Source organism: Sparus aurata, chromosome 12 (genome assembly GCF_900880675.1).
Source record: "Sparus aurata chromosome 12, fSpaAur1.1, whole genome shotgun sequence".
Classification (NCBI taxonomy): domain Eukaryota; kingdom Metazoa; phylum Chordata; class Actinopteri; order Spariformes; family Sparidae; genus Sparus; species Sparus aurata.
The window spans coordinates 2,213,840-2,276,569 of NC_044198.1; the positions used below are offsets into that span (position 1 = coordinate 2,213,840).

The 62,730-nt window shown below is 41.9% G+C and overlaps 2 protein-coding genes and 1 long non-coding RNA gene across 7 annotated transcripts in view; 1 reads left to right on the forward strand and 2 right to left on the reverse strand.

Moving 5' to 3' along the window:
- tdgf1 (teratocarcinoma-derived growth factor 1) overlaps positions 1 to 5,431 on the forward strand; it is a 10,399-nt gene extending 4,968 nt beyond the window's left edge. For 3 of the 4 annotated variants that reach the window (XM_030435023.1, XM_030435022.1, XM_030435021.1), the window contains 5 exons: positions 984 to 1,039; positions 1,623 to 1,844; positions 3,156 to 3,270; positions 3,447 to 3,556; positions 4,568 to 5,431. In XM_030435023.1, coding sequence (XP_030290883.1) covers positions 984 to 1,039; positions 1,623 to 1,844; positions 3,156 to 3,270; positions 3,447 to 3,556; positions 4,568 to 4,671 — 607 coding nt within the window. In that variant the 3' untranslated portion in view covers positions 4,672 to 5,431. Of the gene's footprint in view, positions 1 to 579; positions 902 to 983; positions 1,040 to 1,622; positions 1,845 to 3,155; positions 3,271 to 3,446; positions 3,557 to 4,567 lie in introns of those variants that run through there. The other variant, XM_030435024.1, reaches the window with a different exon arrangement.
- Positions 5,432 to 38,068: 32,637 nt separating this feature from the next.
- Positions 38,069 to 60,483, reverse strand: LOC115592852 (carnitine O-acetyltransferase-like). 2 transcript variants are annotated; one of them, XM_030436043.1, is made up of 14 exons: positions 60,303 to 60,483; positions 57,225 to 57,521; positions 57,018 to 57,136; positions 54,454 to 54,507; positions 52,711 to 52,876; positions 51,514 to 51,685; positions 50,666 to 50,844; positions 49,926 to 50,026; positions 49,678 to 49,797; positions 49,443 to 49,565; positions 40,967 to 41,102; positions 40,578 to 40,640; positions 39,938 to 40,075; positions 38,069 to 39,745 (listed from the first exon to the last, which is right to left on the reverse strand). In XM_030436043.1, exons 1-14 carry the CDS (start codon positions 60,327 to 60,329, stop codon positions 39,530 to 39,532), a joined length of 1,911 nt encoding a protein of 636 aa, XP_030291903.1. In that variant the 5' UTR covers positions 60,330 to 60,483; the 3' UTR covers positions 38,069 to 39,529. The 2 variants fall into 2 exon arrangements, with proteins under 2 accessions (XP_030291903.1, XP_030291904.1); XM_030436044.1 differs by lacking the exons at positions 38,069 to 39,745; positions 39,938 to 40,075 and adding an exon at positions 40,083 to 40,501.
- LOC115592853 (uncharacterized) lies at positions 43,657 to 47,760 on the reverse strand. The gene is made up of 2 exons (XR_003986228.1): positions 45,064 to 47,760; positions 43,657 to 44,113 (listed from the first exon to the last, which is right to left on the reverse strand). It is a non-coding gene; the product is annotated as an uncharacterized LOC115592853 (long non-coding RNA).
- Positions 60,484 to 62,730: the final 2,247 nt, after the last annotated feature.

Here is a 62,730-nt window from a genome sequence, read left to right on the forward strand (position 1 = left end):
AGCAGATTCAGTTTCAGTTAGTTTAGCCAGCAGCACCACTTGATAACAAAGCAGTGAGCAGTACTTTGCGCATAAAAAAACATTGAAGCAACTTGTCCACAGAAGCTGTCATTACTGTATGTAGGACAAATTTCATGAGATACAAAAAAGACAGACATGCTATACTGAACTGTATATTTTTCAGCTTTCACAGTTGGTGATGTGTAGGGCAGCCACCTTGGAATTAGCTTTTTTCAAATCTGGTTTACATCCAATAGTTGTGAAGAAAGCCTGTCACTGCCTTTGCTGACTTGTAATAGCAGCTTAACTTAACCAGCAATTTAGCACACTTTGCAGCGGTGACCCTTCACAGCTGTATGAATGCAAAATGTGCAACACGTTATTGTTTCAGTACATTCTCCATCATCTTGATCCTATGCAGAGAAAGATGGAGAGTGAGAGACAGACAGAAAGAAACAGAGGGAGAGAGAAAGACAGAGAGAGGGAGACATAGGGAGCCACCAGGAGTGGGCGTGGCCTGTGGAGCCCCTCCCCCTGTAGGAAGGTCACCTGTAGAGCAGAGAGGAGGTTCACGGTGAACACAGTGCAGTCTGCAGAGACGCCGCAGCGGGAGCAGAGCTTCATGTGTCTTAAACCTGACCGTCTCTGGGGGTTTTAATCGGTGAGGAAGCAGCCAAGTGACATCATCAAGGACAGCTTTACCTTCTTCTGACCAACAGCAACCAATCTGCTTTCCTATCACTTTGGACATATTTAACAGTTTGTTTGTATTCATACAGTGCACAGTTCTCCTCGGCTCTTCTTTTAAATTAGTTTGACTATATTTCTCCCCGTTCGTTGTGACTGAAAAATATTTTTCGTTCATCACTTGCGGTAAAATGAGTTGGACGCAGCTGCTCAGGTGAGACCAGGTGGATGTGTGATGTAAAGAAATGAGAGTACACACGGACAGCTTGTTGATGGGTTTGTGCTGTGTGTTTCAGGATCGTGTTGTTCGCAGTGATCTGGCTCCACTGTGCTGCTGCTATGCCCGCTGCAGGTCTGTTTCCAATAGTGTGGCTGATGACTGACTGTGATCATTATCGACAATACAGTTCCTGTTAAACTGTGAAGTGTACTGCCTCTGGCACATATCATTGTCTCAAATGTTTGATAACCAAATTTGACGGATCTCTACAAAATCTTGTGTGCATGTGTATATCGGCTGATAAATTGATATCATTTGATTTTTGATTGTGTACCAGCAATGCAGTAATATAGCTGAAATTGTGGCGCTGAAATGGCTAATTAGAGTAATATTGAGCATTTTTGTGATTCAACTGGAGGCTGCAAAGTGAAAATGACACTGATAGAAGAGTTGTGTGGTTGCAGTGGCAATTGACTCTGGCTGTAAACAGAAATGTAATTTTGACAGGAATTCTGCAGACTTTATGCTCATTGTGGATAATAACACAGTTCAAGCTGATGACTACTCAGTGATTTGCATGCTGTTCAGATTTGTAGTAAATGGGCAAAAACATACAGAAGTACTGATACATTTATTTAAGCTCAGAAAACAGATAGGATGGGCTGCTACAAAAAGGAGGTCATGAGGGCTGATCTATGTCATCTTTATTTTTCAGGCTGTGAGGGAGATGAGTGCAGCAGAGGCCAGACCTCCTCTTCATCCTCATCCGTTTTGTCAACCTCTGTATCTTCTTCTGCTTCTTCTTTCTTGGTGGAGAAATCCCCACAGCCCTCGCAGGACTTCCTGGGCCAGTTTTCCCAAGTGAGCTCATCAAATAGTGGTGACCGTAAACACCGAGATGCCAGCGCTGTCCTGCCCTTCATTGGCCTCACAGGCAGTAAGTTCACACATAAATACTGTGTGTACATACGGAGGAATTGAGCCCTGAAAACCAGCGAAGAAAAGAATTTATCACTTTGCCCCAAACAAGAAGAAACTAACTTAATGCTCATTTTCCCCTCTCAAACTGAGCCCTGGAACATGGACCAATCTGTAAAGAATATTTCCAAAATGTATCAAGTAATCTCAGTTTTTGGCCAAGAAAATGTAAAGTAAATCAAATATATAAATCAGTAAATGCAATACTTAAAAAAAATAAAAATAAAAAATATTCATCTTGTTGAGTTTTTGAATAAATGAGGAACTTTACAAACAAACATATAAATAGATAAATAAATGACATAACAAAAAAATGTGCACGGGTATACTCATTATTTAGTAGTTTAATACTATCCTGACCATGACCAACAAAAACTATTGCCAAACAGTGCGTTAAATCACATTCTAATTATGTTTATGAATATTTATGTCTTTTCAAATTAAACTTGTTTCTCATATCTAAAAAAAAGGAATATGTGAAGTTGTGACAGGCGGAGGAAGAGACTTTGGAGGTTTGAGGCCAGTGCCATTTAGTTTTAGTGTTTTCTTGTTGTTTTTAGATGTTTGTTCAGACCCTCAGTGTTTGTCTGCTGATGTGAAGCAGAGGACAACAGGAATGCAGTGTCAGTTGGAGACTCTGGTTTATCTCACAGATACAGATAGAGACCTAGAGAGGCTAAGCTTGAGGTTTGAGAGCCCTACAGTGGCCTTCAACTGGTCCCACGGGATCCCAAAATCTGCTCTGTAAAGGCACAGACACAGGAGACTCTGATCACCATATAGATTATGATAACATTACATTTACACTGTTTTCAAGACAGGATTACATAATGGTTTACAGGCGTGGGCAGCTGTGGCTCAGTTGTAGAGCCAGTGTCTTGTTATTCAAAGTTGATTCCCCTGGTCTGCATGTTGAAGTGTCCTTGGGACAATTCAACATACTGAACCTCAAACTGCTCCCGATGTGCAGGTCGGCACCCTGCATGGCAGCCATCGCCATCAGTGTGTAAATGTATTAATTACTGTAAATCGCTTTGGACAAAAGTATCTGCTTACTGCTCTAAGATGTAGATATCTAAATAAAGTCAAACTCATCTAAACCTGGAAGAAATAGGAAAGGAGAGGAAAATAAGCAGGGAAATTCTTTTCACTATGAACTGTTTTAAAAGATGTTTCATGTTGGGTTATTTTGCCTGAGTACGGTTGTGTGGTATATATGAAGGAAACGCGTTGTGTTGGTGGTAACTCTGATGTGTCTTCTTCCTTGGAGGTGCCGAGCAGAGTCGTAGCTGCTGTAAGAACGGAGGGACCTGCATCCTTGGCAGCTTCTGCGCCTGCCCGCCGTTCTTCACAGGGAGGAGTTGCGAATACGACCAACGTGTCAGGTACACAACAAGACTGTACTGCTCACTGCTCTGCATTTACACATCACGCCTTAGAAGCACCTTGTCCATTATCTAACCAATACCTCCAACTTAATTATTAAATGAGTCTCTCCCGCACACTGGCAGTTATTGTTTCCCTATTTGAGTCCGTCATGTTTTTTTTGTTGTGTCTATAGGAACTGTGGGTCCATTCCTCATGGTGAGTGGGTTCAGAAAGGATGCTCCTACTGTCGCTGTGGTTACGGCGTCCTGCACTGCTTCCCCCACGTCTTCCATAAGGACTGCGGTAAGAAACACACATAAAACATATACGTGTATGTGTTCTGCTGTTGGCTGAAAAAGTTGACCATTTTCCAACCAACCACGATTTTATGGTTGATAAAGTTTTTACTTTGTGTCTATGAAAACTGTACAGCAAGACTTGTTTAGGGTCAGCATGGGTTTTTGTTGTCAGCATGTGGTGAAGGGCAGATTCTGTTTACAACTCCTCATCAGGTGTGTTCATGGATGTGTACAGCCTCAGTGTCTATTTTCATTCATTTGTGTCTGCAAGTTGTCCATGACGTCCTTTCACCGGCTGGGAAGTTTTTCACTGGAGTAAACAGTAAAGATGTAGACCAGACATCTGCGGTGGGCAGTCAGACGCCAAAAGCTGTCGATCACATTACGGCTTTTATTCCAGAATCCAATACACACTCACAATGTTTAACTCCTACACAAACGTGCCACAATAACAACACAGGCCACCTCAGCATTAAGCTGTCTAAATACAAGTAGATCTTTTCTATTTGTGTCAGCCCATAGTCCACATTAATCTGGCATTTCTATCAGCCTATAATAGAATATAACAGAACTTAACTGTTACATAAACACTTCTGGCCATAGTTTTCATAGAAAAAAATGAACACTGTTAGTCATTCAATAAATTGATGATAATGCATTACTTACTTAATTGATTTAGTTTATTTTTTGGTTGAAGAACCTTCGATCTCAATACCTACCACTGCCTGGAGTGCTCTTGCCAGCATAAATTATTGTATTTCAAGAACTTGCGGAAGTGCAATAACAATGATAGATACCCTGTGATGGGAAAGTGAAGTTTCACTGCAGCTGAAGGAGGTACAAGAATAGATGCAAAACTTGAATACAACACACATTATAATTATCTACCACACAAAATTAGCAATAAAAAACAAATGTATAATGTTCTGAATTGTTACACATTATTATACACGTTATCTGCACTGAATGAGGAGTCTCATTCTTCATTAGTTTTCTGTCTTTCTATTCTTCCCAGATGACTCAGAGGAGGTGCGTTGGTATCGTTCGTCAGCTGCTAGGAAAGTTCAAACCAGCTGTTTCCTGTTTGTGACACCGTTTCTTCTGCTTCTCCTCCTCTGATGGTTTTGGAAAAAATGGATGCTGGACACAAACACCAGGATTTATGTGAAACACTGAGATAAGGACTATGCAAGATATCTCAGACTGCTTCTTCAGGACTAAAGTTCAGTTTCCCAGTCAGAGCTTGATGAGCTTGTATATTGATTGTTTTCCATCTGAACACTGAGGAGCTTTTTGGATGTTAAACTGGACTATGTGTTGTATGGGGACATAGAGGTAATCTGCACTCAACTGAGCTGTTCATTGCTGCATTTAAGATAAAGATGTTTTGGCTTGAGCCATACCACTTTACCAACTTTAACATTTTAAGCAACTAATCAGCTTCTTCAAACAAGGAAAACAATTCCGCTAGTGCATCTGCATCACATTCCTGTGTTCCCAATGCAGTTCATCTTGTTTCATGACATTTAATCAGCAACTGAATTCATCTCATCAAAAATCTGTGTGTCTCTGCTTCTTAGAATGTATCCTTCCCGTGGAAGGTGGCCTTTGTCTCTATGATGTTTTGAAAATGTACTTAAGATTTTTATAAAAAGTATGTTGTTGTCATTTGAGGAGCTGTAGCCCAATGTCATTTTTTTGTCCTTGTAAAAGGAGATGGTTTCTTTTCAACTTTGTCTTCTTTCTGTTTGCACAAACTTTGAGCTGATGTGACATTTTGTCCTTTTGAATACAAATATGTATTGATTATGTGTCGATTAAGTTTTTCACTTGTTTTCTCTTTGTTTCTTACTTCATTAAAACAAGTCTGACACTGGAAGTTACATAAAAGTAAACTTTTAAGTAAGAAAAAAATGCTTACATCATCAAATACGTAGTATTTTCTCTCTTTTAACTTAATGGTGTTTTCAGTGGGCGTTCTCCTTGTCTCTTATCTCCAGAGTTTATTGATAAGGTTTGAGGTTAGTATTGATTATCAGCCGTTTTCTTATCTTAACCAAACACACAAGCTGTTCTGCAGTCTGTCGACCCGCCAGCTTCTACAGCTCATAGCTGGGTCGTTCTGTGCCAGCTCACCTAGGGCCTCCCAGTTCATGTCAGGGATTTTCTTGAGAAAATCATGTTGAAGCTTTGTGGTGTGACTCCTTTGAGATAATTCCAGCATTTAATTGATTTTTTTGTATGTGAATTGTAACCTCACCAATCACAAATTTTCCACTGGTTTGAGTTGAGTTCTGTTTGAATAGTTACTGCTGAATGGTTACAGTAATCAAATTATTAACAGGTAATCATTTTTACCCAAACAAAGAATCTGTCATTTTTGAAAATTCATATCAACACCAGTTTTCACTTTTTGCAACAAACTCTCGGTTCTGTGTAGTATTAATGTAGTTCTTGTCCCATCTCGAAGTTATTTGGTCCTGAAAAAAGACTGACTGCCACAGATCTCTGTTTTCCAGACACTAACTACGACACAATAGTGGAAGGAGACAAACACAAGCGGGATGACGGGCAGGATGACAGACACTTTTTCACCACGTATATAAGTTACCAAAGACACTACTAGGTACTATGTTACTGTTGTTTGGTCCTGTAATGTTGCTTTGTGTGACATTTCTTTATTTTGTTGAGTGAAGGACCTGTGTAGTTATCAGATTGTGAACACCATCAGACCTCCGCTTCACACGACTGGCTTATCCATTCACACAGGTTCGGTTCACCTCTGCTGCACCTCTGATACTATCTCCAGAGGCGCAGTAGAATTTCACTCCTTGCCACATCTGACACTTTCACACAGAGGAGGATGTGTGGAATTGGTGCAGGATCCCCACAGTCAAAGGGCAGTGTGAGTGGGGCTACTGTAACCATTCAGCAACAGCTATTTCCAGGAAAACATGTTGTACATGACCCCTCTGTAATTGCACCATAACAATTAGCAGTTTAAATTGTGTGTGGTGATAAAGAGCCTTATGGTTGTTAATATATTCATCTAGTAATGCATCCATCATTCCACTGTCTGTAACGGCCTGTCCTTTACAGGATCACATTTGAGGGACCTGGAGCTGATTGCCACCAATTATGTCCGAGCAGTGGGGTGCACCCTGGACAAGTTGCCAGCTCCTCACAGGCTTACAATATGGAGACAAACAACCATTCATGCTCACATTCACACCTACGGACAATTTAGAGTGACCGATTAACTTCACTTGTATGTCTTTGAATATGTGGGAACCTTCTGGAGAATCTGGGTTTAACCCCACAGTAATCAAACTGCAATCTCTCCTTTGTTATTCAGCCAATCCTATACAACAAGTGGTTTAAAGCAAGGATTCTGATTGGACAGATAATACAGAATACATTTTAGTCTCATGCTGTTCATGAGGAAATGATTTCAAACTGCGCAGAGTCTGCTGGTTCCTGAATGTTGTGATTGTCATTCTCCTGAAGAGGACATTCAAAGGATTGGAGGGGATTTAAAGAGTTGGAGGAGATGAAGGAGCTTCTAGAGTCTCAACAGAAGAACAGATTCAAAGGGATTAAAGTCGATGTGATTAAGGCGAGAAAGCTGACTTTATCCTATGTTTCATGTGACTTAAGTGACATTTTCACACACTTCAGTGCTCAACCATTGTCACTACAAATGAACCAATAAAAAAAGCAGACATTAAAACACCAAACATTCCATTGTCAGACTGAACCCTAGTCATCTGCTGCTTCAGTGTTAAAATCAAATACATTTTATCTATATAGCCCAAAATTACATCACATTGTCTCAATGGGCTTTACAACCTGTACAGTGAACGACATATTTTGTCCTTAGACGCTCCATTCAAATGATGAAAAACTTGCCATGTTGATGGAAAAAAAGACCCATTTAACAGGGTAAAAAGGAAAAAGATGGAAGAAACCTCAGGAAGAGCCACAGAGGAGGGATGGACGGACAGAGATGATGTTGCATGTACAGAAAAGTACAACAAATCACAGTTTACAAGTTACATTGACAGAATATCTGAAACAAATTATAATATATGTAAAGTGAGTGGATCCAGGAGACGTCTAAGCAGGACGAGGCATCACCAAGTGGTGCCCGGGCCACACGACCTCCAGTCCACCCTGGTCATTAGTAGTAGTAGTAGTAGTACAGTGAGATCAGAGTGATGAAGCAACAGGATTTACAGAAATATAGATTGAGGGGTAGTGAAACAGAGGAGAGCAATGATCCTGCGGAGCCCAGGGTATGATGATCCAGATCTGTCAATATGTGAAGCAGCAGCAGCCAGGAGAGCTAGATGGTCCCAGGGGGCCGTGGTCATCAGAACGGAGCCTGATTGCAAGAGTGGAGGAGGAGGAGGAGGAGGAGGAGGATAAAGGGAGGAGGGGGAGGGGGAAGCTACAGAGAGTGTAGAGAGTGACAGAGCTTGCAGCTTGTGGGAACAGTGTTGAGCAAAGTGAACTGGAAGAGACAGTGAGAGAGTGAAGAGATAAATATACTGAGGAGGAAACTGTGAGTGTGTGTTTCTTATTGTTACCAATTTTGTGATGATAAAGTGAATTACAGTGTAATAACACATTGGTCTAGTATCATGACAATGGCTAGAATCAGAAGAACCCAACTTCGTTAGGAGCCATGTGGATGAGCAGCAATGATGAGTCAGGCACAGGTATAAATGTCAAGTAGCAACTCTTATATTGTTACAGTAACATAAAGAAAAATAGACAGGAATGACCAAAATAGCCAACATAAATGTTCTGCATTCATATGCTCTCATATGAAATTATATTAAATCATCAAACTACTTTTTTTGACAGACTTCTCCTTTAATATATATACACCTCAGCATAAAATAATAAACACAATATACTCAGTATACACATGTATAAAACACTGCACCATTATTCACCTCAGTTTAGCCTGCATGTCACAGAGCTAGCATTAGCACGGACGATGACGGTTAGTGTCAGCTAGCATTGTTTTAGCCGGTAAATGACTCGTCTTACCAACGTTACCCCTCTCCTGCTTTAAGTCACTCGGCTCCGGGTCTCCAGTAGGTAAGTGCGCTGGCTCTTTTCCTCTCTTATCACAGGTTAACTCTGGATTTTTCTGGTAGGTAGCTGCTATCACTCTCGTGGCTGAGACCAGAAGGTAGGGGTGGGCGGATCGATCCAAATATCGATAGTATCGATACCAAGGTGAGTATTGGTATCGGATCGATACTAGCGTGATGAGATCGATATTTTTGTTGTAGTTTCTCTTCTATAAATTCAGCAAATCACTTGTATTTCTTCACAGAGTTTGTGTGAGTGCAGCGCTCCTCTTCACCTCTCTCACTCCGCTCACTCAGGTTCACTGTAACTCAAAAATATATACTTATATTAAGATATACTGTATAACCTCCCTCAATAATATAATAACCCTTTTGTATATCTGTTGAAGGAACGTTAGTATTCCTATTCAGGCTACATGCAGGTTATAGATTTAATATGTTAAATATAATTTTCTTACTTGGCTAAAATCTTTGTCCTGTGTTTATCATTATTATAATCATGATCAACTAATTAAAGGCAAACGTACAAAATCTTTAATTGATGAGGAATTTTCAAGTAAAAAGTATCAGTATCAGTACTGGTATCCACAATACTGGCCCTGTATTTACTTGGTATCGGATCGATACCAAAATTTGCAGTATCGCCCACCCCTACCAGAAGGGCCCGAAAGAACAACGAGTCTGCACTTCACCTCTGAGCTGACAGGCTGAACGTGACCTGCGTAGCCCCTGATTGGCTATTGAAAGTTGATGTAAACAAATGAAAATAAAGAAATAAATACTTTCTCTCTTCTCTGATCTCACCTAATTATGTGTTTTTTCCACCTGGGCTACATTATTACACACCTCACGTACACCATGTCTATTGCATAGTCATCGGATTATTGCACAGTCCGACACACATTAGTTTATGACTTAATTTTCAGCATACTGCAGCCTCCACCCTAACCCTAACCTTGCCCTTTTCCCAAACCCTAACCTTTTCTTCCCTCATATCCTTTTTCTGTATTTTCAACCTTAATTTCTAACCCTAGCCCCAACTCTTTCTCTAACCCTACCTTTGATGCCTTAACGTGGATGTTTAACACTTATCAATTCTAATCAAGTCAATTCTATTTATATAGCCCAGAATCACAATCACAAAGCCTCAGTGGGCTTTACCATCTGTACAGTGAAGGACATTGTTTGTCCTTAGAGTCTCAGCTCAATTGAGGAAAAACTTCACATACTGAGCAATAAAAAAAAACTTTTAACGGGGAAAAAGATAGAGTTTTTGAATGTCACTATAAAACGTGAAACTGAATTAATCCAGGATAGTGGGGCTGTTAAACTCTTAAAATATGGATAATCTTGCTTTTTGTGAAAGAAGCATGAAACTTTCAGGGTTTGTTCTTGATGACCAAACCGCACACGAGACCAAAGACGGCGCAACCGCTGCCTTTGTCAAACCTTGCACGCATGTGTAGTGATCACCTTTGGTCGATACAGTCACTGCCGCCACTTTTGAATTCCAGGTATATGAATCAGTGAATCTGAATTCATCACTTTGGAATCTACATTCTCATGTGACACAAAGTAACGTCCGGACTTTCCTGTAGTCTTCCACCTTCCTTGTGTTAGCAGGTGAGTGTGTGACGCTGCACTGTGACAGCAGACCCTCATGTACAGCCAGCTGAAGTGTGTGTGAGACGCAGCCCACGCTTGGTACCTCCATATAATCCTTTGGTTATTTCATGTACTTTACGTTGTCACATAAAATGACGTGGACACGTTGCTTGTCTATTAACGCGTTCAGCATCTCCTGGATTGCCTGCTTTACATGCTCTGCTGTATGAGACCCACGAAACTAGTGCACATATACCGGCATGTTGTAACTCGAAAGTGGAGTAAATGTAATGCAGAGATGGCAGGGCATACCGGGGATTCAAAAACTCCAGGTGACGAAGAAAACCCTGATCCTCTACCACGGAGATGAGCTGGTTTTCCAGAGCGATTAATTTGATGACCCTCTCTGTAATATTTGTGGACATGTCGCTGAGGATATTTCTCATAACTGAAAGTATCCGCGACTGTTTGCTGCTTTGGTTTCCTTGCCTGTACTCTCGAGTGAACACGTTGTATTTTGAGTTTTTGTTTTGTATATGCTGTATCAAATGAGTAGTAAAATGCAGCTCCGCGAAACAGCCATATAGCAGATGTTACATGTCGCCGTTGGACTGCTTTCGCTTTCTAATTGACGTTATTTCCACACTGCAGACACTTTATTCACAGGTTTGCCAGAGTAACGCCACGCGCGCCTCTGCGTTCTGCCACAAATTGTGCTCTGATGTAAAAAAAAAAAAAATCGGGCTTGGGTCCACGTTCAAAATTGCCGATTCCAATCAGCAGAAAAATGCCCAGATCGGCTCCGATCCCGATCCTACAGATCGGATCGGGACATCCCTAATAATCAATTGTCACCCTCAATTTCCACCACTAGGTGGCGCTGTAATCAAGGAAATTGTGTTTTGGCTCATAACTCCCATATACTTTGTTGCACATTCAAAAACCTTATATCCATGCATTCAGTGAATTGTCCTGAATCTCTTAATATATGCCACGCCCACTTCCGACAATCAAAACGTCACAAACCTACTTTTTCAAACTCGTTTTTTCTAAAACGTTGCACACACCATTTGTGGACCATCATTAAAAAAAGCTATTAAAAGAATTTTGAAGAGAAGAGTCCAAAGAATACTCCAGTTATTAAATAACAATGTCCTGCAGATTTCGTTCCAAACAGGAAATGTTGCATATCTCCACATTCATTGGTGTGTCCAAATGACATGAAACTCAGATTACTACTCCCTATGAAAAACTAAGGCTTTAGGTGATGACCACAAGGTGGCAGTCTTTCAATTGAAGTATTTTATATCTTCACATTGGTTTGTAGAATTAACATGAAACTTGGTACAATTATGGTCAATGCCCTCCTGAGGACAGCTGACGAAGGGCTTACCGACCCACCATTAGGTGGCACTCTGGTGGCAGTCTAATTTAATATTTGGCACTGTGCCCACACCATAACTGCTATAGACTGGCCCCTGTAACTCACACGCCAAAAATGACAAGCAGGTGGCGCTATTTTCAATGCAAAAGCACTTTCGCCCCATAACTCCCACATAATATGTTCCACATTTTTAAACGTTATATCTACTGGTTCCCTGAATTCAGCTGAATTGTGTGACACACCCACTTTTGTGGAAATTTTTCATTTCCAAAATCATGAACAATGAAAAACCTACTTTTTCGAACTCCTCCCAGGCGATTGGACCGATTTGCACCAAACGTTGCATGTATCATCTGTGGACCCTCCTGACAAAAAGTTATCAAAAGAATTTTGATAGTCCAAAACACGCCCATAATATGAAAGAATAAATTCCCGCACACTGTGTTCAAAACAGACAGTCTTGCATATCTGGACCAAATACAATCACATAAACACAATTAATTTTTTTTTTTTTTTTTTTTTTTTTGTGACATGGCCTGATGAAGGTTTGTGCAAAATTCGGTGCAAATCAGCCAATAGGTGGTGCTTTAATCGCTAAATGACGAAAGAACAGCTCGACTGTCTTCCCTTTTGAGTGGACAGGCTTTCTCCACCAGAGGGCAGTGCTGCCTTGCTAATGGATACAAACCTCTTTTTAAGAGTCTTTAAGGTAACATTGTAGTTTTCTCGTTATTTGTTCTTCATGTAGATTGCAGGGAGTTCTTCGGACTTCAGTATACATTATTTAATCGCAGCAGGAGCTGGCAACCAAATTATACAGGAACGGCATCCTCAACGGAAGGTGTTGCGTTAACAAACCCGACGGCGCATGGACTGTGAGGGCCCATTCATCGCTGCTTGCAGCTTTAATTTGGAAATATTTTTTTAAATACCAAATAAGTCTGGTGACTTAAATGGTCACCAAGTGTAATATGCTACTTTTCTCTTGTCCCACACCCTTGGTGACCAAATGGAACCCCATTAAAAACTGTCAAAATGACCCTATGTGACCATTTGTATCATATTTGATACCTAAGTTTCTGAGACCTCTATCTTATCAACATAATCAATACTTTCCTTAAAAACCTGTTGTATATCACCTGATACATGTATTCTGCCAACTAGTGGATAATCATTCCACTGCAGGCAGTGGAAGGACTTTTTTTGGCTTTTTCAAAATGGCGGCTGTCATTAAATCGATCTCACACTTTTGGCAGGAAAATCTTTGCTAATTTTCAAGAAGTTATAGTAAGAATAACATTTATATTGTTTCTTACTTTTTCAAGTAAATATGTTCTGTAATGAATCAATGCATACTTACTTAATGATTCATTCTTTATATTACAGTTAAACTGTGTTAAAAATGTGTGTATCAAATTTGATACTGCAGGTATTTATCCCTGAATGGTCATGTCACATTTTTGTAATGTAATCTACATCAATCCTACCACAATACAACCACACACTATTTTACAAGCAGTGCACCAGCAATCACCTCTCACATGCCTACTGTGAAGGTGTAAGGTGCATCTTTGCCTGAACAAGGACCGAAACTGTTTTTGTGCCGACCACAAAGTGAAAAAAAGGCTGTGAAAAGTTTTATGTATAAAAAACAATGAGAGAAACTGCCTTAGATGTTATATATTTTCAAAATGTTATTTGCACAATTTGATTTGTATCTAAAATCAACATTGTTGTGAGCAAAAAGTTGCCAAAATGCCCAATGTATCAAATGTGATACTAAAAATATCTCAAAAACAAAATGATATAGAATTTTTTTTGAACTGATTGGTTAAAAGGTTTTATAAACATCTCAGTTCCAAAAAATTGGAATTTTCTGACAATGTTTTGATGTGTCAGGCTTTTACAGGGTTAAATCTACTTTATTTTGTATTGTTTTGTTCTTGGATGTCTCTTGTAGATGGGGAAACATTATTTTAATAAAACATGTTTGAAATAAGTATTGGAAGTAACTGTAAATAAGTAAATACGTGTCCCACAACTTGCATGCAACCCTGTTACCTTAAACTTTTAGCATGGTAAAAGAAGAAGAGGGTTAGCCACATGATAGACTGGAGGTTACATCATCAAACAGTTTCCCAACAGCATGGGTAGAGCAAAGGTATGTCCTCTCTTATATTTTTCATATTTTTATAACATTGCCAGCCTTGCTTGAATATCTCACTCTACCTCATGCAACCGTGTTATGCATAATTCCAGAATAATATAAGTACTTAAAAAAAAAACTTTCCTTGTTTACTTATGTAAGTTGGTCATCTTGGTAAATGCTAACACCTAGCTAAACAGCTTGCATAGATTTGAGAGAAAAAGCTAAAATTAGCATGTATTTGCTACCCTGTTACTGAGTGTTGGTAACTGGGTTGCGCAAGATTTAGCAACTATCAAATGAAACATGTAATTTAAAAATGCCTTTAATGCCTGAGATGAGTCAATAAAGCTTTTTATAGTTCAATACTTATTATTGATTAATATGCAACAGAAAACTGTCAACTAGAAGGTTCATTTTTTTGAAAATTCCGAAGCCCAAATGTCCTCCAATTCTGGAATGAGCCATTTATGTTTTCTGCAATATATTGTTTTATGGGACAATTTCAATCATATAATAATTTGAATATTCTTAAGAATGTTTTATATGCACTGTCAATATCCTTTTCCTTGTATAATAATTCTCAATGTTGTGCCAGTAATTTTTTTTTTTTTGTGAGTTCATTAATTCCTCTGTCCTCATTCGTCTGTATTTTGGTTTCTGGTCCAGGTGATCTTTTTTGTGTTAAATGTCATAGACTATGAAAACGGGTAGATGGTCACTAGCATCATTGATTAATAGTCTGCTCATTGTATTGTTTTCTATGTCATTAGTGATATGATATCTATTAAAGTGGCACAGTGGGATGTTTATTGTTTATTTGGATATATTTTTGGGTGTACTTTCCCACTTATTTCTGAAAACATTTCCTCAATCCAGTCCCTGAAAATTTCAAAACTAGACCCTGGTGCCCCGTAGATACAACTAATTATTATATTTTACTTTTTCTAAATGCAGATTTCAGTTTTGATACTCTCTAATAAGCTGTCCACCACAGTTGTCATTTGTACCCCCTCCTCCTCTGCCACTGTTTCTGCTTATATAACTGAATTTATATCCATCTAATTCAAAGTTTCTTCCTTTATCAGGATTGATCATAGTGTCAGATATGGCAGTTATGTGGAACGTCTGACCTCAGTTCTCCTTGATGTTGTTGAAGTTTGCATACAGGCTTCTGCAGTTGTGTTACTGATAATCTGTTTACTGTCTTTATGGTTTGATTATACTGATCGTCTGTGTGGTAGCAGCTATTGTCAGTTATGTTACAGAAGAAATTATTGTCAGGATAGATATCATTGCTCATGGTCTGTTAATTGCGGTGAGTATTTAAGAGTGCATTTTATGAATCTAGAAAAATAACATAATTCATATCAGAAGGAGATGGTTACCTACCGTTTGATCTTCAGCTTCAGCGGACAGATGGCCATTATTCAGCTCACAATATTTTTAGAATGTTTGCAGCCTGTTGGCTAAAGTTTGTTTTTGCCTCCTGAGATGTGACGGCATGACCAAACCTACTCAGTCTGATTGGTTGGTACTCATTGCCTTTCATTGGGTTTGTTCAATCTAGGCAGGAGGACTGATGACTAGCTGGTTAATATCTTGGTAAGCCAATTAGGGGCAGAATAGGGCTCCAAGTACAGCAAGCAGCAAGTGAGGAAATATACTGAAGGAGCAAAAAATAAAAAGGGGCAATTTGACATGTGACATATGAGGATTAGGCTGTGACCATGTGGAGATGCTCAATTGTGTCTCAGGGTCAATGCATGAGACTTGTCAGCTCAGACTGTTGAAACGCAGTCTCGGACTGCAGTCACTGGCTTGGCAGCCTTATCGCCTGCAACTCCACCAAATTCCCATCCACCTCTGGATATAAAGTCAGGTTCTAAAAATGTTATGTGAATGTGATAGAATACATTATGTGGCCAATGACACGTACTAAGGTGAACATTATAAGTAGTTTCCAAAATTCAGACAGTGGATTCCCTGTCCGCTTCTTTATTTTGTCCCCACTTGCATTCCACAAAAAACCCATTATTGGCTTGTGTTTGGTGCATTAATGTTAGCCAATCAGAGGCAGTGTAGGAAAAAAATAGCTTTCTTTCTTAATTTTAACCTCCTTGAGTTTACTCTACTGTGTTGACTTACTTTCATCAACCTTATGGCTGCAGCAGGAAGCTGTTTTATTCTACCTGTATTTTACCATAAATATTCACTGACATTCAGAATCTCTTTTGCATGGAGCCCTGGTCAAGACAGCAGCATGAAAGGTTTCACATAACAGAACAAGCCAGCGAAATTCTAAATGGTTGAATGGCTTTTTACATGTTTTAAGGAAATACATTTATGACCTTTTTAATGTGTTTAGAAGAAAATGTCTGAATTTGCTTTACAAGGACTTTAAAAACAATCAGCAAATTACATAACATTAACATGCGCAACTGTGTTAGCTTCATACCTGGATTGCAGCTGGGGATGGTTATGGTTGATGGGGAGGAACTGCCATTTTCATTTCTAGCTGTGACTGTGACGATATACTCTTCAGTCGTGTCCAGACTCAGAGTGAGGCTGTCATTGTTGTAAACGGTTGTATGTTGGGGTTCTTTCCCTTGTGACCTGGTCTTTTCCCAGGTCACTCTGTAGTCTTTGATGATTCCATGACTCTGGCATCTGCAGAGAGATAACAGCAGTCTCAGTGTACCTGACAAAGTACATGTCTGGAGATCATGTGCTCATCAACATCTCTTATGAAGAAGGCACTCTTTTACTCTTATATAATTCCTTCATGGTTTACAGATTAGTTTAAACCCATTAAATACAATACATATGGGTTGCCATAATGTTAAACTAGCTATTAAAGCTGGTAAGTTATTTAAAAACATTTTTCTTACCATCCCAACAACAATCAATAAATCACATACTCTGACAATAAAGGACAACATATTTGTGTCTGTGGCTGTCACAGGCCTCTGACAAAGCCCATCCAATCATTTCATCAGGCCCCAATGAAATGAATCAGTGCCCATGCACTCAGGGCCCCTGCATGTTAGACCATCACAGCAGTGGGCACTAACTATTCACTGTGTAACCTTTTCTGGTTTCTGCTCCTTTCCCTGTGTGTGTGTGTGTGTGTGTGTGTGTGTGTGTGTGTGTGTGTGTGTGTGTGTGTGTGTGTGTGTGCAGCCGTGTGTGTGTGCAGCCGTGTGTGTGTGGCAGTGGCCGTGGCTGCGATGTTTCTTTTAGTATTTTCTATTGTTGACATTTTTCTCGAGCCTATGCTCCAGTGTTTTTCCCAAACAGGGCTTCGTTTCATGCTCATGTGCAGAACCTCTTGCACCTCTCTGTTCTGCTTCCTGCTCGACTGGCTCACCTGAGATCCCTCCACGCTGCCACCAGACAACCCTAAAATAAATTCCTTAAAATAGGATTTCCAGCCTCTGGTCCCTGCATTTTGGGTCTAGATAATACCCCACAGTAATACTTGAGTTCTTATGAAATTCTTTCTTCTAGTAAGCAATAGTGGATGGACGACACTTAAAAAAAGCAATTTTATAGCAACTCCTAAAGGCTTTAGAAAGAGCAACCTATTAGAAAGTGGTTCCCACTCATCTGACTTACTTTCCAGAGGATAATAATTTTGTCACCCACCGCCTGCCTCCACACATCAAGAGCATCTGGAACTGTGGGACAAATTGGGGAACAGAGAATATAAACAATACGTATGAAATTATCAGATAAAGTTGTGGTTTCCTTTTTTCAATACTTGCCATCACCCCTTGTGTGGAAGTTGACAGTTGTGCTCCAGTCACTCCATTTCCACAAATGCTGTGTTGTTACACATCGTACTGTCACATTATATTTCCAATATGGTATCAGATCATTCAGAATGGTAAAATTAAGGCCAACTCCAAAGTATTCTCTCTGGGAACAAAATATGGACAAGACTGAATTTAGTGTAGTAATTTATGGTACCAGGTCACTTTACCTCCCTCCTTTGGTCTACTCACTATGGTATCTGTTTCACCGTGGCTAATGTTTACTTGGCATCTTATTTTGAGAGTACTGTAGTGTTGCACCGTCCACTCCCACTCCAGGGTGACATTTCTGTCATTAATAGTTGAAGCTGTTATTGCCTTTGGAGCGAACATGTGCACTGAAACAAAAGAAAAAGAACAGCCAGCTGAATGTAATGATAACAGACATTAAAGAGACATTTTTAAATTCCTGCGCATTAAAGTTATTTGACATGGTTGAATTCAAAGCTGCACAAATAATATATAAAGCAGGAAACTACCAGGTACTATTCAGAAACCTTCTGGATCGAGAGTGGGGTTATAATTTGAGGGAGAAGTTGAATTTCCAGATGCTAGCTGTAAGTTCTCTCAATCAGCAGTGTGGAATCGTATGAGCATGGAGCTAAATCAATGTCCAAGCATGATTCAGTAGAAAAAAAGTAACTGTATATAGTAAGATAGGAGCGTAATAAGGTACACAGGTTCAGGAATGGAAGTAAATTAATTATAATTAATTAGTGCATTGTGGAGAATGAGTAGAATTAAATAATTGTTCACTTCTCCCTGCTGCTTTTCATATCAATAGCCAAATAAACATTTTATCCGATAAAATGCTTATTTTTCAAAAGATGTACTTCTTTTAATCAGGTCTGCTCTGTCTTGGAGTTCCACCTTCCTGAACTTGTTTTCTGCTGTTAGTGTCCAATTTCTTTCACCACTGTCCACTTCCACTTCCATCTTCCATCTCCCCTTATCTCCCCTTATCTCCAATCCATCCCCTCCATCCCGACATTCCCTGAAATACAAATGCCAAGAGAATGTTAATTTAGTTTTATACGTTTCCAAATGTCAGTTTGATCAATCATTTCTGAACTTAGTTCACAGTCTGTAAAATTACACTTCCTGTTCTTCAACTGCTTCTTTGTTCCTAATATTTCTCTTTACCAAACTGGGTAATTGGATAGAGACATTTATAGTGAATCGTTGGATTGGTCAGCCAGGTTGAGCTTGAGTGTAAAAGGGTTATATATGTATATATTAGGGGTGGGACGATATGGGTAACTCACGATTCGATACTGCGACGATATTTGATACACGATATCTGCAATATTCGATATATTGCAAGAAATATATGTGACTGAAAAAGAAAAGCATCTTATGCACATATTGCATTTATTTTATTTTATTTTATATAAATTTAATATGCCTTGATGTGTCCAGGTTGACCCAAAGCACTTTTATGTTCCCACTTCCCAGGTACTGGATGGGTGAACATAATTGGTTGCATACTGAAATGTGCCCAATATTTCATTTAATTTTTATGTTATTCTTATCTTGTTTAGCTATTGTTAAACTAAAACGGGCCCAAGTTTACATAAAACAAGTTGCTACTGACTTTTCAGTATCAGAAAGCACTGTCCTGGTTTACATAAGACGGTAGACGGTGGAACAGCGGCGCTGCGCCGCTATACTCATTTTCAATGTTAGCTGCTTTGTAGCGGGTGTTAGTGGGCTGCTGCGGTCTTCTCGTTAAAAAAAAGCGCCCCCCGGCTCGGTGACGAGCGTCTGTTCGTCCGTCTGTTCCGGGCTTTATGCTTCTGCGTCGCGGCGACAGCGTAGCTACGTCGTTGACGCAGACCCCTACGCGGACCCCACGCCGTAGCCTGACGTGCGCCTCCAAAAAATCCTGACTACGCGTCACGCCGACGCGTCGAGACGCGAACGGCAAGGACTGTGATTGGTCCGCTCAGAACGTCATTTCCGGCAGTTGCTTTTCCGGTCAACAGTATAAAAACATTTTTAATGTTTTGGTAGTTGGTACGAGCGGCACGGAAAAAATGGACCAGGCAGACGAGAGAATTATCGAGGAGGTCAGAAAATATGACCACCTTTACAACTCGTCTTCAAGACATTATAAGGATTGCCAAATGGCAAACAACTCCTGGCGGGAAATTTTGCACAACACGGGGCTGGAGGTAGCTGAATGTATGAAAAAGTGGAAGAACCTCCGCGACAAATATGTTCGGCTCCGGAAAAAAATGTCCACAAGAAGCGGCGACCCAGGCGGCCAAAAAGTGCCAGCTTTTTATCATTTTATGTCGTGGCTGGCACCACATGTGAAGCACTGCGAAACGGACTCCAATTACGAGGCAAAGGTATGTGTGTACGTGAGCTTATGTGCAAACAACATGTAATATTGACTATTGGTTGTAATCAAACACATGGACTAATAAAGCATTCACTCTTGTCTTAAAAACAGACGTCGTCCAGATCGGCAGAGAGCGACGCGACCTCATCTGCGCCATTGTCTCCCCGGCCTTCCACACCAGAATTGCCGGCTCCTGCATCTCCTGGTCCTGCTCCTCGTGCTCCCCCTGCATCTCCTGCTCCTCGTCCTCCTCCTGCATCTCCTGCTCCTCGTGCTCCTCCTGCATCGTTTGCCCCAGTTGAGTCCCCCGTGTCTCGGCCGAAAAGAAAGAGGGACCAGCAGGATGAGTTTGTAAAACAGTTGGCAAACTTGGAGGAACACAGAATGGAGCTACAACAGCAGATACAGAAGATACAGCAGGGGACTGATGAGTGCTCCAGGTTCGGGCAAACAGTGGCCGACCTGCTCCGCAGAGTGCCAGAGGACCTGAGACCAGATATTATGTTTAAAGTCTATGCACTCATCCATGAGAATAGACAGTAGTCGAACTAAAAAAAAATGTAAATAGTTGTAAATAGTTTTGTTTGTTTTTGTGTGGTTTGAGTGCACTTTGCTGTGACTTTTTATATTATACTTAACTTTGCACTTTGCTGTGACTCTTTATATTGTACTTATATATATATTCTGTATATATATATTCTACTATTTATTACTTGATATACATTACAATGTATATTGAAGAATAAAACACAAGTTTGTTTTCAAAGAGTTGTTTTGATGTTTATTTTCAACAACATAGACAGTTTACACACACATCATCACTGATTGAGTCTGCCTCGGCAAACCATCTCATTTTGCCATGGCACGGTTCCTTGAGGTGACTGAAAGAAAGCCATCAGGTCATTTCGAACAGCCAAGGCAGCTCTGGTGGAACGGGCCCTGGACATCTGTGTGGGATCCACAGGTTCGACGAGGTTTGAGTCATTGGCCACCACTTTTCTCCACTCACCAGGCTGCACCGATCCAGAACTGTCACTGTCCACAAAATTCGGCGGGATGTATCTGCTGTCTGGGGTGCTCACTTCATCGGTGTAGGTGAGGTAGTTGTGTAGGACCACACAGGCTTTGACAACATCCACAGCTTTTTCTGGAAGGAACTCTATTGGTCTCCCAAGAATTCTCCACCGCGCAGTCATGATGCCGAATGTGTTTTCAATTACGCGCCTGGCCCTGGAGTGGCGGTAGTTGTAGACCTGCTTGTCCATGCTCATGCCTAGTCCTGTATAGGAAAGCACAATAAATTATTATCATACAATAATAACTATATATATATATATATATATATATATATATATATATATATATATATATATATATATATATATATATATATATATATATATATATATATATATATATATATATACACACACACACACACTATACTATATACATACCAGGAAAGGGACGCATCATGTTGCAGTGCAGGGGAAAGGCAGCATCAGCAACAATGACATGAGGGATCTGGACTGCAGTCCCTGGAAGTTTAGCTGGTGGGGGCAGATTGAGTTTATGGTCGAGCAGCATTGACCCAAACTCGCTCTCTTTGAAAATGCCACTGTGGCGTGGTGGTGAAGGAGTTATAGTTGCAACAACGCCACCTGGGGTAATTTCACCCCCAGGAAATTCTAAGATACCTTTTGATGAATGAGGTCACACAGGTTCGATATACCACGGGGGCAAGAGACAGTTTTCCACTTAAAGAGCACACTTTATTTAACATAAGTAAATCAACAAAGAAAATAATCAAAAACTCACACACGCACACACACACACACACACCAGTTAATGACACCTAAAAATTAGCACCCTGCAATAACAGATTAAAAGGCAGGGCTGTAGTTTACGGCGGCAGAGCCAAACCAAAGTAGGGAGGTCAATAAATTAAAACACCTGTGAAACCGCACTCACACACACACTGGACACTCGTGAAGGGGGACCACCACCAGGGACTGAACTGCCGCCTTGGACCACAGCACCTAACCAACGCACACAAAAACAAGTTAAAACATGCAACCGGGTGCTACACAGAGCTGGTGTGACCAAAACAATGAAAACAAAATACAGAATACAAAGAACACTAAATAACGAAAATAGAAACTAATTATTAAAGCACAAATGAATGAAAACAGTGAAATGCCCTTTAAATGGCTCAGAAGTGGGCAGCCTTATTAATAGAGTGGTCATGTGCTGAGGAGCCGGGCCCACGCCAACAGTAGCTCAATTGACAAGCCCAAGACAAAACACATTCATAGGGTAGCCACACGGCTGATTAACAAACTGAAAGTCATCAGTAAGAGCCAGGACGTCCAATAATTTAATAGAGCCAAAACAGCAGCGTAGATCCTGGGAAAGATGGCTGAACACAGGTCAACCATTCACCACGGCCTCTACAAGAAAGGCACATAACTATAATTTAGCGCACATGTATACATAATAAAAAAACAACATTTCTAGCAAAATAAACTCATACATACCACTCCGTGAAGCTACAGTGACGCCCCAGAGCTACGGCGGAATGATGGCTTGTGCCGCAGGTCAATCACTCAGCTACCAGAACAGGAAAGTAATATTAAGCTGGGAACTGGGCGACGGAGCCGCCGGACAGCAGACAATTGTGGACTTACTGAAAGGAACAGGTGAGCGCATCCAGGGAGGGCTTCTGGCAGAGCGCTTCGTCCCCCACAGTCTCCGCAGCCGCTTGCGCTGCAAAGAGCGCAGATCAAATCACCAAAATGCCCATTTACGCACAGACGCACAACGGAGGACTGGCAGAGAGCATTACCTGAATGAGGAGGATTGTACACCTGCAGCAGCCACGCTGAACCATCGCAATGGACAGGCAGCAGCCACCGGAGGAAAGAGGAAGAGACAGGTGTGTCTGCACCTCTATATGTAAGGGTGCATTGTGCCGCCCCTCATTTAGGATGCCCAGTCAGTTGGCACAGTGCCATATAGTGGCAGGGAGGGAGACGACCTGTCACACCACCATCGCTCTCTCTTCCACATCCTCCCACGTCCACCATTGTGAAACGGTATCTGTAAAACACATAAATTCAGAGCATGTTGTTAGTGTGGTTACTGTGGATTTGTACACAGGTATAACATGGACTCAGATCAAACAAACAAGTTTTAAATTATTTAGCTCGGTTACCTGGCATTGCATGTTGCCATCAGCACAATGGAGTGATTCCCTTTGTAGTTGAAGTAGTCGCTTCCTGCATGTGGCGGTGCTTTTACGGTAACATGTTTACCATCGAGGCTTCCAACGCAGTTTGGGAAGTTCCACAGCCGCCAGTAATCTGCTGCCATGGCTTCCCACTGGCTGGTTGAAGGACATGGCAAAAACTCGGGCTGAAGGGCTGTCCACAATGCTTTGCAGACCTCAGACAAAGCGCTGGACACAGTGCTCGACGCCAGTTTGTAGCTAGCCGCTACAGCTTGCCGGTTTCCACCCGAGGCTAAAATCCTCAGCGTCACCGCCAGTCTCTGGGCAACATCAACAGACATGCTGTGCGTTGTCTGGTGCGATATTAAAGGCTGTATACAGCGAAGAAGATCGTCAAATCTGCCCGTGGACATTCAAAAGTACCGAAAGTGCATTTCTTCATCCAGGTTCCTCAGTGGGCGAACCAGTGTGGCAAATTCACCTGTTCTCAGCCTCGACTGGTTCAGCGGTCGGACAGACCACCTCCGCAAATGTCCTCTGCGTCGCCTGCGCTTCAACATTTGTAATAACAGCATTTGTTGTTCAATATACACGAGCTCCATCTCCAAAAACACCCGCTCCATCTCAGTTGCCATTGTTTACTGTCTGACCGGAAGAAAACCAAGCAATCCGATATGAACCCCCGAAACCAAACAAAGACACAGCCACACCCCCCTAGCGGCTTGGCGGTAAATTGCAGAACAACGCGTTCCCTTGGTGCAGAACTTCAAATGCTCAATGACGGCGTAGGGTCGACGACGTAGCTACACCGTCGCCGCGACACAGAAGCATAAACCAGGCTTAACGCGTTACTGCCCATCACTGTATATATACACATATGTGTGTATATCAGGTAGAGTTTTATGATCCCGTCCGAGTAGGTAGTAAACTGTTGGACTATTGCGGGGTACAAGTGAGCGTCTTCCAACTGTCCAGTGACATTTGACTGACTGCAGATCCCGGGTTTCACACTGAAGGTCCTTGTCTTGAGGTGGGTCTGAGTCATGGCAAGCATAAAAACGGAACAGTGAGCATTTAATAAGATCTATTTTAAGACTCTACAATGACAGTCCACAAAAGTATTAAGCCATACTCACAGCCAATATAAGCACAAGCCCCATGTTTTGGGGATGTACAGTAAACATGATTGCAAGTCTTGATTGACGCTTGGGTCAGGTGGACAGTCAAGGCATATGTTTGATTGGAGATCTGTCTTGATTCACTGGTTCCTAACCCTATCCCCTTGATTGACGGTGTACTGTTGAAAACTTCCCCTGCTTGCAAAATGCAGCAGAAGGTGAAATTACTGCCAACTTCAAACAATCCATCCTTTGGATAAAGCCCAGGCTTTTTATAGTTTTACATTCCTGCAAAAACAAAAAAAAGACATAATACGCAATCGAAAAGATTGATTGTTTGTCAAGATAAAAAAAATTAAGCAAAGTAAGCTTAATATTAACCAGGATGAATATGTTCTTGTTTCCATGGGCTCATCTGATTGTTGTAGCATGACCTGACCCTGACTGAATGGAAAAAACACTCCAGTGCAAATGGGGATTTCCAGCTCCACGAGTGAAAAGATCCTATCTGGTCAGGCATCACAGAAACTTCCCCCTAAAAACATTTTTGAAACCAAATTAGAGGAATTTTGTTTGGCTTATCCAGGCGCTGATGTTATTGTCAATGTTGGTTCATGAACTCTTACAGTAAGTGGTATGGGAAGATCTGGTTTGAGAACCACCAACTCATAAACGAGCACATCATGTACTGCAGAGCATTAAGGGTCGTCCTCCGTCCAGATTAACATAATCACCTGGCCAGAGCTAGTAAGTGTCAGATTCTTAGGTCCACACTGGAGGACAGCTGAGGAAAAGAAAAATACATTTTAAAGGATCTATAGCTATATGCTGGCCTGCAAAGAGACAGACAATTAAGACACCAGCAGCTATGGAACACAATGAGAGAAGCCATGAAGGCTGTACCAGGATGTTTTATTGTCTTATTTTACATTTGAAAATTCAAATCACATAGTTGGCTGAGGCATGAGTTAACCAATAATACAAAAATAAATACATAAATAAACATTCAAATGTTATTAACATTTATACACATTTTTGAAATATTATATCATAATGATCAGCTGTATTGTTCTCTTGTTGTGGTGCTGTAGTTCACATGTGTTGGCTGCATCCTTTCCATGAACAATATGTTTTGGCCATCCCCTATTCAGCATTTTAAGCATATAAATAGAAAAACGATGGTTAAAACAGACTGAAATGTATTTTTAAACAGATGCAAGGACGCATAAGTGTTTACTGCTATAACTTTCTTTTTTGTTGTTGTTGTTGACTAAAGATTAAAGTGTATGCGTACAGTAAAGTATAGGAGGTTCCTTAGACCTGTAAAGAATATGTGACACTTAGAGAGAGGATTACATACTCACCGCTTTCTTGACCATTTCCATCTTGTGTGCCCTTACAGACCAGTAAGACCAGTAACAACCATGTGATCATCATGTGGTCAGTTTTTCCTTTAAAGGTAAGGTGAACTTGCCAGCAAGTCTTCATGGATTTACCACTTTAAAACAGTAATGAGACGTGATACCTGTGTCAATAAATATCATTTTGTTTTGTGTAATAATGTACGTTGACTGAAGAACATATTCCTAAGGTATTTTATAAGAATTAGTAAAATGACTTACACTTGCATGAGTAGGTCGGACTGGTTGTTAAGGATCTCGCATGGTTTCATTTGAATGCTACAAGAGAGGAGACTCAAACAGAAAGACTGAAGCAACACTCCCTTCCAAAAAAAACACTAATACTTGTTTTAGCACGCATGATTGTGAAATCCATGTGGACTGTGAGGCAGGAAGTGGAGAGGCTGCTTTCTGGTACTCATGAGTCAAAGTGGTTAGGTCAGACATGCCTTTCACTACATTGCACAGTAGTTTGTTACTTGGAAATGATGCATGAAAGTGTTCACAAACAAGAAATAGTCTACTATGGCAATATTGGGGTCTTCATCACAACAGCAAAGACATTCTCTCTCCTTCTTCAGGTCAGTCCTCAGTGGTCACAGTGCCAGTCCACAGTGGCAACAAAAAGCCCATAATGTTTTATCTGGGCGCCCACTGAGCAGGCAACGTCTGTTGACATACAAAACAGGTTGATATCCAACCGGCTGGCCGGGCCATGCTTAGAACGTCCATTGACAACCAGAATTTGTTGATTAATGTCGCTGAGCAAAGACGTCTTGCCAGCCCATAATCAGTTGATAAAAACACTGTAAAAAGACCAAGTTGGGGTGGAGAGACAGCATGGCTAGGAGACAGTGCATACATCTTCAGGTAGATCTACACTCTAAAAAAATACAATAGATTTTAGAGTAAAAAAAACGGAAAGACTATTACAGTAAAAACAAGTAAACTCTAAAAAGGTTCAATACAATTTTTAGAACAGCAAAATATTGTAATTATTAATGCTGTCAGTTAAACGTGTTATTAACTGCGTTATCACAAACCCATTTTAACGGCGTCAATTTTTTGACGGGGGGCAAGCAGTAACTGCGATGACGGGAATCCTGGTGGCCCTGTGGATTTAAGTCAAGACCCAGCAGAGGGGCCGAGGCAGCCTCAACTTATGTCATACCCACGTTGGATCCCAGCTAACATTGAGGAGTTTTAGCCACTTGTGGTTCAAACAGTATTCGTGGCTGGAATACTCGCTGTCAGTTGATGCGGCTTTTTGCTATGCCTGTCGACATTTTTTCCACCATGCCCAGGGTCACACAGAAAAGAACTTCACCCATGGCGGGTTCCGAAACTGAAGGAAAGGAGCAGAGAAATTTGCACAGCACAATGTAAGTGCTTCTCACAAACTAGCTATGATAGGCTGGTGTGAGTTTAAGGAGAGGGTGAGAAGTGGTTCGAGGATCCTGACAAAACTTGATGCTGGACATGACAAGATTGTGCAAGAAAACAGGCAGTACATGCGAGCAGTAGTTGAGTCACTGCGGTGTACAGCGTGTCAAACGATTGCACAGAGAGGAAACAGAGAAGATGAACAGTCCACCAACAGAGGTAATTTTCTTGAACTGTTAAATCTGCTGGGAAAGTTTGACAGCACTGTCTCAAAGAAATTATCCAGTGGACCTGGGAATGCCAAATACGTGCATCATGATATCCAAAATGAGCTGATTGATGTTATGGCCAGCATGGTGAGGGAACAAGTGAGCAATGAGGTTAAACTGGCAGAGCCCTTTGCTTTAATGGTGGATGAAACAAAGGATGTGAGCAAAAAAGAGAAGATATCTGTTGTTCTGCCTTACCTAAAACAATTATAGCATTCAAGAAGAGTTTCTGGACTTTGTTTCTGCCGATGGCTTGGATGCAGAGTCTTTACACAAGTCAGTTTAACAAACACTGGCTAAGTGTAACATAGACAAATATGCATGCATTGCACAGTGCTATGATGGGGCATCTGTCATGTCATCAGTGTTGCCAGATTGGGCGGTTTTCCGCCCAATTGGGCTACTTTTGTTGACGCCAGGCGGGAAAAAAATACATTGGGCGGGTGAATAAAATTTGGGCTGCTTTAGTCCACATTTGGCGAGTTTTTAATATTGTCCCCCTACACACACAAACAAGGGTGTCTGGCAACTTCGTGATTTCGGCTGGTTTTTAGTGGATTGGGCGGGTTCTAAGATCTGATTGGGCTGGAAACTGTCAATCCGATCTGGCAACACTGCATGTCATCTGTCAACCACTTCTCCATCCTCATCACAAGTAGGGTGACAGAACTGAGCATCTGGATATTATTCAGCTTGTCCACGAACCAAATCATTCCAGTGGAAACACTCTGGATTTGATAATTTCCCATGGACTAGATGTGTCCACCCTGAACGTCGTGTCCGTCTCCTCTGCTGTGTCGGACCACTCTCTCATTACATTTGAAGCGTCATTAGCCTGTCCATGTATCACAAATGTTTTCACTTCTCATCATATCAGCCTGGCAATCATTAGGGCTGGGTATCACCAGGTACCTCGCGATACGATACTATCACGATATTTTGCCCCCGATAACGATAATATCACGATACAGCGATTCTGCGATAATCGATATATTGCAAAAAATTTCATCCACGATACATCACGATATCTGTGTCACTGAAGAAATTCAGAATTTATTGACTGCACTGAATCTATTTCACAGGAATTACAAAACATTGTCAATCAATTTCACATGAATGACAGCCAAGTAAACAAAGAGTATATTGCACAGTCACTGTTCTTAACACACATACTGACTACAACTATCATTAAATATCTATATGTGTGGGTTTCAGAGCTACTTAAACCATTTTTTAAATTTTATTTGGTTGTATAGCTATGTTTGAATAAAGATAAAGCTGTCCTCCGAAGAGGGGTTGTGGTGGTGGGCCAAAAAAAAAAAACATTTTTTTTTTTAAATTTTTTTTTACATCGATAACGTACCTCAAGACGAAATATCGCGATATATCGTAGAATCGATATTTTGGCACACCCCTAGCAATCATAGCGATGCTCAGTGATAAAGTGCCTGGGGTCCTGACTCCTTTTGCAACTGTGACAAAACTTGTGGAAAGTTTCACAAATGAAGTTAACTCGGTACTTGTTTCTCTCCTCGATTCTGTGGCACCGGTCTCTACCAAGACAAGACGACCAGAGAAATCTAATCCCTGGTCTACTGATGAAACCAGAGATTACAAGTAAGCCTGCAGGAAAATGTGTACTATGTACTTGTACTTAATTAATCATACTGTACTTAATTATAAGCGTGCTCTAAATACTGCTAGAACAGCATATTTCTCCAGCCTAATAAACAATAATAAACACAATCCTAGATTTCTCTTTAACACTGTGGCTAAACTTACTCAAAAACCAGTCGGTGAGCTGTGCACCCTTTATGCAAATGATTTCTTAGATTACTTTTGCAATAAAATTGATGAGATCAGAATCTAAATTAACTCATCATGTCTGGCTTCTTGCACAGTTTATTATAAAATGTCCTTCTGCCTATTCTCAGTTACTCTCAGCTCTAAACACTTTTGAAAATATCTCTCTTGAGATATTGTCTAAAATTGTCTCATCCTCAAAACCAACAACCTCCTGGACCCCTTTCCAGCACAACTGTTTAAAGAACTATGGCCAGCACTGGGACCTACAATGTTAAATACTGTTAACTCATCACTCGTGACTGGTGTTGTCCCTTCTAGTTTTAAGTCTGCTGTGGTCAAGTTCGTACTAAAGAACCCACACCTTGGGGTGCCGTTTAGCTCAGTCGGTAGAGCAGGCGTCCCATGTACAGAGGCTTCTTGCAGCAGACCCAGGTTCAACTCCTGACTTGGCTCCCTTTGCTGAGTGTCACTCATCCTGTTTCCTGTTGCCTTTTCAGCTGACCTATCAAATAAAGCCATAAAAGCCCCCAAAAAATATACTTAAAAAAAAAAAGAAAACACACCTCAACCCAGGATCTCTAAATAATTACCGACCAGTATCCAACCTTCCCTTCTTCTCTAAAGTCTTAAAATGGGTCGTGTCCCAACAACTTTTCAGGCTACCTACTTTATAATAATCTTCTGGAACCTTTTCACTCAGCTTTCAGAGCCTCTCACTCCACCGAAACCGCTCTTACTAAAGTGGTAAATTACATTTTACTTACATTAGACTCTAAACTTGTCAGACCGACTGGAAAGTCAATTGGCTTTCTAACTTGGCTCTAGCCAGGCTAATATCGTACCTATCCGAAAGAACACAATGTGTTTCTTACAATAGTACTTCATCAATTTTTACTGCTGTGAAGTATGGAGTTCCCCAGGGCTCTGTTTTGGGCCCTTTGCTCTTCTCTTTATAATTTAACAGCTCGGCCAAATAATTTGTAGTTATGGAACACTTTTCCACTGCTATGTGGACAACACTCAGCTGTATGTGCCCATAAAAGCAGATGATAAATCTCAACTCATGAAATTAGAGACCTGCTTGTACGCGGTGAAGAAGTGGATGTCAGAAAACTAGACAGAGACACCATGTTGTTAGGGTGACTGTAACTCTTGACAACCGTGTTATTTCTCAAAGTTCAACTGTCAAGAATCTATGTGTTACTTTTGATTACATCCTCTCTTTTGATCAGCACATCAAAGAAATTACCAAGATCGCTTTCTACCACCTGCGCAATATAGCTAAAATTAGGTCCTTCCTGTCCACTGTGGATGCAGAGATCCTGATTCATGCCTTTGTTTTGTCTAGACTGGATTATTGCTATGCCCTATTTTCTGGTCTTCTGTGTGAGAGCACTTAAAGTTATCAGATGGTTCAGAATGCTGCAGCTAGAGTCTTAACATGTACAAGAAAATTTGATCATATTACACCAATCTTAACATCTTTGCACTGGCTCCCAGTACAAATAAGATCAGACTATAAGGTGCTGCTGATGACATACAAAACTGTACACGGCCCTGCCCCATCGTACATGTCAGATCTCATTAAACCATATATTCCAACTCGGACATTACGCTCTCAAAATTCAGGGCTCCTGATGGTTCCGAGGATAAAGAAGAAGTCAGCTGGCTGCAGGGCTTTTTCCTGTCAGGCTCCTTTCCTCTGGAATAACCTCCCAGCTGACATCAGACAATCTGGCTCTGTTGATGCCTTTAAATCTAAACTCAAAACTTAGCCCTTGATTTGTAAGCTTCTTCAGTGGGTCGGTGTCAGTCTCAATGAGTTCCTATAGTACTAGATTTTACACTGTGCTGCCGACGAGAAACAATCTGTTTATTCTGATAAATATTTCTCTAAACTTTGTTTTAGTTTTCTGTTCCCACAAGCTGCAAGCTGTGTTACTCTCTACACTCTCTATAGCTTCCTCCTCCTCCTCTTCTCTCTCCTCCTCCTCCTTCTCCTCCTCCTCTTTCATTCAGGCTCCCTTCTGATGGACCATTGGCCCCTGGGACCATCTACCGTTTCCACGCTCCTGCTGCCTTGAAATACTGACCGATCTGGATAATCATACCCTGGACTCCGCTGGATCATTGCTCTCCTCTGATTCAGTATCTCCTCATATCTATAAATCCTGATGCCTGTCTCTGTCTATTGTTCTTCTGGAATTTATTCTTCTTCCTCCGTACGTTTTTCAGTGCCTATCTCCTCCTAAAATTTTGAGCTATTGAAACCATTCAACCTTCAAAATGTTCAGCTTTTTTAAGGATATTCTTGCTATTACTTTTGGCTTTTCTATCTTTTAAACTTTTGGAAATATTCAACTTTTTCTGCAAAATTTGTCCCATTCATTCTTATGGGGATTTTTTCAAATTTCATTCTGCTACAACTTCAGCATACCTTCAGCTATAGAAACCGTTCAACTATTAAAATGTTCAGCTTTTTAAGCTCTTTCGGCCTTGTACTTTTTAACTTTCCAACTTTTTCAGAAATTCAGCATTTTCCAAAAAAGATTTAACATTGAATCAAATGGGAAAATCTTCAAATCCTCTTTAAAACTCCTCAACTTTCAACCTCTTCTTGTCCATCATACGTTGAGCTACAGAAACCATTCTAACTCTAAAGGGGCACAAGACCTTGAACTATTGGTGATGTATTCAGTTTTTAAAAATCTTGTACGGTTTTGAAATAATCGCAGTTTTAGTTTTAAGGGGTTTTAGCCCATCTTCTTATTTTATAATGGGTGTGTATTGCGTCAGCTGGAGTGCGTGACATCATCGCTAGAGTGGGGAGCAGCTTCAAAAACTGGAGAAAAAATTCTCTTCAGCTTGATTTTGATCCCACATCTTTTACTTGACATAGACAGTATCTGCATAGAAATGTAGGAAATGTTGCTGGCTTTCAGCTGGTGGTCTTATGTCAGATGTAGGACTTACAGTTTTGGATTTAGAAGCCCGAGAGCAACAAGAACTCGAGCAGCTCCCCCGTAAGCCGCAATGTTAAAATTACCTTTTTAAGCTCTTTCAGCCCTCTTACTCTTCAGCTTTTCACCTTTTCAGCCTTTTTTCACCTTTTTAAGCTCTTTCAGCCTAAAACCTTTCGGCTTTTCTGCCGTTACAGCTTTTGAAAAATTCAGCTTTTTCTGCAAATTCTTGACCATTCTTATAGTTTCATGCATCTTCCAGTACATTCAGCTGATTTCCGAAATCACTTTAGCCTTTAGCATTCACACTGTATTTTTGCAGGAAATGCAACTTTTCTAGTTATCTTGTGTGGTCTGCCTTCTTCCAGGTCACTAGGTTGGACAGGAGGTCGTGTGGCTTGGGCACCACTTGGTGATGCCTCATCCAGCTCTCCTGGATCCACTCACTTTACATATAATTTGTATCAGACTTTCTGTTAATGTAACTTGTAAACTGTGATTTGTTGCTCTTTTCTGTACATGCGACATCTGATGCATGTCTGTCCGTCCTGGAAGAGGGATCCCTCATCTGTGGCTCTTCCTGAGTTTTCTTCCATCGTTTTTTTACCCTGTTAAAAGGGTCTTTTTTTCCATCAACATGGCAAGTTTTTCCTCACTTGAATCGAGGGTCTAGGGACAGAGGATGCCATTCACTGTAGAGATTGTAAAGCCCATTGAGACAATGTGATTCTATCTGAGATAGAGAGAGATATATAGATGTATTGTCAGGCCTGGGCTGAAGATAGGACTCGGACGCAGAATTAAAGCCATTCAATCAAGTTTTATTGTGAAATATATTTCCTTTACTTGAACTCTTTTAAGCTACGTGACTTAAAGAAATAGGCTATAAACCACAATCTCTAAACTGCTAAGCAAGGAACATGAAACAAAACACAAAACAGACTGAGGCAAAAGACCTCCAAAGAAAAGGAAAAATTATAACAAAAAATCGCTCACTGCGGAGGGAAAATAAAATAGCAATAAACTAAACTACTCTGGCACTCAGGCAATATAGAACTTACAACAAAAATTCGCTCCAAAGAGGAGGAAGAAAAAGGCTATAAGCAAAACTACTCTATCAACATCTATGAAAGTTAAGAAACAAAAAGAGGCACTCCACCGGAGGCAAACAAAAGGGGTATAAACTTAAACTTCACTTTACTGAAAAAATTACAAACAAAAAGTCACTCACTTAAGAGGATCAAGAAAACAATAATACAAACACAGTATCTTGGCGTAGTCGTGGCTTGAGACAAGGGCTGGAGATGCAGGATGAACACAAACACTCTGGCACAAGACAAAGGAAGATGCAGACTATTTAACACATGAGGGAGAGGGGAACAGGTGGAAACAATCAGGGATCAGGGATGATGTCAGGCCAGGGACACATGAGGAAGGGCAAGTGACCTGAAACGAGAGGGGAGTTAGACTTTCAAAATAAAACAGGAAATTCAGAAGACAAAAACCCAGACAAGGCAAAACCTCACCACTGTGTGACAGAACCCCCCCTTCTAGGACCGACTCCAGGCGGTCCAGGTTGACCAGGATGGTCCCTATGGAAATCCCTTATCAGGTCAGGATCCACAATGTGACGAGAAGGAACCCATTGTCTCTCCTCAGGTCCATAACCCTCCCAGTCAACCAGATATTGTCTGCCCCGGCCCCGGTTGCGTACCGCCAGCAGTTGTTTAACCTTATAAACTGGGCAGCCATCAATCACTTCAGACGGTGGGGGAGGTGCGGTGGCTGGAACCATAGGACTCTCTTTGACTGGCTTCACCTGACTTACATGAAAGGTCGGGTGTACACGGAGGGACCGGGGCAGACGAAGTCGTGCTGCTGCAGGGCCAATGATTCTGTCAATGGGAAAGGGCCCCACGAACCTTGGCGCCAGTTTTTTGGAGGGAACGTTAAAGCGTAGGTCTTTGGCAGAGAGCCAGACTCTCTGACCTGGCTGATAGGCGGGTGCAGGTCGTCTCTTTCGGTCCGCAGCTTTCTTGACTCGGTCTCCTGGTTGGATTAGCACCTGACGAGCAGCTATCCAGATGCGTCGACAGCGGCGAATCAAGGCGTGGGCAGAGGGGACTGACACCTCTGGTTCATTGTCTGCAAAAACGGGAGGCTCATAACCATAAGCACATTTAAAAGGAGTGAAACCTGTGGCAGATGTAGGTAAAGAATTGTGAGCATACTCGACCCAGACCAGGGTGTTTACTCCATGTAGAGGGATTCTGGGAGACAAGGCACCGGAGGCCGGTTTCCAGTTGCTGGTTGAGGCGTTAGGTCTGGCCGTTGGCTTCCGGGTGATACCCCAAGGTCAGGCTGGCCTTTGCCCTGATGAGTCGGCAAAACTCCCTCCAGAACCGGGACACGAACTGGGGCCCCCGGTCAGAGACGATATCTCTCGGGAACCCATGAACCCTGAACACATTGGTCATCATGGCCTCCGCCGTCTCTTTGCCGGAGGGTAGCTTGGGCAGAGCGATGAATCTGACCATTTTGGAGAACCTGTCCACCACTGTGAGTACAGTAGTGTTACCTTGAGAAACCGGGAGCCCCGTGACGAAGTCTAAGGAGATGTCGGACCACGGTCTGGAGGGGATGGGAAGCGGCTGCAGAAGACCCATGCGGGACCCGGAAGATGTCTTGTTACGAGTGCAGACCGAACATGCCTCCACGTACTCCCGGACCTCCGGCTCCATGGATGGCAACCAAAACCGTCGAGAAATGGCGAACATAGTTCTCTTAACTCCCGGATGACATGAAAGCGGCGAGGTGTGAGCCCAATGGATCACCTGTGGGCGTAATTCAACTGGGACAAACAACCGATTATCAGGACACCCACTAGCTCCACCCTTAGCCTGCTTAACCTCATTTTCTATCTGCCAAGTCACCGCTCCAACCACACAGTTCAGTGGAAGGATTGGTTCTGGTTCTTTGGCAACAGGCTCGGGGTAAAATAGTCGGGACAAGGCATCAGGCTTGACGTTCCGGGACCCTGGCCTGTAAGAGAGAGAAAAAGAGAATCGGTTAAAGAAGAGCGCCCACCTGGCCTGGCTAGAATTCAATCTTTTGGCTTTACGAATATATTTTTGTGGTCCGTCCAGACAATGAATGGTTGGTTGGCCCCCTCTAGCCAGTGCCTCCACTCCTCAAGCGCGATCTTGACTGCCAAAAGTTCTCGGTTTCCGACATCGTAGTTCCGCTCAGCCCTGGACAGTCGTCTTGACAAAAAGGCACAGGGATGCATCTTGTTGTCGTGTTCTGAGCGCTGAGAGAGAACTGCCCCGACGCCTTCGTTGGATGCATCCACCTCGACCACAAACTGACGCTGTGGGTCTGGCAAGGTGAGTATGGGAGCTGAGGTGAATAGATGTTTGAGGGTCTGGAACGCCCTCTCCGCCTCAGGAGACCAGTGAAACTGCACACGAGAGGAAGTAAGAGCATGGAGAGGAGAAGCTATTGCGCTGAAGTTTCTGATAAACTGCCTGTAAAAGTTAGCAAATCCTATGAACTGCTGAACCTTCTTGCGGCTATCAGGTGTGGGCCAATCAGCCACAGCGCTAACTTTAGCCGGATCCATCTGAACTCTTCCAGGAGCTACAATGAAGCCCAGGAAGGAGACAGGAAGGAGACAGCATGAAATGCACTCTTTTCAGCTTTGACATACAGGTCATTTTCCAACAATCTCGGGAGCACTTTGGAAACATGATCTCGGTGTGTGTCAATGTCAGGTGAGTAGATGAGAATGTCGTCTAAATACACATACACAAAGTGGTCAAGGAAATCTCTTAACACATTGAGGTGTCAGGATGGCAACACATTCTGATTTTTGAATTTACTTAGTGTAGGTTAAATGATGATTAATTGTTTTTCCCCATGTGAGTTAAAGAGTGCAGACAGAGTGAGGCTTACAGCTCCAGGGGTCCTGAAGTAGTTTTTCAACCGGTGAGGGCTAAAGGTCAGCAGGCCATCATAAAGTACTAAAACCTAAGGTTGGCCCCCGCCAAATGGTGGCAGATGCCCAAACGTTTATGTTCCCATAGAGGGATGGGGAACCCATTTGGGTCATTTTGGGGACAAGACCTACAGTTGACCACAGCCAGGTCAGATGAGTTAGGGGAGAAGAGTAGGGAAACAGGTCAACTCCTCTTTTAGGCTACTGGATAATATGCCAAAATGACCAATTAGAAGAAGTGGGTGTTTACTGGGAAAGGGGCTCTAAAGGCCGGTGCAGGGAAAGAAACGGGGGGTGGCACTTGGAAAAACCTCCTAAGAAGCAAAGGCTGAGGTTTTGAGGGGGCAGGGGGCAGAGAATTTTTTGGCATTGTTTTGTCCACAGATTTGATAATATCAGAAAGCGTCCGCTTCTGACCCGGATTCATGGCGCTAGATTCTGTTTTAATAAAGATTGCTTCTTCATTCCACCCGCCTTGCCTCCACAGACTCCGTTTATGATCAAACTACACGCCGTCACCTTAAAGAAGAGAAGCCCAGAAACTACAACATCATTTATCATGGCTTGGAAGACGGCAGGAGCGTTGGTGAGTCCAAATGGCATGACTAGGTACTCGTAATGACCACTGGGAGTGTTAAATCCGTTTTTTTTTCACCCATCCCCTTCTCTGATGCGTATCAGATGGTAGGCATTCCGCAGGTCCAGTTTAGTGAACACCTTAGCTTGTTGGAGTTGGTAAAATACAGAGGACATAAGAGGAAGGGGATAATGATTCTTTACCATAATGTCATTAAGAGGACTGTAGTCTATGCAGGGTCTCAGGGATCCGTCCTTCTTGCCCACGAAGAAGAAGCCAGCACCTCCTGGTGATGAAGACGTATAGATATATAGACATTTCTATACATCTATCTATGTATCTATATATATATGTATATCTATATATATCAATTGATCAATAGATAGATAGATTTCTTGAAGATATGGTTTAATAATGAAAATTCTTTGATGTCATAAATGTCTCTGCTGAATCACTTGGGGCCTAAAACTTGTTTGAAAACAGACCTACCAACCTTTTGGTAGGTCATTTTAGGAGGCCAACTTTTCTATTTGATAAAGTGAGGAGGGTTATATAATGAATGAGCTTACGAGAACAACCAATACCGAAGTGCTTGTAAGAAAGCTTGCAACAAAGACAAACAAAACAGCTGCTGAATGTCTACAGGAGCACAGTTGGAACCGTCCTGATGAACCACAATGTGGTTTGCCACCTGCACAGCTGCCAGAAAAAAAGAGAGAGTCAGACCTGCATCACATGGTGAAGGTGGTGGCCCAGCACAGAGTCGGGATAGAACTCCCTCGACTGGACACCGTCTATCAACAGACTTGGAAAGAAAGTGAGCAGAGACAACACACAGCCCATCAAACAATGTTTAACATATATTTAAAAATATATATATAAAAAAATATAACTTGTCCAGTTCAAAACTTTAATTCAATGTTTTTATATTTATTGGTTTGTTTTCAAACATAAACAGTGTTAGCTTCAAGTCTATTTAAGATATCTGAATCTGAATTAGTAAAGACACATTGAAATGAAATCGAAATGTTAATGAAATCTATAAAACAGTTACTACCTTACTGATAATACTTTTCACTAACATTGGCTTTGAATTCCAGACTCTGCACATTATGACCTGAATAGGGGAAATCCCACATACACAAAACAATCTGGAAGTTTTTGTAATAAATCAGCACGTTTTATACATTTTCTAAGCATTGATTATTACTCTCCAGAGAGCAGAGCACCTGTATATTTCTATCATGTAACCACAGGTGAGCTGCTGTTGTGAATAATGTAAGAAAGAAAGCAAACCAGCTGTTTGACATCCAAAATGTAACCTGATGAACTGATTTTAATTACTTTTTGACAACAATGGAGGTCTCAGGCACACTGACAAAAATTACCAACAAATTTTATTTCTTTTTACATTTTCTCAATTTAAAGAGCCAGTTCTTCATCCTCACACAGGAAGGTCACAGCTGCTCCTGTTTGAGCTGCTTTTTAACAGCATTGGTAAAAAGATAATTGTCAATATTTGAAGCTCAAAAGTGTGAGGAGGTCGAGACTTACGTCATTACCAATCTTCATTTTCATTATTGCAAAAAAAACAACTACCACCACTTCTCAGGGGGGAAACAAGAACAAACACTTGAAGTGAGCAAAGAAATACCATAATTTCACAGTGGATGATGAAAAAAGTCTATTTACTGATCAATTTGAGTGACAGATAAGTAGAAGGAGGGTGTATGTAGGAAGACGAACAGATGTTGACAGAAGATGTTTTCAGACTCCTGCACAGAACTGACTTTGCCCTGACTGAGGAAGAGGAACCCCTCCATTCTTCAGAGACATGCTCCACCCTCTGGTTTGATCTTTGTGGAGAAGGATTCATCGTGCAGCAGGATAAAATGCCCAACACCTCAAAGCTTTCACCCAACTACTGAAGGCCAAAGAAGACCAAGGAGTCCTGACTTCCTGGACTGTCCTCCACAGTTAGCTGATCTCAACCACATTCAACATTTATGATGGCACATGAAGACTGAGAAGGCCAAACATCCTCTGTGACATGACAAAAAGCAGTCTGTGACATCACAAAAAGCATTATTAAACTGCATTTATTCTGATACTATGCTTTGGGATCAAACAACTAGAATTACATCTGAAACAAATGCAAAACAGAAGTATCTTGACGAGTTGTCTCAGACCTTTGGACCCTTCTGTATCTTTTCTTCAAACTATGAGACAGAAGGGTCCCGGGAGAGTTTCAACTCTCAAACAATGCATGCTGGGAAGTCGGCTAATGTGATATGCTGATCATGTTTCCATCACGTACAGTCATCTAACCAGTCAGTTCAAATCAAGACTTTGAGTTTACAAATTAGTTTATTAACAAGTTTAGTAAGACAATTTAAGTTTAATCAACTTGAGTAAATAAAACTTGTGTATTTACATTAAATTACTGAAGAAAGATTTGTTGATTCAACTGTATTCCTGTATGATTTCTTTGAGCTACCAGGGCACCACAACAAGGTCACTTCTGTTGATATTTCAGTGTTACAATCTGACACAGAAATGTTTGAGTTTTTGCATCACTATTAATTCAATGTGCATGTTCATTGTAACACTAGAGTACCAGCACTGCCCTGTCTTGAAACAGCATCGTTAAAGTGCATGATGATGATCAATAACATGGTGAGTGAATAAAAAGCTGCTTCATACTATCAACAGGAGCTTGCACCAGCTGTGGGATCCAGTCATTACTATTATGTGTGATGGGTGGCTACTTGAGTCATCACTGACACTAGCCCAGTAGCACTCACTTCATCCATGAGTATTAAAGTCTAGAAGAGCTTCACAGTTTGGGTCTCGGGGTTTGTTCCAGCACTGTCCTCATGTCCAGCAGTGCCTCCACCACGGCCTGAGCCAGATGTGCTGCATTCGTTTCTTCACAGCTGTTGAAAGACGACACTGCAAAGTTGATGTGATCTTCCATAGGGTTGTAGCACACACCGTATCCATTAGGTACGACCGGGCCGAAACACATGACACAGTCAGTCTTGGATGGTACCTTGTGAAGAAATGAGAATGTGATTTTAGTAAGCAAACTGTTTGGTCCATCTGCTGCCATATACTGATGTGTATTTTTAGAATATTCATTTTTTGGCACAAAGCAACACATTTCCTTAAAACTTTGATTCTATCATTAGAAGAAAATATATGAGCCATTACGAATTTCTCAGTGGTTTTGTCAGGCCCATACCTGACTCGTAGACAGCTGGTAGCATAAGGCTTTGGCATAGGCTGTGTCTGTGAAGATATCAGGCATCGGGAGTTTTTTCTCAACCGCCACCATCTTAAGGCCCAGGAGGTGTCTGTCTATGGCCTGGCCACTGACTGCCTGTGGGGACAGACAGAATTCATTTGGTTGTGATGGCAGTCATCAGATCCAAACTAGTCAACAATAAGGCCAAATGTTCTAAATTGTTTTTATTGCAACTACAGTAAACACTAAACACATTATTCACTAAACCAACTGATGACTAGCTTTTAATCAAACGTTCCTCAAACAGGAAGGAACAGTCCATTGATGGGGACCATTTTCAGCTGCAGATTGATCTTGCTGCTCTAGAGAGTGTTTGTGGCAGCAGGACGGTGTGTGTGGGACTAAGTCCAAGTAAACTAGACTAGGTGTGTGTGCGTGTGCGTGTGTGTGTTCATGGTAATGAAGGAACATGTGGTTCACTGATGTGTTTTCATAGTTTTTGGAGGACATTGGAGCTCTGTGGAAGATGACACATCAGGCTGTGATCAACACATATGATACCTGTAGGTAGAAACATATAAAAGATCAGCAGACTTCTCCTCCACTCTCTGCCACCACTGGTGCTATGAATACTCACCATGTTAGTGTATGACCTGTGTGCTCTTACAGCTTTTACCATCAGATCAACCTTCTCTGTGTTCTGTGAAAAAACAGGAAGAAAACAGTTAAGACATATTTTTTGATTGAAGAGTGTTCAAATATATCTGAATCTAATTAACTTTAATCTGAATATGTAACACTGAAATTCATCAACATTTAAAGAATAACTGTTCCTCAATATTCATCACCACTTTGCAGTTTCATCTTTTTCTGAAATGTATAAGTTCTTTGTGAACCTGACTGTTGTATCACAAGCATTGTGCCCAGTAATACATACCAGAGTGTTTGCATTGTAACCTTAGTTACTGTCAAAACAGGGGCTGTAACTACAAATAGAGGCTGTCAAAATCTTCCCTCTATTCACACCTGTTTGCTTGAATTGTCGAAGGCCTTCACAAAGGCAGCAGAGGCACTTGAGGCCGATCGTATTGTATCTGTGCGGCCCAGTCTGAACATACGCAGGGAGGCACTTTCATATGTGGCGCAGCAGCGCTGGTACATCCTGTGGGTAAGAGGAAAGATGGTGTGAGAGAACTCTAACACACCTGCTGTTGTTGAGTCATCATGACCTTCATGTCTTCAGCAACTCAGACTCACAGCATCAAAGTCACACACTTTAAACAATAGCCCTATTCACACAGGAGAAGATGTATAAAAGCTGCAGCAGCGGTTCGCCAATTCTCTGCCGATCGTGATTCACACAGAGCGAAGCAGCTCTGCCTTGTAGAGGAACCACCGTGAATTCACACAGAAAGCCGGCAATACGGCTCTTAAAGAGGCGTGACGGTCCATGTCATGATGATGACATCAGTGTTTTATCAAGGTGTTTCCCTAGTGTCCCCCTGTCAATCTAACGCCCTCAATCGCGGGACGAAGGCTGTTTTCTGGTGGAAAGTGCACTGAAGTCTCGGTCATGAGGGCTGACTGTCGCAGTGATTTATTTTCATCACAAACACTTAAAGAGTTAAAGTCTTTTGCAGGTGACAGACGCTGTTTTTCGGACAGAAATGTGAGGAAGAGTCGGTAGGACGGACGCTTCTCCATGTATATCTGCGGTATTTTTTTCCTCATATAAGTTGCCAAAGACAGTTACAGTCACTATGTTACTTTTGTTTGGACATGTAACGTTGCTTTGTTGGAAATTTCTCTGTATTAAGCTGAGTGAAGGACTTGTGCAGCTAACCACAGTACGATCGACATGCCCCCAATACGCGAAGCCGGCTTATCTCTTCACACTGGTTGGGTTCTCCAATAATACGGCCCTGACACTACCTCCAGATTTCAAATTTCATCCCTCGCCGCCTCCGAGAGATTCACACTGAGACGGAGGCTGGGCACTGGCGGACTAAAGCCGCACCCAAGCCAGTGTGAATGGGGCTACTGACAAGAGACTTGGTGTGATGATGCAGTAACACAACATTAGTGACAGGTCTCTTTCTTATTTTCTTTTTAAGGCTTTCTTATAAAAACATGGCAACTACCTTACCCACACTGCCATTAACAATTTTGTCATAGATCTGGCTGTGTTATGCTAACTGTGGTTAATGTAACCTGGAGCCTGTAGCCTACAACAGACAAGGAGCTCACTTAGCTCTACTCTACATCAATAGATTTTTCGTCTTCAGACCAACAGACACGTACTCGATGAAGTACAAAGTAACATCGATGGAGGACACTTATCATCAGACTTGTCACAGCTCCCTCTGGAGAGAAGTTACTTTGCAACACTTGAAAGTCACTGCATTCTGCACAGAAGAATCACTCTTACACTGGCAATCGATTAGTTTTAGGCTTCTACATATAGTTATGAGGGGCTGTGGCTCACAAGGTAGAGAGGGTCGTCCAATTTTCAGACGGTCACTGGTTCAAATCAGTGATTCTGTTGATCTGTTGATTGATATCATGTTTATATGTAAACACAAGTCTTTTCTATTTCTTACCTTATTAATTATATTGTTTATTTTTTGTTATTTCAGCTTGGTCAGCTCGGGGGACTCCTGAGGCAGCTGACGGGTACCGGCAGTCCAAGCATGTGGCAACGCAGGCGGTCGCGTATGCCGTTATATTTGTGTCAAAAGTCGCGCGAGCGAAAACACATCTGCACCCGCGCAGAGCTCTCTCACGCGTAAACTATTCCATGTCACGCGTGCAGATTTCAACTGCCGCGTGCAGATTTCAACTGCCGCGCGCACTAGTTTGATCTTCGCGCACATATTCAGTAACAGAGTGAAGCAGAGGCAGGTGCGCGCAAGTAAAAAGCAACAACCACACGCACAACAAGGCTATGCAGCTGTTTTGTGCGTGCTCTCTCTCTCCTCTGTGCTCGCTCGCGGTGAAGTTCTGCTCGCTCGAAGCAAAGACTTTGACATTTTGGGGGCGGAGACCAAGGTTCACCCCGGCCCTCTTATGATTGGTCATTTTCCAGCCCCCCCATGTGGGTGCCTTTTCAGTTTCCTGCTGATGACAGCTTCCGTCACAGACAGGAAGCTCAGTGGCAGATTAACAGGTGACTGACAAATCTGGACTCCCAGCAGTATTATAATGACAACTGTGTTCTAATTAGAAATCCATGGCAAATAAATTAAATTTTGATTTGAATTCATTGCAAATAAATGGAATTCTGTCACCATTTGTTAACTATTCTTATCAATATATATGCACTTGTGTTAATTGCTTTGAACTCTGAACTTTACTAAACCTGTAAAGTCATTCTTTTTTAACTTTCAGACTTGAGGGAGGCAGACTAACAGGTGACTGACAATGATTTGCCAATTGACTGCACAATAAGTCTTGACTCACAACAGCATTATGATGATGATAATATGATGATGATATCAGATGTTGTTAACTGTGTTCTAATAGGAAAAAAATAATTTGGATCTGAATTCATTGCAAGTAATTGGAATACTATCACTATTTGTTAACTATTCTTACTTATCCTAAACTTACTCATTGATGCATAATAAATCACACACTGTCTTGTTTTTCCCAATGCACTTAATACCACAATTAATTCCTTAAAAACAGTATCTAAAGAAGTCAAACTGATCAGCAGGTCAAGCTGTTTGTGTCCTTGAATACAGTCTTCACACCGTGTGCTGTGCTGCATGGGGATGCTCTGATCGCTCAGAGAAAGGCATGCACATGTAGACAAGACAGAGACAGGAGAAAAGCATGGCTGGCTGAAGTCAGAAGGAGCAATTTACCCACCTACAAAGATTTTATTAACAAAAAAATATTGGAGGTAATATTCAAACAATGCATTTGTACTTTTGCACACTTAAATACCACACCAGTTGGAACTTTAAGATTTCTTCAATTAAAAATAGAACACAGAACATGAAAAACAATGCAAAAAGCAAGGGAAGTTGCAATTTGCCACCCCTCCCAAGAAGCCTCTGATATCATTCACCACATCGAGGAACTGTTTAGGACAAAGACTGGTTCCTCCCTCATGGAGCTTCCAAATGCAGAGGGTGAAGCTCTGGCACTCTCCAGCAGGTTTCCATCATGCTGTGGAGTAAAAGAAAAGATCATCAGGAGATTTATTAGGCTGAGGTTGCAGATTGAAGCAAGAAAAATACAAAATGAGGAAAAAAACAAAACTTAAAAAGACGGCCATCTCGGAAGCATGAGCCAATCCAAGAAGGTGAAAAAGAACAGTGGCCTAGGTTCAACATCAAGCAATCCCAGAACAGCTGAAAGTGTGCCAGGATAAAGTCAGCATCACTGTCCCTCCACCAACTACCAGAAGACTACAACCATTAACAAGAGACATGTAACATCTCGTCATCATCACTCCTGAGCTATAAGATCTTTGGTCCTTACTCTTCATGTCTCCTGATGTGCAGCATGCAGCATCAATGCCGAATGATAACTTAAATTATTAAATAACCATATATCCATTACAGTTACTAATATACATAGACTCATCACCTATGTCATTAGGCGCACTTGTGCAATCTAAGATAATCCAGTTCAACTGCTCTGCCATACATTCTTACATTTATAAAACTTATACATTTCTATTTTTAGCTGACATTGTCAAAAAGGTGATCATTCTGGTTGCTTTTTATTACAGGAGTCATAGTGGATGCTGCTGTGCTGCACTGCATTATATTCATCAGTGTTCCTGATATTTTGCCCTCTTCATTACAATACTTGAAGGCAAAATATAAGCAACAATTGTTGAGATAATGCAGTCTAGCACAGCACCACCACCCACTATGACCTCAACAAATAACAAAGTAGAATGAACAGCTTTCTGATAATGTCAACAAAAACTGAACATGTATAGGATTTAAAAAAGTAGAATTTATGGCACAGCCTTTGTACTGCACTGTATGATGTTACACAGGTGTATTAAATAATATGACTAATAGCAATGGTTATGTGTAGTATTATTCCTTTAATTATATTGCAAGGTAATACCCATTTAGCAGGATTTATTGTGCCTGACCCACCTTACTATGTTTCCAGTCTCCCTGTGGTCCACTCAGTACTCCTGGTCTGCAGCATCACTTATGCTCCACAACAAAGTGCTCCTACTGTAGGTCCCCAAATATACGCAAGATGATATCACCTGTTAGGGACATTTGTTTAGTATGACTGCTTGAAAAACATCACATTCATTATGTTTTCAGTCTCTCTATTGTCTACTCAGCACTCCTGGCCTGCATCATGCAAGATAAAGTTGTGAAGTGGCATCACTGCACCTATATTCGAATATCAAATAAAAACTGACAGCCCTAATATAGGTGGCTATTGTATAAGTGTATGGGCTACAATATTTCACAAAATAGCTCTCTTTCTAGCTAGCAATATATAAAAAGTCAGTACAATGCGTGGTGAGAGACATTATGCGCTCGCAGTTCATAATCAGTGTATCCTCATATCATAAGCTTCACCCATCATTTCGCAGCCTCAATGATATTAAATTGATGTTTAACTACAATCACACTGCCTGTACATTAACCTCGCTACTAGTATAAATTGACAGCATTGGATTAAGTTGTATTTAGAGAACAGAATTTACATTTATCAGCCTGTTGCATGTGTTGCTATCGTTATCCAGTGTGCTAGCCTAAACTTTTAGCTGTTAATATTCTCTAAATCTTCTCATCTAGACGGGAAGAATCCGCCAACATACTTAATTACTCATGTCAATTTAATTCCAATGCACTACTGACATGAAATTGTCATTCTTTAAACATTTTACCTTGAACAAGTGTTGCTCCGGCCGTGTGCTCCATAGGAATTACATTGAATGTCGGTTAGCTTGTGCTAACTTCCGGGACTTTTGAGGGGCTCCATGATCCGACATTGCTGTGAAAAAACTCAATGCAGTGAACGGAGGTGGCGCCACGCTCTCTCTTGAGGCTCTCTACCCACGTGGGGGGGCTGGAAAATGACCAATCATAAGAGGGCCGGGGTCAGCCTTGGTCTCCGCACCCAAAATGTCAAAAGTCTGCTTCAAGCGAGCAGAACTCCACCGCGAGCGAGCACAGAGGAGAAAGCAGCTACACAGCCTTGTTGTGCGTTTGGCTGTTGCTTTTTACTCGCGCGCACCTGCCTCTGCTTCACTCTGTTACTGAATATATGCGCGAAGATCAAACTAGTGCGCGCGGCAGTTGAAATCTGCGCTCGTGACACGGAATAGTTTACGCGACTTTTGACACAAATATAACGCCATAGCGGAAGCAAAAACTCGGGTCTGGGAAAAGTTCTGGGAGGCCATGGAAGAAGACTACTGGTCGGCCTCGAAGAAATTCTGGCAAACCATCTGGTGCCTCAGGAAGGGGAAGCAGTCCTCCACCAACACTGGTCATTCCTCCGCCGTCAGACCAAATAAGAGATCTACATGCAGACAGGGATGGCAGCCGTACATTAAATAGAAGGGTGAGTACCCTGTTGCCTCGTTTCATTTCCTGCCAGACGATCTGGAAGAGAGCAGCCACATCTCCGGTGTCTTATTTTGTTTTCCTGACTTTCAGGTCAAGGCTTTTAACTGCTACATTGGTGCTGTCCAGCGGTACCTGTAACATTTACATTGGAGGTGGGGAGCTGTTGACCTCGACTGGGGACATTGTTGGGCGATGGAAGGAATACTTTTAGGATCTCCTCAATCCCACTGACACGCCTTCCATAGAGGACGCAGAGGCTGGGGACTCAGAGGTCGATTCATTCATCGCTCGAGCCAAAGTCACTGAAGTAGTTCGGAAGCTCATCGGTGGCAGGGCACCGGGGGTGGATGAGATCTGCCCTGAGTACCTCAAGTCTATGGATGTTGTGGGGCTGTCTTGGTTGACACGTCTCTGCAGCATCGTGTGGCAGTCAGGCACAGTGTCTCTGGACTGGCAGACCAGGGTGGTGGTCCCTCTCTTCAAAAAGGGGTGTGTTCCAACCATCGGGGATCACACTCCTCACCCTCCCGGGGAGAGTCTATTCCAGGGTACTGGAGAGAAGAATTTGGCCGATAGTCGAACCTCGGATTCAGAGGGAACAATGCAGTTTTCGTCCTGGCCGTGGAACACTGGACCAGCTCTATACCCTTCGCAGGGTGCTCGAGGGTTCATGGGAGTTTGCCCAACCAGTCCACATGTGATTTGTGGACTTGGAGAAGGCGTTCGTCCATGTCCCTCGCAGAATTTGTGGAAGGTGCTTTGGGAGTATGGGGTCGGAGGCCCTCTGCTAAGGGTTGTACGGTCCCTGTACGACCTTTGCAGGAGCATGGTTCGCATCGCCAGCAGTAAGTCAGACCTGTTCCTAGTGCATGTTGGACTCAGGCAGGGCTGCCTTTTGTCACCAGGTCTATTCATTATTTTTATAGACAGAATTTCTTCTGTCTTGATGGCTCCTTCGAGCCAGGACCTCCAGCATGTCTTGGGGCGATTAGCAGCCGAGTGTGAAGCAGCTGGGATGACAATCAGCACCTCCAAGTCTGAGGCCATGGTTCTCGACTGCAAAAGGGTGGTTTGCTCCCTCCGGGTTGGGGGGAGTGAGGCAAGGATGGAGCGCGAGTTTGACAGGCAGATCGGTGTAGCAGCTGCAGTAATGCGGACGTTGTATCGGTCTGTTGTGGTAAAGAAAGAGCTGAGTCGAAAGGCGAATATCTCGATTTACCAGTCAATCTACGTTCCTACCCTCACCTATGGTCATGAACTTTGGGTCATGACCGAAACAATAAGATCCCGGATACAAGCGGCAGAAATTACTTTCCTCCGCAGGGTGGCGGGCGCTCCCTTAGAGGTAGAGTTAGGAGCTCTGTCACCCAGGAGGAGCTCGGAGAAGAGCCGCTGCTCCTCTACATCGAGAGGAGCCAGCTGAGGTAGCTCGGGGATCTGTATGGGATGCCCCGTGGACGCCTTCCTGGGAAGGTGTTCCTGGCATGCCCCGGCGGGGCAGGAGACCTTGAGGAAGACCCAGGACACACTAGAGTGACTATGTCACTGGGCTGGCCTGGGAACGCCCTGGGAACGCCCCAGAAGAGTTAGAGGGAGTGTCCGGGGAGAGGGAAGTCTGGGTGTCACTGCTCAGACAGCTGCCCCCACAACCCGGATAAGCGGAAGAAGATGGATGGATTTTTTGTTATTGTTATTTTGTAGTATTCTGTTCTTTGGCTGCTGTGGCAAACAAATTTCCCTGTTTGTGAGACTATAAAGGAATACTGATTCTGATTGGTGAATTTAGCCTGTCATAGAAAGTGTTAAACAGATGTTTACTTTTTTGACTGTCCCACACCTGCAAACTCCTCAGAGTAAAAAAGGTGACAGTGTCACTGGCGGGGGTACAACTTTAGTAGCGCAATCTGCGGCAAAATGAAAAATGAAAGCCCTTAAAGAGTGTGTTTTGACAAGATGATTATGGCTTTTGAAAAAGTTGCTGTCTCTCTGCTTGGAAGGAAGGTGCTGGCTACACTGTGTTGATGCTATGACCTGCACCTTCTTCTTGTGCACTTCTGTTTGACAGTGTGCCTGCAGTGGATGGCTGTCCTTGTTTACATAGTTAATAGCTGTTTTTATACTGAGCAGCAAGCAGCCAATTTGGCTGTCCTTGTCGCGGCCAAGTCCCCAGATTTAGGCAGAGGGCGGTAAATTGGGGGTCTGTCCTGGTCCACCAATTTGCCACATTGGAGGGTACACTTTTTTCCAACTCCATTGCGATCTAAATCCGAGACGTCGACATGCCAGAAATTGCGTGAGATGGGCGGAGGTGTCAATGGCCTGCACTGTTGTGCGACCCACAGCCGGGGAGTTTTAAAACCAGGAAACAGCTGATCATAGCAGTCAGTCCATCACTTCATCCGCGGACGTCAAGCTGAGCAACTGGACAGCTGCTGAGATCCAGGAGATGCTACCGTCTCCTCGGTCTCTGTAGCTGTCTTCGTTGTCCGCTTGTTGTTGTAGCAGCAAGCTACTACTGGTCGCTACTTTCAAATTAAAAGCCCCCCGCTAAGAACCCAGCTCTAAACTCCAATGGGGTGCAATGTAAAGCTCTTATTTTGAAGACACACACACACACACATACACACACACAAAAAAACTCTCCGGTTCTATGCAATTCACGTGAATGACCCAAGAAAACGGCGATTGTAGCAGAAAAGCGACAAGTTTGCAGGTATGTGTCCTTTTCCAAACAGTTTCTTACTGCTCCTTCTCACTGTAACAAACCATCTGGTGCGTCGGGTTACAGATTATTGTAAGTAGTTGAGGACGGGCAGATCCACCTTCATGAAGGGAGGCAGGAGTCTCTGTTGCAACTGAACTTTCTGATTGTTATTTTTTACAAAAAACTCTGAAGTGAGCCTTTTTGTTCGCCTCCACGCCACCTTTCTGCAGCTCACCTGTAGTAAGCCAGTTGTAGTGCTATTTGTATGAAAGCATCAGGACTCATCTTGTGGGCCTTTGGGACATTTTTCCCAAAGTGGCCAAATACAATGACCCTCATGTCCAAGTCCTGGGCCAGTCTGTGGTGGGAGAAATGTCAGGACAGTGAGACCATCTGTATATCTAATAATATTAAGTATAAATATGGATATATTTATTATACTGATGTCATGAAATAAAATCTGGCCTCACGTGTTCATGTTGTGCTTGGCTTCCTCGATGTCCTTCTTAATCTCAGGCGTGATGGTGAAGTGCAGTTTCTGGGGCATGGGCAAAGGCACCATGGGAGAGCGCACCATCTCTGGCTTCCTCCTGAGAACAAAAAACAAATTGTGATTTTCTAGCAGATTACTGAGTCTGTCTGTCTTGCAGCTAGCTAACCATTTAAAGATGCTATAATAAAAGACCTACAAAACCAAATTAATCTTTGACCCACTTACGTGTATTCTACAACATGGTCGATCAAGGCCACTATGGGTGGGCCCTCAGCTGGTGCATGCTCATAGTTCGCACCACATGTCCCATCCTCTCCAACAATAAACTAAAAGAAAGGTCAGAAATCTTCAGAGAGCAAATCATAAAACATCGGACTGAATTACAGAATGAGGAATGTGTACCAGAGGTGGAAAAATAGATTAGGTTAATTTATATAGCTACCATCTATGCAGTCTATCCCAATTATTGTAACGATGGCCTTAGTTGTTTATTTCATGCACAAGTTGTAACTTCCTTGTTGAGTCCTGCAGAAGTTGCAGAAAGCTTTAAACATCTTCCAAACAGAGTCCAGCTCCTTCTGCCAGTAATCCACCAGCTACTGTCAGTATGGAGCCGCTTCACTGCTTCCCAGTCATGAACAAACTCTGCCTCAAGATGAACACAGCTCTGCCCCCTGCTCTGCTGCGTGCAAATGGCTTTTTAGCTATGTCGGTCTATACTTCACATCCAACCAAAGCGAATAGACTCTGCTGACCTTCTACTGAAACTGAACAGGAGGTTCAGAAAGTGAATTTGCCTGTCCAGGAGTTTTGGGCCCTTGTCTGGCTGTTTGATTGCAGTGCATTGGAGAAGTTTATATTGGTCTATGCAGGTAAAAAAACATTTTAAGTAATATTTTTACTGACCAAATCCTGCTTTTTCTGTATACATGTTGAGAAAAGTGTGTGTTTATGATAATACTCACCTGCAGCGTCTTGTCAAACCAGCGGTTCCCACTGTTCCACTGGCTGCCTCCTCCATGCAGCATCTGGATGGCAGCACAGCTGCGGTACGTCTCCTCAGACCCTCGGGGTATCGCTCCGTCCAAACACAGGGTGAAGATGCTCCTTTGGATCGCAGACACCGACTCTTTGTTGGTATTATCTGCACAAATCAGTTTTCAATTGATCAATCAGTTTTTATGGTAATCAGTCGGTTTAACTAATAGAGAATTCTAGACAGTAGACAATACTCCATTTATTTAGAATTTGCAAAATAAAGATACTTGATGATGGTTTATGATTCATCACTATGTTTTTTATAATTAATCAAACTATTTATTTATCTTTTTAAAAATGTGTTCGAATCCTAGAAATGCAGTTTCATCTGATTACCCTTCCTGGTTCACTGGACATGTGGAAGACTGAAACATCCAAAATCCAAAAAAGACATTAAAGAAATAAACATATAGCTCAATAAATTAATAAAATAAATATATATGTCATTGAATACGTCAAAAATATACAAGACAATTTAGGCATTCAATAATCTAATTTAACATAAATTGATGTGTTTCAATTTGCTTCCCTAGATGTCCCTTAGAATTAATTCACCTATTTTCCCATTTCATTTTCCATTTATTTATGTATTTATTCACGTTTTATGTATGTATTCTTTTCCCTTAACGTTTTTCCCCATTTAGTTTATCCCCAAACGTTTAATTTCTGTATTATCTTTCTACATTTCAGTTTCATTAAACAAGCGCACTGCTTTTCAGCTGTTTGAGAAGACTCCATCACTCTTGAGCTCAGTGTCAGTGGTCTTTGCGCTCACCCTTGATGAGGCTGACATAGGACTTGCCCCAGGAGTCGCGATGCTGGGTGGTGAGGATGCCGACAGGCTCAATGTTGGTCTGTGAGGAGCTGCAGATCCTCTCCAGCTGAACGCAGAACTGATCAGCTGTCAGTGGAGTTCCATCACTGTTGTACACGTCCAACACAAAGAACTAATACCATGAGGAGGAAAGACAAGAAAGCCTCAGTCAGGCTACTCACTTTTTGTGGACAACTACCGGTGTGCCACATGTTATTACTAGGGCTGTCAAAGTTAATGCGTTAATAACTTGTTAACGCAACATCCTCTTAACGCCGTTAATTTATTTAACACGCGATTAACGCTCGGTATTTTAAAAAAAAAGAAATGCGCATTGTTTAATTTATGGCCGTCGATGGCACCTGTAGTCTTGATCCAGAGGGTGGCAGAAGAATAAGAAAGGAAATCAGAAAAAGAAGAAGCAGGGTTGGCGTTCGGGAAAAACACGGTGGACTGAAAAGCGAAAGTGAAAGTAAATGGAGAAAGGACTTATGAATGGCAAATTCACTTTTAAAACACTGCCAGATGGTTCCGACGATAGGACAATAGTTATCTGCACCTACTGTCGAGAAATGAGTTACCATTGAAGTACGTTGAGTCTCAGATATCATTTGCAAGCTAAACACATGGCAGATGCAGAGAGCCCACCGCCCCCACTCGCCAAAAGCAGACATCACCATGTTTTGATCCCATTTAGGGTGAGGGGATATTTTTTGAGCCTTTTATTTTCCTGCATGATTTGAAGTGTTGAATAAACATTTTCATAAAGCAAGCATATTTGCCCCTTCTTATGTTGTTAAAAGTATTTAGAACAGAAAAAATGTGCCAAAAAAATTGCGATTAATCGCGAGTTAACTATGGACAAAATGCGATTCATCGCGATTAAAAAAATTAATCATTTGACAGCCCTAGTTATTACTGTTACTGGCAATTGTTATTAGCTACAGCTGAAGAAGAATACGGTCAGAGAAAAACAAAGTACCAGTTGGTTATTGTCCAGTCAATGTTGAAAATGTCATACTCTAGAAAACCTGGATTTTTCTGTTGATGGCAGTCAGCACTAATGTCTGGCCCAGTGAAGCCTGGTAACCAACAGAGAGACAAACTACGCTGAACAGAAGTTCTTGATCCCAGAGGAGCTCGGACACAGCTCCTCACCTCAAAGTTGTGTACAACAGTAATGTGTTTGGGCGGCCTGGAGCTCTTGGCGTGGTTCACTACCGAGTCCTTCTTCAGACCCGGAATCCGGCAGGACGACAGCACTTCATAGTACTGATTCATACACAGGGGCTTCCCTCCCAGGTATTCAACTGGAAGTGTCTCACTGCAAAACATACAGGCACTTACTTAGCCACAACATTCCACTTCACTCAGTGTCTCTGAGACTACCACCTTCATGAAACGCTGCAGGTGTCCTTTGAGTAATGTAGTGCTGCCTCCATCTTTAACTTTCTTCTAAAGCAGTCTGACAAACACCAACCTCTATTTACATAGTGAGGAAAATGTAATCAGATCTCCCGACAGCTCTTGGATCAGCTGATCATTTTACTGTTGTAATACGACACTGAGTCACAGTGAAGACTCATCTGGTTAGTCACATGACCGCATACAGTCCAGTTTTCTGTGAACTTATTAATGTGTAATTGCTCCAAATGATATGATCAATGAAACATATAGTGGTATGCAAAAGTTTGGGCACCTCTCTGAGATTTTATGAAAATTTGCTCTACCTTTATAAGAGAAGATCACAGCAACAAGATTTGTTTTGCTATAGAGATGTAGACATTTGAGTGTTTTCCAGACGGAAATTCTTAGAGCTGCATTACATAGTTTTATTATAATAAAATAAAATGTAAAAAATGGGATGTGCAAAAGTTTGGGCACCCTATTAACCACATTCATTTCAAGACCTATAGGGATTTATAGCTGACAGGTTGCAGCACAAAATTGCTTTGATTAGCTCGTGAGACCTTCAATTACAAAGACGGGTGGAACCAATCATGAAAAGGCTGTTTAACATAGGTAATTGCTGGCTGTGCTTGTCCTAGTTTCTTTCTTAGAGTGTGGCAACATGGGCGCCTCTTAACAACTCTCCACTGTCCTAAAAACTAAGATAATTCATTATTATGAATAAGGAGAAGGGTATGAGGAAGAAAATGCACATTTGAGGTGGCGTCTGGAAAGAGCCCTTGACCACCAGACCTAAATGGTGATTTCTGTCCGTCTCCTGCACCCTGCGGATACACATTTGCGTAACACCAGTTGATCAAGAGATGTCTGGACTTGGTTTGATCACTATGTTAAATGTGTGCAAGAGAAATACAAGAACATTTGGCTGCTGATGGTGTAGTTCCACAATCCAGCGTACTTTGCACCAGGAAAAGCTCATTGGTAGAGTGATGCGCAAAAAGCCTTTCCTGAGTGTTCATCACAAGAAGAGTTACATGAGGTATGCAAAAACACATCTGGACAAGCCAGACAAGCCAGTGACAAACTGATGCAGTGATTTTCTTAAGGGGTACCCAAACTTTTGCATACCACTGTATATGAAATATTACATGGTTGACCCTTTAATTTATGTAGATAAATCAGATTCCAACCAACAAAGAAAAATATCACCTAGGTCACAGAGGGTTTATAATGCAAATATTGGTCATGTTAATAATTCAATATCCAGCATCACATTGACGAGTGAGCTCATTGTAGAAACAGCTATTGCAACACACAGTAAGCTAGTTAAGCTTTCATAAATGTTAGCTTTGTGGCTAACACTCAGCCAAAGATATCTAATGTCCGTCTCACAAATGTGGATGTTGTCGATTTTTTAGCAACCTAAGGCTAAGAGAAAAAACTGATAATGGTATCTGGTCAAAATGAGAAGCTTTTTAGGTCAGTACTTACTTGTCAATCATTGTCTTAAAGTCCAGCACACCTGCTATCAGTTTGGCAGCAAACCTAAACAGAGAAACATGATTGACATTCATTTGTTCACATTCAAACTTTATCTTCCAAGAGATCGCATCGTCCATCTTGGTGCTCTTAGCTGCTGTGGTTTGATGAGGTTTGCTGATTGAAGTATTATTGATTATGAAACAATTTATTCAGATTAAAAAATTCTATTATTTGTACAGAGCAGTTTTCTGTGATTATTCATGCATATGCTTTGTGGTAACTGCTGATTGTGATGGCCAGCGCTCAGATTAATCTCCTTCACTGTTCTGTTAATTCTACATTTTTACAAATATTTACATCTAAAGTAGGGCTGTCAAAGTGAACCAAATAACGCGTTAATAACGCAACCTCCTCTTAACACTGTTAATTTTTTTAATGCGCGATTAATAATAAAAAAAAAGAAACACGCATTGTTTGATTCACGGCCGTCGGTGGCACCTGTAGTCTTGATCCAGAGGGTGGCAGAAGAATAAGAAAGGGAAACAGAAGAAGAAGAAGCAGGGTTGGCGTTCCGGAAAAACACGGTGGACTGAAAAGCGAAAGTGAAAGGAAATGGAGAAAGGACTTATGAACGGCAAATTCACTTTCAAAACACTGCCAGATGGTTCGGTCCAAAGGACAAAACTTATCTGCACGTACTGTCAACATGAAATTAGTTGTTGAGTCTCAAATATCATTTGCAAGCCGAACACACGGCAGATGCAGAGAGCTCCCCCCCTCGCCAAAAGCTGACATCATCATGTTTTGATCCCATTTAGTGTGAGGGGATATTTTTTGAGCCTTTCACTTTCCTGCTTGATTTGAAGTGTTGAATAAACATTTTTATAAAGCAAGCATATTTGCCCTTTCTTATGTTGTTAAAAGTATTAAGAACATGACAAAAATACATTAAGCTACATTTAGAACAGAAAGAAATGTGCCAGAAAAATTGCAATTAATCGCAAGTTAACTGTCGACAAAATGCGATTAATCGCGATAAAAAAATTAATCATTTGACAGCCCTAATTTAAAGTGAACTCCTCTTTTGAAACTGTATGTTAAATATGGTTATTAGGGATGGGCATTTCAAGCAAAACTACTATTCGATAATCACAGGGAAGTAATCGATTATTTTTCGAATAATCCCCCCCCCCCGGCTGCAGCATAGACAGAAAGAGACCCACGTTGTGAACTCTTGCTCAACAAATTCCTTCAAACTCCGAAAACCCTCACCTTCAACGAAACTGATGGGGAGCATGTCTTTTGCAATCATCTTTGAAATGAGGGGCGCTGTTTGCTCCGTGCATCTGGCATCACATGTTCTTCGTCTAGTAGTGAGATAGCTGGCCATTGACTGTTGCTGTGACGACGACGGGCCTCCACTTTCTATCGGGTGCTTCGCTCTCATGACTGTGCATGGTTGACGTAGACTTGTGATATGCAAGCTTTGCCTCGCAGAGATTACACTGCACCTATGTTATGTTTCATTTGTTTTTTTTTTAAATAGTTCCACACGGAACTTTTTGACGGCTGCAGCACTCTCTCCATGGCTCCGGCTTGTTTCTTCTTTTACGGTGGCATCTAACGTCAGCCCATCACCCAGCGTATCAAATGCTATACTGCCCCCGTGCGGACGGCGCCAGTAAAACAAAGGAATATTTTTTTTCAGACATGATTTAGTAATCGAATATTTATGATTTAACTACTTTTTGAATAATCGAAAATCATTGCCCATCCCTAATGGTTATTGGTCCCACGGTTTTCCCCCTTTTTATTGATTTAATTAATAATAATTATTATTAATTTTAAAAATGACTATTTCTAATTATTAATTGCTAATAACACACCTGCCATACCTGTGTTCCACATTTAAATGTTCAATTGTACAAATGTTTCCTTCTGTTGGTTGAATAAAGGAAAATCAGTTAGTGTCTAAACTTTAAACTGAGTTTAAAAAAAAAAAAATGATCACAGCACCGTGTGCTGCACGACATGGACAAATGTCCAAAGAATGTAATTGTTTATCTTTTTTTACCCACACGCAATTGAAAAGAGTAGAAAGACAATGCATGTAATGTTTTTGCAAACAAGGTGGGACAGGAGCAACAAAAGACTGAGAAAGTTGTGTTATGCTCCAGAAACACCTATTTGGAATATTCTACAGGTGAACAGGATCATCGGTAACAGGTGATATGATCATCAGTGGGTTGTATATGCATCAGAGTCCAGTGAAAAATGTGCAACCACATCTGATCAGACCAGCACACGACTTGACACTCTGTGTTTAAATGCTCACATTTGTCAACATTAACACACACGCTGCATCTCACAGGAGTTATGTCCACCGAGACCCACAAATATAATATAAATCTGAATACAATTCAGACTGTGACACAGTTTAAAAGTGACTTGAAATCTGAAAATCAGATATCAGTTATCAGAATGTTGTCCAAACACCTGATCTGTGTGTGTGTGTGTGTGTGTGTGTGTGTGTGTGTGTGTGTGTGTGTGTGTGTGTGTGTGTTTGACATCACCTTATTTGTCCCTGCTTATCCCGGAAGTTCATGCGGGGCAAGACCAACCCTGGACTTGAATGAACAACCACAGGCAAGCGGTACTCTAGGTAAGCAATCTGTACCCACCACTCTGACAACTACAGAGACAGAGTGACACACAGTTAATAGAAGATCAACAGAATGAAACTTTGGACGACTTCTGATCCTGTCAGCTGTTGAGCTCACCCAATTCTCAGAGTTGCATGCTCTCTTCTCCAGGCTCCTCTGAAGCCCCTCTCCAACCCCACCTGCTTTCTGGAACTCGTCCACCAACTCTTTGGTGTGCTTCAGCTCCTCTGCCTCTATGATGGGTTCCAGGGCACTGATGTAGTGCTCACAGGTCTGCTGCAGAGGGGGAACAGGCAAACTGGGCAGTCCCTTCTGATGGGTTAGGTATCTGCCAGAGACCCGGATTGCTGATACAGGCTTCACCAGATGACAGGGCTTCATTAAGCCACAGGGTTTCGCCACCCCCAGCTTCACCTGAGAGACAAGACAGTGTCACTTAATACATGTTTGTAGTGGACAGTGTTATTAAACTAACTCTGAAACACTAACCAACTTACTGGAGGAGTCAGTAAGTTTCAAAGCCAGTAATTTTGTTGCTTGTCATTATTTCATTCCCTGTCATTAACGTGACTCCTGTTAGCTAACAATGGGTACAAAACAACTCTTTGGTACTCTTTTCAGTGATGTTGTGGTGTTGTGGATAGCCATCAGCAGCAGCATGGTAGCTAGTCCATATTTTCTATTCAATCCATGTCATGAACATCACATTTGTGATACATGTCATGGCTTCTTCCTCCAAATGGGTTCATGACATGTTCATAGCTCACATGCTCTCACTGACACTGTGTTTATTATATTATTACATTACTTAAAGCCCCTGTACGGAGTTTTTAACTGGATATAGAAAAGCCTCTGCTTTCTGCTGATGTGTCTCTGTTACCTACAACAGCAAATGAGCCCATCAGCGTGAAGATACGCTTTTTCTAAGTAGTCTAATTCTATACCTCTGAAAGGCATTGGTCGGGTCGGACCACTGACGAAACGATTTACGGCAGTCAGACCGGAACTGACGACATTCAGGATACGGCATAGCTGTTTTGTTGCTACGCTAGCCAGTGCTAACCGAGCTAAAACTTTTGTCATGGCTGATAATGAGACAAAGAAAAGAAAAAGAATTCGAACCGAAGACCAACGAAAGGCCAAGAGGGAATCCGATCGAGCTAGGGCTAAACACGGATAAACATTGGCGATTCCTTCCAGAGATGGAGAGAGTTGCGGGGCTTGAAGGGAGGGTCGGATCCAGAATTTGCCCGATTCCTCCTAGACAGGTTTGTAAATTTTATTTCATTTATGAAATGTAATGCGGGACGTGGTTTACAGCAATACATGAATTCATGTTGTTACAGCAAAGCTGGCTAACGTTACCACTAGATTAGCTCTAGATACTACACTCGTGAAAACGACAACAAACGTCTTAGATCACGCATCCATTTCAGCTGTGTGTATCAGCCCAGCCGACCTGCAACGATGCATCGGTAATATCCTCTGTCATTATAAATGATTCAGTTTCTTACTTAGAACAAAACATCCATCACAATCACTGTGACTTTGCTGTAACGCTAGCTCTGTAGCACCGTGGGTAATATATATAGCTGGGAAATTGCAGTGCAACAGCAGCATTACTTTGTTTCACCGGCGGCATTTTATATTAAGTAGAAATACAAATAGACACAGTACCTCGTCCATATGCACGCTGCAGATAGCTGCTAAAAAAAAAAAAAAAAAAGTTTTCAAAGCAAGTCACGTCGTCTTTCCGACGTTTCCAAAACAAATCTACACGCGCCGGCCAGACAAACGTCTTCCCGACAGTGGGCGCTAGAGCTCATGGGAAATGCAGTTTTCATTCCGGCAAAACACTACCGCTTTCGTCCAGCGGGGCCACCAAAATCAACACTAAATGAAAAGTCTGTACAGGGGCTTTAAGAAGTTCAATGCAATAATATTTTTGTTCATTACAAAGGATTACAAAAACAGTTTAATTGAAAAGTTGAATCTTTAAAAAATGTATATCAATTTCAGAATATGTGCTATTTGTTTTAATGACAGCATAAACTGGAGCTGGCACGGACACCACATGTACTCTACATGGACTCCACAAGCTGGTGTTAAAGGTGCTGATTCATGTCATCCCAGCAGCAGCCTCCTCCACCGACTCCCACATGAATCCATCACTGGTGTTAAGATAAGATAAGATGTTCCTTTATTGAGCCACCTTGGGGGTAATTTGCAGGTAATACAGCAGTAAAAAGGGAAATAAGTAGCAGCACAAGAGTAAGTCTAAAAAACTAGAGACAATAACAAAGACATATTAGAAAGAATAAGAATATAATAAAAACTATTTGAATAAAGATAAACATACTATAGTAACTGTCCTTGTGACAGTTGCCAGTGGTGTCTGCTGCCAAAGCTACTTTAGTTTAACAGCTACAGTGACCCTGTCTACAAGCAGCTGAGGGGTGACCTCTATTGTAGCGACATGCTTCGCCGGTAGGCGGCGGTTTGACTCACTTTCACCTGACAGCAGCAGGGAGTGTATCAACTGGCGTGCTGTGAAGTAAATGATACAGCTGAAAACAAATATATTTAAAATATTCAGCTATCTATTTTCAAAAGGTGACAAGTGTATGAAAAGGTGTGATTAAAGTTTCCTCCGATTAGTTAAGTTCTTCTTTTCTAAAGAATCTGGCGATCAGGTGAATGAAGGTGAATTAACAATTCAGTCTCCTGCAGCAGGTTGCAGTTATCAAATGAGCCCGGGACACTCCACGGTGTCTACAGGCTAGCTTCTGTCATTAAAAGTCTGTCCGGACAGACACAGCAGGTGGCCTTGTCTTCAAAATCAGCGTGATGACGAAGACTGTTAGCTTGATGTTATGCTGTGATGTTATGCATCTGTCTATAGTGAAGTGTTAGCTCCTCCTCTGGAAGCTAACTGCAGAACCACCTTTGACCCACTGAGGTTAGCTTGGTTACAATTGGCAGCCGCTCAGGTTACTTTAGTCCATTACCAGCTAAGTTAGCTAACTTTGCTAACACCTTGCATTCCTTCATCACCTTAAACTAACTTTTGTTGACTAAGGAGTCATAATAATCATAAAGGCTGTCTGAGATACTTCTATTAATGTCAGCGGGTTAAGCCAGAGACGTTCTACTATTAAACTTGGCTTTTGGCCAGTGTAAAGATGCGTTACTTACCATAGTTCTGCTGCAAATGGCCCACATCCTGCTTTCAGGAAACCGCCCACAGACTCTGGTCCGTCAGTGATCTAGGTCCAGAATAGATCGGAAAGCTTTCAGTGAGTATTTCATCGGTGTTTTGTCAACACCGACGCCGGGGGAGACACACTAAAAACAGGCAGAGTGGTGGGCGTGGCTGAGTGGGTCTTTTTTTTTTTTTTTTTTTTTTTTCCAAGTCATCTTTATTGCAAAACTTGGTTTACAGTTCAGCAGTGACTTACAAAGACAGAAATATGTAATAATGAACAAACACAAAATACAGACAAGGCAAAATAAGGCTTTGCCAGGGGAGGCTAATAAGTTATTAAAAGGAGAAAGAGGACCATATTATGTTGACAGTTTTAACTGCTTTTTTGTTGTTGGAGCCAGAAATCAAATTAATATAGCGTGGCTGAGTGGGTCACACCATCCGCTTTGTTAAATCGTGACGTACCGACGTTCCGCTAATACTGTTTACGGGTCCAAACTGTGTCCAAGCCTCTACTGTGGTGGCTGAGGCGCACGTCTTTTCAACATGCCACAATGCTGTGTCCCCTGTTGTTTGAATAGATCATCTGAGTTTTAAAAAAACTACTGGTATTCAACTGTCATTCTACCGCTTTCCTTGCGATGAAAAAGAGAAGAGGAAATGACTGCAGTTGATATGGTAATGGATCGACAGATATGGATTTTTTAGTTCAGATGCCGATACCGATTTTTTTCATCAGCCATAGCTGATGACGATACGGACCGCCAGTTTTCTTGAGCCGATATTTGGAGCCGATACTACTTTTGCTCCCTCAATTTACGGCATAAAAATTACACAATGATGATAACAAATGTTACGAGTCTTAATTTAAAAAAAGGAACATTTATTGAAAAAATGTGAGGTAGAACAAGAACAAGAACAATATTTAACAAATATTAAAAACAGGTGAGGTAGAACAGTGCTCTGTGAAATGCTGCCACACTGGATTGGTTTTCTGCTCTGCCATTTCTCGCAGCGTCTCCAGCAACATGGAGCTGCCTGTGGACGCCCGTCTGTACACAATGCCGGATCAGCGAATGCAGCACCCCACATCGGCTGATGCCGATCCACGTAAAAATCGCAAAAATCGGCCAATAATATCCGCCGGCCGATGTATCGGTCAATCACTAGTAATGTATCATTCTTACACGTGTTGTTGTAGGTTATGGGTTAAGTTAGGGTGTTCGTTGTTATGAATTCACATCTTCACGTTTAGATCTTCAGCCCTTTTTCTAGCTAGCCGCCTTAGCTAGCTATCTTCGTTAGCCCTGACAAGTCTGTCAACCAAAACATGAAGATGTAGGTAACGTTAACATTACATAGCAACAAAAAACATATAAAATCCATAGCATATATCGGTATCCGTTTTGACAGCATCTGTGCTGCCCAGTTCAGTTTGGCTAATCAGGGGTATCCGCAAAGGGCCAGAGTAGCTAACGTTACAGGTTTTTGTTCTAACCAAGGAAGAGCACAGCTGATACTAATGTCAACATCATGTTAACTGTTTACATCCTGTCCTAACCAGTTCTCATTAACATTATGCATATACATTCAGTGCTTCCCCTAGGATGGAGTTGTAGCAGTAGGTGAGTGTTCGCCCTCGTGCAAAAGCAAAGTACACCCTGCCGGGAGGTTTCTCTGTGTCTGCCGGCACCAGAGAGGCTCTTTAGGCTTAAGTACATAACAGTGCATTTGTGCACAGTAATCAGCAGGGGAAATGTCTGTCTAGCTTACATATGAGGTGTCTCAAGCTTTAGGAAAATACACTTTTATTGAACACAATAAAAGTATAATCTTTAAAACAATTGTTGACAATAATTTAACAAAAAAAAATATTAACAACTAACCATATACAGTAAAATCACATAACAAAAATACTAGAACAATCCAAAAGGTCTGTGCCTCTGTGAAGTAATCTGTCAATAATTTGAGATTGACAGCTTTCACGCGTCACAGTGGCCCTCGCGAATAGTAATGCTGTGTTCGAGACAGTAGAAATTTTCCGACCTCCTACTAGAAAAAGTACACTGGAACGCCACTCAAAATCGGAGTCCTTACTTGTGAACTCGGCAAGTTCAAAGTTTGTCGTTGCACCTTTTCCAAACCAAACCTGGCGCTAACGTTGCCTCCATTGTGGTGTATGCTGAGAGGCGGCGCAGTGCAGCACGGCACGGAATAGCGGAGTTTAGCACAGTGCATCACGTGCATCAACCGGTAACGCAATAGCGGAACAGGCCTCATAGTCTCTATAGGTGGCCCACTGTGGTTCGTGATTTATATTCATAAATTGTTTCAAACAGGTGTGTGATTGACCTGGATATGAAGCGTCCATAGCGCAAAATGATAAAACGTTAGTTTCTAAAGAGACAAGACAGAGCC

What these genes read in the sequence shown, in the direction of transcription:
- LOC115592852 (XM_030436043.1), bottom strand. Translation starts at nt 60,329, where the DNA reads ATGTGGGCCATTTGCAGCAGAACTATG. An exon ending in CCATTTGCAGCAGAACTATG is followed by an intron (nt 57,522 to 60,302) that starts GTAAGTAACGCA and finishes CTTGTCTCTCAG; the next exon opens with GTGAAGCTGGGGGTGGCGAA. An exon ending in TTTAAGACAATGATTGACAA is followed by an intron (nt 52,877 to 54,453) that starts GTAAGTACTGAC and finishes TATGTTTTGCAG; the next exon opens with TGAGACACTTCCAGTTGAAT.